Genomic DNA, 68,779 nt, shown 5'->3' on the forward strand with positions numbered 1-68,779 from the left:
ATATTTGCACGGTTTGGGTTCAAAACAGGAACATCTTGCATGGCTCTAGTACTTCCTGGTCACATAGGGTGGGCTAATTACTTACCACAGATAGAGAGTTTGAGGTTCTCAAATTAAAAGTGCTGGGAAAACGACCAGTGTCCATGCTTTCCAATACAGACCGTGACCCACTTTCTTTCCACCCACTATGCTTCAGCTCTAATTTTGTTCTGCGCTTCTCTGCATTTGTAAATTACTTGGAGACCCTCTTGGGAGAAAAGGTGTTATGGCTGCTGAAAAATAAAATAAATTCCCATGTCTTTAGCAGACAGCTTGCCCCATGCACATTACCGTACAGCTGTGTGTTTGTTTGGCTGGGGGGGGGGGGGGGAGTTGTTTGACTATGGAGAGGTTTCAGATGCTAAGTGTTTTGCAGTTGCAACCACTTGAGGAAGGCAAGAAGAACACTCTTTTTCCTTCCCCCGCTGCAAAGCATCTGTAATTAGCAAGGCATTCTCTAACCAAGATCAAAGCACAGGAAGAGACTCTGAAGACCTCAAAAGAAGGAGAATGGTTGGATGAACTCTGTGTCCTTCTTGTTCCCCTAAAGGCTGATTACAACAAGCGAGGCAGGGCGAAGGGGAAGACAGCTCTCTGAACAGCCACAACTATGTTCTTTATTCTTGTTTTCAGGGGCAGAGGAAAGTGTCTTGCACTGTTTTAAAGTTACACATCTTCTGTTAGGATAGAACAGCAAAATGTAGTTAAGAATCCAAGAATAAACTTCCCAGTTTCTGGATTTGTTCACATGCAGCCTTTTCCAGTTATTAACAGCCTGTGTTTTCAAAGGTGCCAGGCATCTATAGCTTCAATTCACGTCATCTTTGAAAATTAGGTGATTAGGACTCACCTCTAATTTTTCCTACTGCAGGGTGCGATGTACATCAGTGATGAGCGCCACATAAATAATACATGATAGGAGAGTAAGAGCTTTTTCCTTCCTCCTGTTATTTCTCCTTTATTATATGGTTTCTCTTTTATGCTACTACCTTGGAGATGGAGGCCCATGAGATTAACCCTAATTCAAATCTCATTTTCTCTTTGTGGTCTTCACTCAGCACCCCCACTTAGTTAAGAAGCTGGTGATATGTGCAAGACCCAATATTTATGAGCAGTCTTATGCCCATAGCCTGTATCCTTTTACTATGTTTTGTACATACTGTTTCCATGCTGTGGGCTAATTCACAGTAATCCACAGAAATTCTGGCTTCAGACGTGAGGCTTCTGCTAGCAATCAGCAGTCTCATCGCTTGGTTAGCATAGATCGCTCCAGCAAAAGGATGCAGGAAAGGCAGCTGTGTGGTAACTTCTTGGGATGCAGCTAGGAAGGCACATTGGTCTTTTAGGAGGGATATTTGTAAGTAGATTGTGGGGTTTCTGTGCAGCCCATCTGTGTCTCTTATAAACTGGCTGTCTATGGGATGAGGTCAGACCACACCAACATCACTCTACATTTCTCTCCTCTTGCTTGTTACTCCAATTTTTGTTTTCCTGAAGAATGAGCCATAATTCTGCAAATGCTTAGGTACATGAACTATTTCATTCACAGGAGTTAGCCTCATTGAGTGCCATAGGATTGTGCAGGCTCCAACCTGCAAATACTTAGGTGCATAGACTGTAAGACTTCTAAAGCAAAGACCATGTTATCTTAGGGCAGTGGTCACCAACCAGTCGATCGGGATCTACTGGTCGATCTTGGAGCCTCTGACAAGCGATCCTGACTAGTTTGGCCAAAAGGCTATCAAGTGCTAGTACTTCAGCTGCCCCTCTCCTTACTGATGTTTATCAACTGCCCTGTGCCTTGGAGCTGCCCCTCCCCCTGGGAAACCTCCTACTTTCTGGGCAGGGCAGGGGAGGGAGAGAAGGGGTGCTGATGTCAAGCTGCCCTCTCTCCCACTCTGTATTCTGTTTCCACAGAGCAGAGAGGAGACACAACAGGACTTGGGATGGAGTCTGCTGGCTGATTTAGGGAGTGGTCCACGGCTAGGGCAGAGGTGAGCCTGCCTTAGCTCCACTGCACCACCACCCAGGAGCCACCTGGGATAAGCAGTGCCGAGCTGGAGTCCATATCCTGAAACCCTACCCCAGTCATGAACCCCCTCCTGTACCCCAAGCCCCTGTTCTAGCCCTGAGCACTGCTGCAACCAAACGCCATCACAGAGCCTGAACCTAGAACCCCCTCCTACATCCTAACTGCCTGCCCTAAGAGCTGCTCAGAGCTCCTCTTGCACTTCAGATCCCTTAATCCAAGACCAGAGCCTGCGCCCCAAACCCTCTACCCCAGCCTGATGAAAGCGAGTGAGGATGGGCAAGAGAAGGCGAATGGAGTGAGCAGGGGCGGGGCTTCAGGGAAGGAGGCGGGGCAAGGGTATTTATATTTGAGGTAGATCTTGGATTGCACTTAAATTAAAAAAGTGATCTCATGCTTACAAAGGTTGGAGACCACTGTCTTAAGGTCTGTACAGCAACTAGCACAATAGCTCTTAGATGCCGATGGGGCCTAGGATGCTACTCTAGTACAAATAATAAAGCTAATCTAAATCCATGTTTGGATTCCTGACTACACCAAACTTTACGGCTGTTCAGATCCATACATTTGGCTCTAGGCTGTCTCTAATTTACAGTAAAATGAAATGAAAGTCCCCGCTGAATTCAATGCACTGCAATTACAATTTGGTTTCTAGGAAGCTAGAGTGGTTCTGTGAAAATAACTGGTATTTGCTTTACAATGGAAAAAAACCTTTTTGTTTCCTCCTTCTTTTATTGAAAATGCATTTGATACACAGGAGCCTAGCACACTGGCACCTCATTGATGTGATATAAAGCTGTCCTGCTTCAATACCATTCATGCTCCAGCTCAGACTGCACAAAGTGCTTTTGTTAAGTAGTTTAGTCAGCCAGTAATCCAGTCGGGCTTCAAGCCCAAGGAGTAATTATTGACTGACTATCTCTCCAAGCCTGGTTAGACTGGGAAAAACTCCCAGGGTCAGTCAGTTATCTTCAAATCCCTTTTAGAAGCTTTTTTTAAAATGTTCCTTGGCTGCAAATATTTTTAAAAGAGTATATAAAAAGGCATCATTGTGACAGACAGTGAATTCCAGCTGTAGAGATTCTATGTCATTACTCCTGATCAAATAGAAATATTTAGATTCTCATCAGTTATGTGGCATTATCAACATACAATTTAACTCTGAACAAGTCCAGGTCTTCAAAACAGACAGTTTCTCTAGTGAACAGGATTCTATCTGTTTCTTGCCCTTTGCTTTTACCACGTTTGATTTTGCAGCAGAAGCATAACATGTGAGTCGTGCAGAACTTTGTGGCTTGTTACAGTTATATATTTATATATGAGGCCATTTCTTCAGCTGCTCTAAATCCACATCGCTGTGTTGAGGGCTTGAGCCCATTAATTTAATCAACCTTAGAGGGGAAAGAAATATTTATAAGTGAAATTCAAATGGCTTGTCATTGTAACATGCTCACCTTGTTGTAGTTGTTGTGAATCACAATTTTATTCAAGTTTTGTGAAATTTTTGCAAAATGTTGATGCCAAGAGGCAGTGATTACAGAGAACATGAGCCCTTTTTGGAGTAGGATTGCTATTGGCACAAAGACTATGCACCATTTTGTGACTTATCACAGACAATAACCATGTTTGTATAATTTCACACAAGTGATTTGTTGCAGCTAAGCTGTTCAAAAGTGATCAGTGATTTTGGGAGCTTCGATTTCTGAATAACCCCTTAAAGGAGCTTAATTTCTAAAAGGGGCCTTTTAAAGTATACTAATGTGGATACCCAAAACTGGGGTAACCAAAATCGCTTGTCTTTTCTGAATACTTTTCTCTCTCCATATTATGGTAGTGCTCAAGGACTCCTTTTGAGGTATAGGGATGCCTTTGCTATGGGAACTTTATAAATAATTAAATAAACTGGTTTATGCCCTCAAAGAGCTTAAAACTAGGTTTTTGTGGACTGGTACAGTCTGAGGTTGATGGTGGGGTGGGAATTGTTGAGATTATGGGACAAGTGATGCTGCTTGTCCACAATTTCAGCCTGTGCACGTTGGCAGAAGCACTCTATGTAGAAGTCCAGTTGGTTGTTGCAACTGTCAGGTGGAGACAACTCAGAATCCTCCTTCTCGTGACATTGGTAGGGCAGCATCTGTGGGTCAGTGTGTTTTTTCAGTGGAGTGGTGGAAGGGCTGTGAATCCCACATTTTGTACTGAGGAGGTCTCGGTGACCTTGGACCTGCGGCCATGGAAAGAATTCATGATAACTAGATGAAAGCAAGGCTGGCTACAAGGATGTACATACACACTGGGTGAGATCCCTTTAAATATTGTTGGAGTCTTCTATAGAAGAAGCCATTCGGAACCCTAACAGAGCAGCAATGTACGTAAGTAGCTAGGTCATTTATATTTCTACATAATAAACAAAGTTATTTGAAATCCAGCTCTCCTGGGGTATGTTGATACTGCAGGGCAAAAGTTGAGTTAAGCTATGTAGCCTCAGCTATGTCAGTTGCATAGCTAAAGTCAAAATAGCTGTCTACACTGCAGGAAGTTGAAGGAAGGACACTCTTCCTTCAACTTCCCTTACTCCTCATGAAAAGAGGTTTATAGCAGCCAGAGGCTATGTCTAGACTGCAGGCTTCTTTCGAAAGAGGCTCTTTCGAAAGCATCTTTCGAAAGAGCCTCTTTCGAAAGATCGCGTCTAGACTGCAGGCAGATCTTTCGATAGAGGAAATCCGCTTTTTCGAAAAAGAGCACCCAGCGAGTCTGGATGCTCTCTTTCGAAGACGGCCTCTTTACATTGTAGAACGCCTTCTTTCGAAAGAGGAACTTTCGAAAGAAGGCGTTCTTCCTCGTGAAACGAGGTTTACCGCCATCGAAAGAAAAGCCGCGTTCTTTCGAAATAATTTCGAAAGAACGCGGCTTGAGTCTGGACGCAGGGGAAGTTTTTTCGGGAAAAGGCTACTTTTCCCGAAAAAACCCCTGAGTCTGGACACGGCCAGAGTAAGAAGTCCTCCAGCTCGACTTTATTTCAAAATAACTTGCTGTGTACAGTCACTGTTAATTTGAAATAATCTCAGTTATTCCAAAATAACACTGCCGTGTACACATATTCTTAGGCTGTGTCTACACTAAAAAGAAAAGCAGGAAAAGATACGCAAATTGCAGTTCACAATTTGCGTATCTTTTTCCGCTTTTCTTCTAAAAGAGGCTTTTCCAACATTTGGCCCATCTACACAGGACCAAAAGTCAGAAAAAAACTCTTTCAGAACATCCCTTCTTTCTTGTTCAAAGAGGTTTACAGGGATGCCGAAAAAACACATCTGCTTTTCTGATTTTTTTTTTTTTTTTGGAAAAGCAGGCACATTCCTTGGACACGGCAGAGCTTTTCCAGGATACCTCCAGTATCTCAGAAAAGCGCTGCAGTGTAGACCTAGCCTTAGTGTGATTTCCCCATATGCTTAATGTTATGTAGCAAGCAAGACAGCAAATACATGGGAGCAAGAACAGAAAATCTCATCCTGTATGTTGCAAGTGATCTCTTCTTCATGTTCTTTTGGGGTGAGTTTCTCATGGCTACCAGCTAGCCTAGCATTAGATGATTACATGTAAGACTGATGTAGCACTAGACCTACATAGGAAATGCCCATGGAATTAAACAGGGAAGTAACCAATAGGATTCTATGGAAATGTAATACATTTCTCTTAGTATACTCATTAAAAATAAAACTCTATAAAAAGTAATAGAAAGTGATCTTTTCTCTAGGTTGTGTTTCTCCACCCTATAGAATTAATTGCTGGGATAACAGTGTATTACATCCAAAAGTCCTGTAGAAAGGCTGTCATTTTCTGTCAATTGCTCCAAGGTAGCAAAGGAATGGTTTTCTATAGCCTAACACCAAGCCAGTTTCTACTTTTAAAATTACTATATTTGCTAGTTTCTGAAGAGGTCAGTTGTGTTGACTTTGAACAGATGGTGTCTCAAGGTTTCTGGACTGAGTTGCTATCCTGCTGAGACAGCAATGCTTTCTCCAGAAGAAATGCATTGAAATTTTCCCTTCATTAGAAGGAAATCTTTATTTCTGGCCCTGTAAATTGTAATGAATTCTACCTAGAGGCAAATAAGTGCCTTCCTTTATCAGCAGAAGACGTTTTAGTGTTGGATAAAGTCTCCACATGGCAGGCATTCTCTTTCTGCAGAGGGCCACTTGAGCCAATCAAAACAGTTAACATATCCTTGAAATAACATGGAGGTTTTATTAGTGACCTTCAAAATATAAACATCTTTGTGGCTAAATTACTGCATGAGATGGTGGGATGCAATTAAACTGGATCGGGATGATTGCAGAGTGACCTTGAATCACTGTTTTCTAGAGCGATCATTTGCAGAATCATTTGGATAGCAGTCAATTAATTTTATTATTTTCCTTTTCCATTAAAAAACAACAAAACCAACTGCCTGTAGATCTTAGATGAAATATTAGGAAAGATGTAGTATCTTTCTGCCAACATATGACTACATTTTCTGACAGTGAGATAGTGAGAGACAAGGATAAAAAAATGCAGATGGTGCTAGGAAAAACAATGTATAGGCTCTATGGAAGCAACCATTAGACTGATGCCATGCAAATACAGGGTCTAATTTGGAGCTCACTGTAGTCTTTCCATTGATTTAAATGGTCTTGGGATCAGACTCCTTGGGTGCATCTAGACTGGCAAGATTTTGCACAAAAGCGGCCACTTTTGTGCAAAAACTTGCCAGCTGTCTACACTGGCCGCTTGAATTTGCGCAAGAACACTGACTTTGTAATGTACAAAATCAGTGCTTCTTGCGCAAATACTTTCACGCTCCCGCTTGGGGAAAAGCCCTCTTGCGCAAGAATACTTGCTCAAGAGGGCCAGTGTAGACAGGGAAGAACTTTTTTGCGCAAAAAAACCCCGATGGTTAAAATGGCGATTGGGGCTTTCTTGCGCAAAATCATGTCTAGACTGGCCACAGATGCTTTTGCGCAAAAGCAGTTTTTGCATAAAAGCATCCGTGCCAATCTAGACGCACTTTTGAAGAAATACTTTTAACGGAAATACTTTTCAGTTAAAAGTATTTCTGCAAAATCATGCCAGTCTAGACGCAGCCCTTATGAATAGTTCTCCTGCTTCTACTACGCAGACTAGAATCTCAATCTCTGTGTAAATGACACAATAGAAAAGACTCAGAGGAGCACAGCACCACATTTCAAAATAAGATCTTTCTACCTAGACTCAGAATAAGCTATGTGATTTACGCAGCTCAAATTGTGTAGCTTATTCCGTCAGAAGGGTGCTGTCTAGATGCACCCTAACAAACTTAAATAATGAATGATCCTGCAGCACCTTAGGGTATGTCTACTCTAGCCCCCTAGTTCGAAGTAGGGAGACTAATGTAGGCATTTGAAGTTGCAAATGAAGCCCAGGATTTAAATATCCCGGGCTTTATTTGCATGTTCCCGTTTGGACGCCATTTTTAAATTCCACTAGTTCGAAGTAACTGCCCGCGGCTACACGCGGCAGTGAAACGGTACTTCGAACTAAGTCCTTAGATCTTAGATGAAATATTAGGAAAGATGTAGTATCTTTCTGCCAACATATGACTACATTTTCTGACAGTGAGATAGTTAGAGACAAGGATAAAAATATGCAGATGGTGCTAGGAAAAACAATGTCCTTAGTTCGAATTACCATTTCACTGCCACGTGTAGCAGTGAAATGGTAGTTACTTCGGACTAGTGGAATTTAAAAATGGCGACCGGATGGGAACATGCAAATAAATATTTAAATCCCGGGCTTCATTTGCAAGTTCGAATGCCTACATTAGCCTCCCTAGTTCGAACTAGGGGGCTAATGTAGACATACCCTTAGAGACTAACAAAAAATGTAGATGGTATCATGACCTGTCATGGGTGCAGCCCACTTCTGCAGATGAATAGGGCTGTGCCCATGAAAGCTCATGATACCATCTACATTTCTTGTTAGTCTCTAAGGTGCTGCAGGATCACTCATTGTTTTTTAAGTTTTTACAATAGAAAAGGGCACAGTGAAGTTGCAGTCAGTAATCACTATAGGTATGTCTACACTTGCAGCCTATTTCGGAATAGGGCTGCAAATGTAGGCATTCGGAATTGCAAATCAAGCCCGGGATTTAAATATCCCGCGCTTGATTTGCATCTTCCTGGCCGGGCACCATTTAAAAATTTTTTTTTTAAATTTACAAGCCCGAAATAACTGCCCGTGTCTACACGTGGCAGTGACATGGGCATTCGAAATAAAGTCCTATTTCAAACTACCTGTTATTCCTCCTGCAATGAGGTTTAACAGGTAGTTCGAAATAGGGCTTCATTTTGAACGCCCATTTCACTGCCACATGTAGTTATTCCGGACTTGTACATTTCAAAAAATGGCACCGGACTGGGAAGATGCAAATCAAGTGCGGGATATTTAAATCCCGGGCTTGATTTGCAATTTCGAATGCCTACATTGGCAGCCCTATTCCGAAATAGGCTGCAAGTGTAGACATACCCTATGGGAATTATGTTGCTTGCTAAAATATAACGTTGTGGGGTTTTTAAAAGAAATCATATGATTCAGGGAAACATATATAGATATGGTTTGAAGCTGGTGAGCAAAATACAGTTAGTGATGAAGTATTTGCTTTCGGCTATTTGCCATTATTGTATTTTTTCCTTGATTCTGTAGAGTAATAGCTACCAATACCCTAAACTTCCATCTCTCCTCCAGGGAGGTTGTTTATGTTGTAATATGGAAATTTAAGCAATATAGTAATGCTGCTTTCCTCTGTACCACTTGACTTACATCTGAGGACATGAAAATTCTCTGCCACTATTAATGAACGAAGCCTCAATGTGAATTTCATTATTCCCATTTCACTATTGAGGAAATTGAGACACAGAGAAAGCCTATGCCAAATTCTTCCTTTTCCATCACCTAATCCTATGCCTTAACCATGAGACCAAAGTATTTCCCTCTGCAGTTATTTCATTGACTGTAATAATTCTTCATGTGTCAGGGCCTCATCTGATCACTAGCTGGAGGAAGAATGATTTTGCCCCTGTTCCCATTATATACAATTTCATGGGTAAGTTAAGCTATTGTATCTGTGGGTGGGCATTCAGGATGGATCACTAACAAAGGCGTAACAAAAAACAGGACTGTGTAGTACTTTAAAGACTAACAAGATGGTTTATTAGATGATGAGCTTTCGTGGGCCAGACCCACTTCCTCAGATCAAATAGTGGAAGAAAATTGTCACAACCTCCCCAATTATCACCTCTAATATAATTAGCTCACAGACATTTACCTCCCCCTCTGCCTCTTCCTCCATCCCCCTTCTGTTCTAAAATTTGATTTGTCCTTTTCATATGTGTTCACTTTTTTTAAATTGTATCCTTTGGTATATATGGTTGTGACAATTTTCTTCCACTATTTGATCTGAAGAAGTGGGTCTGGCCCACGAAAGCTCATCACCTAATAAACCACCTTGTTCGTTTTTAAAGTGCTACCCAGTCCTGTTTTTTGTTTCAGCTGCACCAGACTAACATGGCTACATTTCTACCACTATTCTACTAACAAAGGCGTAGTACTATATTAGGTGAATTGTTCTGTTTTTTCAGAACTTCTGTCATCAGAATGAGGTGTGTATTTAATGCCTGATTCTGCGCCACTGAAACCAACGAAGGCTTTGCCATTGACATCAACTGGTGCAGAACTGGTGCGGGACTGACAACCCCAAGTACTGGCCTTTTCTAATTGTTCATAGCAGGTATAGCATGGAAAGTAGTGTAAGCTTGTCACACTCCCCTGCAAATAGTGATGCACCTCTTCGAATTTTGACAAAATTGCTTATTGCTATTAGTTATGGGATGGTTTCAGTTGCTCTTCTCCACTGGAAACTGTACTCAATGCACATTGGCCACCAAAAAGCCATTAGTGTGGCTTTCAGCCACTACTGCCTTGGCTAGATCCATGCTGATAGTCATGTGGTCAAAAGTTATATACCCCAACACCAATAACCTGAGCCATCTACTTCCTATCTCTAAATAGATTGCATGCCTAACAGTCTTTTCCAGCTACACTGGCTATAACATGAATAAAATACAGGACTATGTAGCACTTTAAAGACTAACAAGATGGTTTATTAGGTGATGAGCTTTCGTGGGCCAGACCCACTTCCTCAGATCAAATAGTGGAAGAAAATAGTCACAACCATATATACCAAAGGATACAATTAAAAAAAATGAACACATATGAAAAGGACAAATCACATTTCAGAACAGAAGGGGAAGGCGGGGGGGAGGGGAGGAAGGTAAGTGTCTGTGAGCTAATGGTATTAGAGGTGATAATTGGGGAAGCTATCTTTGTAATGGGTAAGGTAGTTGGTGTCTTTGTTGAGCCCGACACCTAGAGTGTCGAATCTTAGCATGAATGACAGTTCAGGGAATCCCTCATTTTAAGGATGAGATCATTTTAAGAGGGATAAGGGATCTTTTGGAAAAGGCTTTATTTTCCAAAAGATCCACATCTAGACTGGTGCTTTTTTCTGGCAAAGTTCCGAGCCGGAAAAAAGCGGCAGCCATTTTTATGCTAATCTGGCGGGTGGGATTTAAATCCCCGCTTCATTTGCAATTGCAATATGTCTAATTTGCATCTCTTTTACGGAAAAGGTATGCAGTCTAGACACAGCCAAACAGAAAAACTAAAAGAAAGAAAGACAAAACAGGAAAACCAGACAAAACCACTGACCAAAACCTATAGTTCCCTGGATCATCCTTCTTCCCTTTTTTGAAGATGGGCACTACATTTGTCTTTTTCCAATCATCCAGGATTTCTCCCGATCTCCACGACTTTTCAAAGATAATGGCCAAAGGCTCCTCAATGACATTTGCCAACTCCCTCAGTACCCTCGGATGCATTAAGTCCGGATCCATGGATTTGTGTACGTTTAGCTTTTCTAAATAGTTCCTAACCTGTTCTTTACCCACCAAAGGCTGTCCATCTTCATCCCATCTTGCGTCACTTAGCGCATTAGTCCAGGAGCCCACCTTGTCCGTGAATACAGAGGCAAAGAAAGCATTGAGTACTTCAGCTTTCCCCACATCATCTGTCATTAGGTTACCTCCTTCATCCATTAGGGGCCACACATCCTCTCTGATCATCTTCTTCTTGTTAACATGCCTGTAGGAACCTTTCTTGTTATCCTTCACATCCTTAGCCAGTCGCAATTCCATTTGCGCTTTCGCCTTCCTGATAACCCCCCGGCATTCTCGAGCTATACATTTAAACCCCTCCCTGGTCATTTGTCCAAGTTTCCACTTTTTGTAAGCTTCCTTTTTGTGCTTAAGTTCACCAAGAATTTCCCCTGTAAGCCAATCCGGTCTCTTACCATGTTTGCCTCTCTTGCTACGCGTCGGGATGGTTTCTTTCTGTGTCTTCAATAAGGCTTCTTTAAAATACTGCCAGCTGTCCTGGGCTCCTTTCCCCTTCATGTTAGAATCCCAGGGGATTCTGCCCATCAGGTCTCTGAGGGAGTCAAAAATCTCCTTTTTTGAAATCCAAGGTGTGTATTTTGCTACTCTCTTTTCTTCCTTTGGTCAGGATCCTGAAATCTACCATCTCATGATCACTGCTTCCCAGGTTCTCACCCACCTCTACTTCCCCTATTAGTTCTTCTCTGTTTGTGAGCAGAAGGTCAAGCTGTGCACGGCCCCTGGTCAGATCCTTCAGCACTTGTGTCAAGAAGTTATCCCCAACATTCTCCAAAAACTTCCTGGATTGCCTGTGTACTGCCGTATTGGTTTCCCAACAGATGTCAGGGTGATTAAAGTCCCCAACGAGAACCAGGGCCTGCGATCTGGAAACTTCTCTCAGTTGTCCGAAGAAATCCTCATCTACCTCATCCACCTGATTCAGTGGCCTGTAGCAGACACCAACCACAACATCACTGCTGTTTGCTATTTTAAACTTAACCCATAGACTCTCAACAGGTTTTTCTCCCTCTTTATACTAGAGTTCAGAGCAATCGTAGTGCTCTCTTATATATGGCACAACTCCTCCTCCTTTTCTCCCCTGCCTGTTTTTCCTGAACAGTCTATACCCTTCCATGACAGTGCTCCAGTCATGCGAGTCATCCCACCAAGTCTCTGTTATCCCAATTAAATCATATTTCTTGGACTGGGCTAGGGCCTCCAGTTCTTCCTGTTTGTTGCCCAGGCTTCTTGCATTAGTGTACAAACACCTCAGATAACTAGTTGAACACGCTATCTTCTCCATTCGAATCAGGGGTCCTCCTTTTTTGCTCATTCTTCTTTGCATTTCTTCCCAGTATCCGACTCTCCCACTCTCCTCAGGGTTTTGGTCAGCGTCCCCCGACGAACCTAGTTTAAAGCCCTCCTCACTAGGTTTGCAAGCCTGCCTGCGTAGATGTTCCTTCCTCTCTTGGTTAGGTGGATCCCATCTCTTCCTAACAATCCTTGTGCCTGGAACAGAGTCCCATGGTCAAAGAAACCAAAGCCCTCTCTGCGACACCACCTGTGCAATCACGCATTTACGTCCTTAATTCGATGATCCCTGCCCAGTCCTTTCCCTTCAACAGAGAGGATGCACGAGAACACCACTTGCGCTCCGAATTCTTGGATCCTTCTTCCCAGTGCTACATAATCCGCAGTAACCCGCTCAAGGTCATTCTTGGCCATATCATTAGTTCTCACGTGGAGAAGCAGGAAGGGGTAGTGATCCAAAGATTTGATCAGCTTGGTAAGCCTCTCAGTGACATCCTGAATGCGAGCTCCCGGTAAGCAGCAAACCTCTCGAGATTCCAGGTCCGGACGGCAGATGGATGTGTTTTGCTTTTATACTGCATCCTCTCACGCTCACACACACAAACCTGTCTTCATTTCTCACACCTCTCTTCTTCTGCATTTTGACTATTTGGAGCCTTGCAAAGATTTAGCTAGGTGAATGACCTTATTCATATGAGGAGTCCTTGCCCTCATCAGCAAATGAGTAATTTTAATCACATGTATTGTCCTACTAAAGTCAAGGTGATTACTCGTGAAGGTTTCTCACCTATTTGGATGGTTGTAAGATCAACTTCTTAGACTTTCAGCTCTTTGGGGCAGGGCTATATCTGATACTGAAGGCTTTTCCAATACTGCAAATGAAAATGTAACAAGCTCCAGTGGATGGATGTTGAAGTTAGACACTTCCACCTTGAAATAAGGCACAATTCCCTAGCAGTGAGGTTAATTAAACACTGGAGTCTTTAAAATCAGATTAGTTTTTTTCTAAACAATATGCTTTAATCCATCTTCTGGGGAAAATTCTACACCTATGCATACGGGAATCGGACTGCCTGATTCTAGAGGGCCTTTCTGCTGCTAGAGTCTATGCATCTACTAATCTGAAATCCTGAAATCAATGGAAGTTTTGTCATTGACTCAGTGGGGCTGCTACTTGTCCCCGCAGAACATTCAACTCGGTGTGGGTGTTGTATCAGCACTCTCAACTATTTCTTCCTAGCACCCAAAGGTAGTTCTAAATATAAAGAGCGCCTAGAACAGGGGAAGGGAAGCTTTTTTGGGTTGGGGGCTGCTGACGTGGCCCCCAACTAAGGAGAGACATGCTCCCCAAAATCTCCCTGCTCCTGTGTACTGATTCCTCCCACATCTTCCGTTTGCTGGCTATAATATACCCAATTATCTGTCTAAGGTGGGTCTCTGTGCCAGGAGCATGGCATAAGACTTTATTCCTGACCCAACGCTAGATATGAAACAAGTCCTGGCCATGAGGGGGAAGATCCCCTTCCACTGGTTAGACACTGAGTCAGATCACAACCAGCACCTACAATCATTCCTTATGGGAATACAGATAAATTTAATAAAGGAAAGAACTGGTACACTATTTCTTGGAAAAGCATACTCCAAGAATAGGTTCACAGTCAGGCTGGAAAAGCTAACAGAGTGGGGGGCTTGCAGTGATCTGTCCAGGGTCCAGTTTTATTTAATAACATCACAAATGATTTGGATAATTCCATAGAGAATACACTTACGATTGCAGAATTCAAAATGAGCACATCAAACTGGAAAAATGGTTGCAACAGGGGGAAGTTCAAGAATGACAAACGCAAAATGCCACACATAGGATGGAATAATCAATTGCACAAATACAAAATGGTAAACAACCGCCTAGGAAGGAGTACTGCAGGAAAGGATGTGGGGATTATAGCTTATCACAAACTAAATATGAATCAACAATGTAATACAGTTACAATGAAAGGGAACATCATTCTGGGATGTATTAGCAGGCATGTTGTAAGCAGGACACAAGTAGTAATTCTTCTGCTCTACTCAGCATTGATAAGGCCTCATTGGCAGCACTAGTTCTAGTTACCACACTTCAGGAAAGCTGTGCACAAATTGGAGAAAGTCCAGAGGAGAGCAACAAAAAGGATTAAATGTACAGATAATATAACCTACAATGAAAGACTTAAAACATTTTGAGTTTGTTTAGTCTGGAGAAGAGAAGGCTGAGAGGGCGTATGAGAACAGTCGTCTAAAATACAAAAGGTTGTTATAAAAAGAATACTGCTAATAGTTCTCCTTAACCGTGGAGAACAGCACAAGAAGTAATGGATTTAGCTTAGACATTAGGAAAAAATTCTGTCAGGGTACTCAAACACTGCATGCAATTACCTAAAGAGGTTGTGTCATCTCCATCACTGGAGATTTTTCAAAACAGCTTAGACAAACGTCTGGCAGGGATGGTCTAAAACAGGGGTGGACTATAAGCAGCTCACAGGCTGGACGTGGCTCACCAGTGCTAGCTTCTGGCAAGCCACCAGACACTTTATTTATCTGCGTATCCACAGGTACAATGGCTCGCCGCTCCTGTTGACCCTGGTTCACTTTTCTCAGCTAACGAGAGCTGCGGGGGAAGTGGTAGCCCAGCCAATGGTAGCTCCCAATGGCCAGGAACAGCGAACTGCAGCCAACAGGAGTTGCAAGCAGCAATACTTGTGGTAAATAAAGTGTGTAGTGGCCTACTAGGGGCTATCCAGGTGAACGGTGTCTGGCTAACCAGTCACTTATTTCCCCATCCTGGTCTAATAGTACTTAGTCCTGCTTCAGAACAGAGGACTGGACTAAGTGACCTTTCCTGCCTAAGGGTACATCTAGACTACATGCCTCTGTCGCCAGAGGCATGTAGATTAGGCTACCAGACATAGGAAAATGAAGCGGCGATTTAAATAATCGCCGCTTCATTTAAATTTACATGATCAGCTGTTTGTCGGCTCAGCGCGGCAGCCATGTAAATTTAAATGAAGCGGCGATTATTTAAATCGCCGCTTCATTTTCCTATGTCTGGTAGCCTAATCTACATGCCTCTGGCGACAGAGGCATGTAGTCTAGACGTGACCTAACAGTTCCATGATTCTGTGTCTCACTCTGCCAAGCCATCCATTTGGTTTCAGATAAACTGATGTTACCTTACAACAAACAAATAAAGCAGATATGAAAACGAATAAGGGATAATGTAACTGAGCTAGTGACAGACGATGGTAAGAGCTTGTATTTGACAAAACTGTAATAACACTGCTGATAAAAGGGAAGCTGCAGTTTAGCATAGACTTCTCTAACACTGCAAATTACACAACAAGGGAGAAAAACCAGAGCAGAATTAATCACTACCTGGAAAACAATTTCACACTAGACTTAACAGAGAAGAGATAAAAAAGCAAATGTTTGTGGGACAGTTAGTAACCGTGACCTTGATTTAAAAAAAAAGTCAATTAGCTTTAACTGTGACTGAAATTCACTCTATAAATAAAAAAAAAAACTTTTTTTCAGGGTGTGGGAGAGTTTGAATTAAATTCAGATTAGGGGATGATGCTTTCTGATTATAAATGTATAAGGTAACACTGTAGCTTGCTGTAATGGTATCTGAGGCATGCATACAACTTGGATGCATTTGAGTGAGCTGGAGGAAAGGATGGATAACAGGAGTATATCAGTAGAAGGAGTGAATAGGAGAGTATATCAGTGACTTGCAGACAAGGCTGTAACATAAAGGAACCGAATGTCTACATAGGCATTTAAAATAAAAAAATTTACTCACTGATTCTCTATAGGGCTGATCAGCTACATGTATTTGACAGGGTGGTTGGTTTATTCTTTCTAAAGCTTACCTGGAGTGTGGAAGGCACAAAGCCAAGTGATGGAGGAAAATAACTTACCAAATGAAGAAGCTTTATGGGTTTCAAGTTCATTGATGACGAGTGGCTTTGGGGATGTTTTCCATGCATGGGAGATGGAAATCACTTTTTAAAAGCCTTAGCAGGCTTTAACCTCAGCCAGTCAATTAGCTAGCATGGTCCAGTGGATCAGACATGTGGCTAGGTATCTGGAGGAACGGGTTCTGCTCTTGATGAGGAAGTTCCATGATTAGGTTGCTAAGCTACTATTCGGAAGCCCTAGATTCGCTGCCCTGTTCTGTCACTGACATAGTGTGTGATCTTGAGCAAATCATCTTGGCTGGCTGTCTGTCTCAGTTCCCCCGCCTGTAAAATAAGAGTACTATTACTGCTCTACCTCACAGGGGGGTAGTGAGATGCACAAGATATTATGGTGATGGGGCTGATAAATGTAAGGCTTTGATGGATTCAGCAGTGTTATCATGTGTGAGTCACTGGATCTCAGTGTGTGTCAGCTTCTCCATTAAAAGTACTTTGTTAGAGTTCAGTGATCATTACCGGGTAGCCCACTTTTCTTCTTAAACATTTAGAACTAGCAGGTGAGGCCCTTAGTTGACCAGGCAAAGTCATTTTGCATAGATTACATTAGAGGAAAGTTCAAGAAATTACATATATGTAATAGAATGTTTTATTAATGTGCATGCAAAAGGAAAGTAAAAACAGTTTTAAATTTGTAGGATTTCAATTTCAAACATTATTCATTTTATTGAATAATTTCCATACGTAATAAATTTGAATAAAAATTTTTGTAAAGCTTCCATTATGCTTTCCGTAAATAATTTGAATTATTTTGTGATTCGTAACAGTAAACATTTTCTTTCAACTAAAATGACAGTTGAACAGGCGACTCAATTTTAATTTTGTTAGCAAATATTTTTATGAACTCCAATCATAATAGTCATGACTTTGTTCCAATGAAAAACAAAAATAATTATTTAAACCTTTCATCCAGCATATTATGGTATAAAAAGCAGTGTATTCGGCTAATTTAGGTGGCAGGATTGTTTATGCAAAATTTGATACCTGTAGGTAATCCTGAATTTTACACCCACTCTTCAACATATATAATAGATGGCTGTTTACCTGGAGTGGGGGGGAGGGACCAACACTATAACCCAGAGGTCAGCTCACCTACAGCTCGTGAGCTCACCTAGGAGCCAAATATGGCTTGCAGCTTGAGCTCAGCCCCCTGTCTTCTGCAACGGGGAGCCTGCACTGGCTCTCCAGCCTCGCACCCCCCCCCCCCCCCCAAGATTGGAGCCAGCACCAGCTTCCTGGCTGGGGAGGGGAGGGGGGAAGAGGAGAGCCCAGAGCCACAAACGGCTCCATGCCTTCCCCCTCCCCTAGCTGGGGGAACAGCAGCACACAGGTGCCTTGCCTGGAGGCTCTTCCCACTGCTCCATTACCCAGAATGTGGCCAGTGAAGCAGCAGGAAGCCATGCCTGGGACAGGGAGCCTGACAGCCGCACGGGGCACAAAAGCAAGTAAGTGCCACCCAGACCTTGCATCTCATCGCCCCTGCACCCACAGCCTGCTCCTGCTCCCTCCCCCTGGCTAACCTCCCTCTCCCCAGCCTGTTCCTGCACCCTCCCCTCTTGCCAGACACTCACCTGCACCCTGCTCCTGCACTCTCCCCCCATGGCCAGACCCCCTCCCCAGCCCGTTCCTGCACCCTGCCCCTTGGTTAGATACCCTCCTGCCAACCTGCTCCTGCATCCTTCCCCTAGCTAGACACCTACCTCCACTCTGCTCCTGCACCTTCCCCCTCGCCAGAGACCCTACTTACAGCTTGCTTCTGAACCCACCTCCCACTCAGATCCTTCACCCGCATCCCTGTCCCACACCCTGGAACCCTTATTTTTGGCTCCACCCCAGAGCTTAGGGGGTCCCACAAAATCCACTAACCCTGGAACCCTAGAAGAGTTAATCTGGCCTGAGGCCTTGATCCTTAGTCCTCCCTGGCCCTCCCCACCATGGGGCTGAAGCACCAGGGGAGCGAGGTGGCTCAGTTGGGGCCCACATCAATGAGGGTTGGGGAGGTTGGAAGGGGTTGCTTTTTTGCTTCTCACTTGTGTAGCCCCTGTCTGATTTGTGGGGGGGGGAGGGGGGAGGGCAGTGGCTCCTGACCCCAAAAAGGTTCCCCAACCCAGCCATAAATAAAGACAATGTTGAAACCTTTTGTGTTGGACATTAGGAAAAACTTCCTACCTGTCAGGAATGATCCTGCATTGACGGCTGGGTTTAGGACTGTCCTCCCAACCAGCCAGCGGGACACAGAAAAGCAATGACAGAGGCTGGCAGCAGCAGCATCTGTTATAACAGGAGAGGGACTTAAGTTCAAGTAACTTAAATAGCTTTTTGTGAGTCTTGCATTCAAAGGTCTCTACCTCATTAAGCTTTGCATCTCCTCTGTAAGTGGGTATTGCTTGTTTTCCAGACTGGAAAACAAAGACAAAGGGAGAAGAAACTGCTACGTAGGCCTGGTCTATATTATAACGCCATTTAGGGCTGGGTTGGCTTTTTTAACTTACATGGTTATACTAGTTCAACCCCTAATTTGGACTCAGCTGAACTGGCATAAAGTTGCCTTACATCGGTTCAACTTATTTTCATCTCTTGCAAAATTAGCTAACCTGGTATAAGGACATGTCTACACGAGGAATATTTTACTGGTGAAGTTGAATCAATATTCAGTACCGGCAATGGTTTCTAGTGTGAACTCCAGTTATACCAGCACAGCTGTGCTATTACTAGGATAGCCTATTCCATCCCCAATACAAGTGCAGTCTTGCCAGTAGAACTGCACCTACATTATGGGCTTTTCCTGGCAAAGCAGTCAGTCAGGGATCACATTTTTTTACACCTCTGACTAAGGCTATGTCTACACTAGCATTTTTGTCAGCATAACTTATGTCGCTCAGAAATGTGGAAAATCCCCACCCCTCTGAGACAAAAATTGAACTTTTCACACTAGCACGTCTGTGGGTGTAATGTCAATGGGAGAGGTTCTCCTGCCAGTGTAACGCCTACTGCTGGTGAGGCTACATCTGGAGTATTGTGTCCAGTTCTGGGCCCCCCACTATAGAAAGGATGTGGACACATTGGAGAGGGTCCAGCGGAGGGTGACCAAAATGATTAGGGGCTGGAGCCCATGACCTACAAAGAGAGACTGAGGGTGTGTCTAGACTACAGGGTTGTTTTTTTTTTTTTTGACAAAAGTTGGCTTTTGTCGAAAAAACTATTCCTGTGTCTAGGCTACCAACCCGTTCTGTAGACAGTAAGTCGACAGAACGCAGCAGTTTTGTCGACGGCGGTCAACCTCATTCTACAAGGAATATCGATAGTACTCTTTCAAAAAAAGGCGCTATTGCATGAAAACTGTGCTTTTTCAAAAACTGTGCGTGTACACTGTCTTCGAAAAAGCGAGCCGCTTTTTTGAAAAACCTTGTTGTCTAGACACTCTTTTTCTACAGAGGCTTTTTCAAAAGATACTTTTGAAAAAGGCTCTGTCGAAAAAGGCATGCAGTCTAGACGTAGCCTGAGGGTATGTCTACAGTACAGTGTTATTTTGAAATATCTTATTTTGAAATAATGCGTCTACACACAAAATGCTTTTCAAAATAGCTTTTTGCTATTTCGAAATAGCACATCCACACTGATTGGATGCTGAATCTAAGGCCAGCCGGAACTGGTTGCAGCGGGGCATCAGGTCAGAAGTTACCTTGTGGCCAGGGAGGCCAGGAGGGAACCGTGGGAAGGGCTGGAGCTCCCCTATTTTGAAATAAGCTTCTACACGGCACTTATTTTGAAATTGCAATTTCAAAATTGACGCTATTCCTCATGAAATGAGCTTTACCGATTTCAAAATAATCTCTCCGCTATTTCAAATTACTTTCAAAATAGCAGTTTGCTTGTGTAGATGCTAGGAAAGTTATTTCGAAATAACTCTGCTGTGTAGACATACCTTGAGGGATCTGGATTTGTTTAGCCTGCAGAAGAGAAAAGAGAGGGTGGATTTGATAGTAGCTTTTAACTTCCTGAAGGGAGGTTCCAAAGAGGATGAAGAAAGGCTGTTCTCAGTAGTGACAGATGGCAGAACAAGGAGCAATGGTCTCAAGTTACAGTGGGAGAGGTCTAGGTTGGATGTTAGGAAAAACTATTTCACTAGGAGGGTGGTGAAGCACTGGGATGGGTTACCTAGGGAGGTGGTGGAATCTCCATCCCTACAGGTGTTTAAGTCTCGGCTTGACAAAGTCCTGGCTGGGTTGATTTATTTGGGGTTGGTCCTGCCTTGGGCAGGGGGTTGGACTTGATGTCCTTCTGAGGTCTCTTCCAGCTCTATGATTCTATGACTGGGGTTGGGAGCGTATTGGCTGCTGGCTCCATCCCCTGGGTCTATCAAATAGTCATATAACCAATACGATTTCATGCAGTTACACAACTATTCAATTTACTGTATCTAACATCCCTATTGGCCACTGTCAGCAGACAGGATACTGTCTTGCCAGGAGAACTGCAAGATAGACCTTTGGTCTGACCAAGTATGGCCTTTCTTAAGTTCTTATGTACCAATGCTGGGAAGCACCGCCCAGCTATTGTGTGGACATTTACAGCAACAGGAAAAGAACCCCAGATTCCTTACTCCAGGCCTTCGCTCTGCCCAGTAGATGGTCAGATTGTATCACTCCTCACACTTGCAAGGGAAGGAGTTCATAAATTAAACCTACAATAAATATCCTGCATTCTTGGCATTCAGCTACATCAGGTGGAGGCATCCTTCTTAGAAGGGTATCCAGGGGAGAATAATGGTGGTTCCAGGATTGCCTCTTGCACACTTGAATAAATCTTGTGCTGCCTGCAAAATTACAGCATATTCCGTGTCTGTGCATTGAGCTGGTGTTTTACATTGCACATGCATATAAAACATTTTCCCTCTTTCCATTACACTTGTGATGGGTTCTGACCAGCCTTAAGTTTCTCCTCCTGGGGCTAAACTGACACGTCAGCTTCACACATCCTGTCCTGTGAATCACAGAGCCTGCAAGAAGCTGTTCATCATTGTAATGGGATCCTCCGATTCAGATGTGAGGCGCCTCTAATTTATCGGTGCTTTAGGATGAAATCATTACCAAGTGCCTCTGACGGGTTACGTGAGATACTTTAATGTAACACGTTAGCGCCTTTGATTAATCATCAGGCTGGTGGTGTTTTTAAAACCAGTGGGGTTTTTCTCTTTCTAAGCCCTGCTGAATGAACTCATTTTCTTCCCCTTTGTGTCCTTTTTCTGGCGCTTTGGTCAAACCTTTCGTTTCCATGCTTTGTCACAGATGCTGCTAGTCTGTCCTTGGTGTCTGTGGTTGGTGTCTGCTATAGACCGCCAGATCAGGGGGATGAGGTAGATGAGGCTTTCTTCAGACAACTGAGAGAAGCTTTCTTCCAGATCAGAGGGTCTGGTTCTTGTGGGGGACTTTAATCACCTTGACATCTGTTGGGAGACCAATACAGCAGTACACAGACAATCCAGGACATTTTTGGAGAATGTTGGGGATAACGTCTTGGTACAAGTGCTAAAGGAACCAACATGGGGCCATGTGCAGCTTGGCCAGCTGCTCACAAACAGGGAGGAACTAGTAGGGGAAGTGGAGGTGGGTGACAACCTGGGAAGCAGTGATCATGGGATGGTAGATTTCAGGATCCTGACAAAAGGAAGAAAGGAGAGTAGCAAAATACACACCTAGCCATGTGTATTTGGAGACACCTAGCCATGGCCCATTTCCCAAGGGAAGTTCTTTTGTAAGCGCTTGACATGATTTTAAAAGTCTTTTCGTGTATTCACTTCATGGGGGATTCTGTTTCCAGAGTAAGGCTGAGCTGTTCAGCAAGAAGCAGCCCTGGCTTCTTCTGATTTAGTTGGGATTGGTCCTGCCCAGGGCAGGGGGCTGGACTTGGTGACCTTCTGAGGTGTCTTCCAGCTCTATAGTTCTATGATTCTGAGAAATGTCCCATCCTTCTGGGAGGGTTGACACCTTTCTCCAGGACCTCAGTTTCTGTTTGTGATGGTTGCCGTAGGTGTCCATTTCTTCAGTATCTGCACCAGCATAAGCTATCATCTTTTCACCACTCCTCAACTAGCAGAGTGTCTGATATGATCAGTTCTTAGATGGGAAACCTTCAAAGAAAACCCAGGTGGTATTGGTTATCCAATAGGTGATGAGCACTCTTCCTTCTTAGTGAGTCACAACCTAGTTCTCTAGCAGGGTACTCTGTGTTGATGGAAATAACATCTTCCAGATAAGACATGAATCTAAGGCTGTGACCGACCTCCCCTCTCCCCCCCCCCCCCCCCGTAGTCATTAATGTTTGTGTGACACTTTTTGCAAGTGTAGGAGTGATAATTCTAGTTTCCCCCAACACTTCTTGCTCAGTGTTGTTGTTAGGTGTTGCTCTGCTCTATTAAACAGATGCTACATTTCACCATGTTGTTAAGAGATTTCAGGCTATTTATTCTATGCAGAGATTGGCCAGGGGGGTGGGAGTGGGAGGAGTGGAGAGAGAGAGAAAGAGAGGGAAAGAGAGAGAGAAACACATTGAGTGGCTAAAATACAGGGCTAAACATTAGGAGATCTGAATTCCCTTTCTGTGTCTACCATGGGTTTGCTTTATAACACATAATAACATCAGATGGCTGATTAAGTACATTTTGGGCTGTTTAAATCTACTTTCATTGTTGTTGTTTTGTAGCCACAGTCTACTATCATATTGTAAGGGGGGGGGGGGGCTAAATTTAGCTCACTGTTACCTAGGAACAAGAGAATTGCCACCATGGATCAGATCAATATCCTATCTCTGACATCAATGAGCATTAGGTACTTCAAAGGAAATTGCCAGAACCCCTATTGTGGGCAATGCTAGAATAACCTGTATTTAGGGGACATCCTTTCCTGTCTTCCAGCATTGGTTGGTTTATGACCTGAAACATGAAGGTTTACAGCCAGTCATTACTCTATTAGATTAAATGTAGTTTTGCCTTTTTACACCACATGCATATTTGGCCCAATGCATTTAACATCCCATGCATCTGTTACAACTACATATCCACCAATTTAGTTACCCAGGACCATAGCAATCAAACACAGCATATAATCTTCCCAGGCTGGAAATACAGAGAATGTGCTTTCTTGGCTTAACCTTACAGCTGAAAGAGTTCTGTCCATTTACCTATGAATAATTCAGCGTGAAGGTAAGATTTATCAGAGGGCAGTATTGAAGATGCCTCATTTAAGGGTCTGCCAATGTTTTCCATTATAATTCCCTATATTCAGATGGTTTATCACTCGGCTATTAAATAATTGCTTTATGCTGCAACTCAGCAGACAAGGTCTCAGGAGCTGAGAGGAAAGCTATTGCTTTTCTATAAAATTAGAAAAATCTGTTCCATTATTTTTAGGTTACAGGAGTTCAACAAAACAAGAACTGAGAGGGGAAACAGGAGCTTTTGTGTGGCTTGCTATTTAAAAAGGCCCTCTACTGTATTAAAAAAGGAAAGCAAAATAATTCCAAAGGATGAATTACAGGCAGGAAATGCTAGGGCTACGGTTCTGCTGGTCTACCGTGTGTCACTGTCACAGTCAGTGATATTTTGGATGAATATGCTGATACTCTGACCTTCTGGCTGAGAGATTCATGGTGAATAGTGTTGTGAAGTTAGGGTGATACTCACCCTGGACAGAGGGCTTGTACTTGGCCTTGGAACCACTTAAGTAATCTCTGCGCTCCCCCAGTCCCAACCTACCCCAGAGTCGAGCTTCTTCTCCAGAGCAACTTAGATCAGCACATTAGTCCCTACTGCCCACAGCTCCAACAAGCTGTTCCAGCCACTGGGAATGACTGGGGTGCTCCTGTCCCTCCTTCCTCCTTGCCCATGCCCTGTATAGTGGACACTGATCCTGGGTCAGCATTAAACCACCCAAAGGGGAGTCCTTTGGGAGACGAGCCAGGTTTTGGTCTCCTTTGCCCCACCAACAGAGCATCACAAAGGATGAGGGGCCCTGAAACCGACACAGAGAACGGTAAGTAACTTGAACAAAGTCATAAAGTGCAAACTGGTTTGTTTTCCCTGACTTGTGGGTAAAGCAACTCCAGTGGCTGGTTTTGTCCCAGTCTGCAAAGGACACAGCAAGCTGTGGAACTACAGCCGGCCCTGTTTATTACTCAGCAAGCTCGTAAATATTTCTCATGGCTTTTCTTCCAAGCCTGCTCTACATTTATCCTGGTTCCTCATACTAATTCCATCATCAGGTTGATTCAGCTGCTGAGCACTGGCCCAAATTCCTCTGGGTTCATTTCCAGCTCTTTTTCTCTGAGTTTATAATCCCTTCTTTCTATTGAAGCACTAGGCAGTAGCAGTAAATCAACATCCCTGAATACATTTTCATCTATTTGTTTACTTTTGAGCAATGCAAAAAACACATTTATTAATTCCTCTCCTCATCCCCCGCAGGCCATGTTTAATATTGCAGCAATGGAATCTTCAGAGGAGAACATGAGTTCCTTGGTGTGATTTCAAATCTGCTTTTTGGCAACAAATCCACGTGCAATGCTAATCGAGCTCTGGAACCGCCTCCGCTGGATGGCATCGCAGAAAGTGAAAGAGCTGACGGGTAAGTAAGAGCAAAAGGGAACTGGCCTCTCTAATCCATTTCTTCACTAGGAGAAGGCACAGAAACACAAAGTTCCAGAGAATCTCTCGCCAGAGTATAATTTTCATTAATCGCAATGTAATTACATAATCACTTAAGCAAATGCTGCTTGAATCCTCTCAGTGCACTGATATTTAGAGAGTGCCGACGAGATGCCAATGCAAATATATTCAACTCTGATACGTGCATTCTGATGCTGTGGAAGTGCAGCCCACCCCCATCACAATGTCAGCGGGCAACTACGGAAAAAATTCCATTTACAGTTACCGGTACTTTCTGCTGGTAGTCTTGACTACTGGGAAGCCAGCCCAATGGGATGATGCACGTGTTTGTGACTTTGCTGTGATGGGAGACAGCACCATCTACATGATAAGGCACTGGGCTAATAGCCAGGGGCAGTGCTGGTTGAAAACTGTTTTTGTTTTTCACATGCACACACAAATGAAGAAAACAAACACTGCATGTTTCCATTCTTTTGTCAAAATGAATTGAATGTCCAAGTCCCCACAGTGTTTTCTGTTCACTCTAAAAACCATTTTTCACCAGAAAGAAGTTTAAATACTTTTCTACAATCTTGTCTAGTCAGAGCTGAGCTCTCTTCCCAGTTTTGCTGCTCACTGGAGTTGTGACCTTAAACAGGTGTCACGGACTCACAAGTTGTGCCCACGCTTGGCCCATAAATGGTCCCCGGGAGGAATCCTCACCAATGCGACACCTTCTTGGGGGTTTACTCCAGTGCAATAGCCCCTTCTTGGGAATCCACTCTCCCTCGGGGTTAAGCCCCTCTGCCTTCTGGGACGACACCTCTCTGAGCCTCCAGCACACCTGTCTCTCGCTGTGGGACCCCTTTTGGGGGTCCACTTGCTCTGGAGCCCCGGGGCCTGCACTTCCAGAGGGAATAATGCAGCCCTGTTCTCTAGACCAGAGAGACTCTCAGCCAGTATAAAATAGGAGGGTTTATTGAGCATGTGAACACAGCATATGAACTCTGAGGCTCCTCCCTCAGCGCAGCATGTCTGAGTCTCACCTGCAGCCAGGTGGGCTCTGTCTGATCTCTCTGCCCAGTCCAGCAACCCCCTCCTTCCAGCAGAGCCTCCAATATCCCTCTCTAGTAGCTCCTCTCCTATCTTTTGTCTTCTGTCCAGACTAACAGGGTTGTCTGGGCCCCTCTCTTCAAAGCCCATTGCCCACCCACTGTGCCATCCAAGCTGGACCAGGTCTCCTTTCACTGGGGTCTCCATTCTCCAGGCTTCTGGCCAGCCTCCCAAATTTCATACTGGTCCCTGCAACAACAAACTCCCACTCCCATCACCTCATTAAACCAGTAATATATAAAGACACCGAATCCCCACACTTTGTCACAATATATCATAACATAAAAATGGCCAAACTGTGTCAGACGAAAGGTCCATCTAGACCAGCATCCTGTCTTCTGACAATGGCCAATGCCAGATGCCCCAGAGGGAGTGAACAGATCCGGTAATCAAGTGATTCCTGGCCTATCATCCATTTCCAGTCCCTGACAAACAGAGGTTAGGGACACCATTCTTGCCCGTTCTGGCTAATAGCAATTGATGGACCTAAATTCAGGGAGGTTATCTCGTGTTTGGTTTTTCTTAACCCTGTTAAAGTCCTGCTCTTCACAACATCCTCTGGCAGCAATGCGCTGCATGAAGAAATACTTCCTTTTGATTGCTTTAAACCTGCTACCTATTGATTTCATTTGATGATCCCTAGTTCTTATGATATGGGAACAAGTAAATAACTTTTCCTTATTCACTTTCTCTATACCTGTCATGATTTTATAGACCTTTATTCATAGTACCCGCTACCAAAAAATTCTTCCCCCCACCTACGTGCTCTGGAGAGCTGCACAGGCAGGCGGGGCTGGCTGAAACAGCATGGTGAGGGAGCCGCAGGGGCAGAGGGCTGGGACCTGCCATGGCTGCATGGTTGGGAGGAGGCCTGCTCTGGTGGGCTGTGGCTACCATGTGGCATGGGAGGCTGGGGCCTATTCTGCTGTGTGTTGCCAGGAAAGGAACCTGCCACATGGTGGGGGTATCTGCTCTGATGGCCGGGAATGGGACATGCCACATGGCGGCGGTGGGGAGGGTTGTCTGCTCCGGTAGCTGGAAACATGTGTATTAATAAATTGGGTGCCTCAGTGGCACACATCCAGACTAGTGCACATGACCTCAATATTGCTGCACAAGCCAAAACTCACTATGCTCGTGGCTGGAAAACCTTAGCGGGAACACTGCCTAGTGGGTATTATGCTGTTTAATAGCTTTATGACACTCAGGCTGTGTCCAGACTCAGGGGTTTTTTCGAAAAAAGTAGCCTTTTTTCGAAAAAACTTCCCCTGCGTCCAGACTCAAGCCGCATTCTTTCGAAATTAATTCGAAAGAACGCGGCTTTTCTTTCGATGGCGGTAAACCTCATTTCACGAGGAAGAACGCCTTCTTTCGAAAGTTCCTCTTTCGAAAGAAGGCGTTCTTCAATGTAAATAGGGCTTCTTCAAAAGAGAGCATCCAGCAAGCCACTTTTTCGAAATTTCTCCGTGCAGTCTAGACGCTCTCTTTCGAAAGAGGCTCTTTCGAAAGATGCTTTCGAAAGAGCCTCTTTCGAAAGAAGCCTGCAGTCTAGACATAGCCTCAGAGTGCATCTACACTGCAGCGTTTTTCCGGAAAAACAATACTTGTGTCCACACTGCCACTGAGTTCTTTTGACAGACAGTTGAAAGAATGGAAGGATGTTTCCAATGGTGGTAAATCTCATTCCATGAGGAAGAAGCCTTTTTCCAAAACAGCTTTTTCGGAAAAAGAGGTGTGTGGACACAGAAGAGGAGTTCTTTCAAAAGAAGAGGCCTCCAGGAAGTAACACAGGTTTCCTTGTTGCCCTTTTGCTGTGTGTTTGCTCTTTTTCGAAATAAGCTTTTTCGGAAGATCTCTTCTGGAAAAGCTTCTTCTGAAAGAAGGTTGCAAGTCTACACATAGCTTCAGAGGCTAGGTTCAATATAATCTAGTATTCTAGTCCCATCTCTCCTGTTTTCTAATTGTGTAATTTTTTTTTTTTTTTTGGTCAAGTTCAACCATCTTTGGCTTTATTTCCCCTTGATTCATCTTATCTACATACATTCTGAGCTATTTGACACAGTGACTAAATCTTGCTATTTATATATTATAGCCTAAATTAGGCTGGGTCTTCCAGGTGATACTTTAATACCCACACTAATAAAGTTTCTTTATTATAACACATCTGTAGCCTTTTTAAATAGGAGCTGAACTGCACTGGACTCTTCAGCGCTGGCATTTATTTAATTTCAGTAGCTCTTTCTACATGCAAAGCAATTATCATGACATGCCTCAGGCAATTTCAGTGGTTCCACAATTGCTTTTCAAGGTCCAGATTAAAATATCCATCTTTGATGTTGAAATCCTCCATGATTTGCTCTTGCTGTCTCTCATACCTTGTGTGAAATTGGGGCCCCAATGAAGGCTAGGAGAACTTTCTCATACACTTCAATAGAAGAAGGATTTCAACCTTTGCATTTTTATGCCCATCTCTCTGCTCATTCTGCTTAATCAGGATTGGCCTTCTAACTGTCCCCAGCCATACTGCTTTAGTTGCCCCTAAAGCTTGCTCTCTCTCATAGCGGCTTTCTCTAATTCTCTGCCTGAACAGCTCTCTGTCTCAGTTCAAGCCCCTTCTGAAAACATTACTCTTGCATAAACTCTTCAATTTCTCTCTCCTCCTGCAGTTATTAATCTCTGTAAATCCATCATTTAACTCTGTAGCCTGGTTAGGGATAGAATTCAACATGCAAACTACTATTCAAAATAACATTACACCTGTAATTCATTTCATTACTGTAGCTTCTTCTTTGGAAGAGAAGGCTGAGTTTTAATTATCAGTTCACACATTGGCTGTGGTGCCTGCATGTATTTACCATGTTAGGAAGTTGCCCTTGTTTCAGGGGGGTATCTTTGTTTTTGCATCTAGCCCCAAACTTGCTCTGATGCTGTCCAATGTTAAAACAGTAGCCACACCACTGTACCATCTCTTGACATGTTTAAAAAATAGAAAGCATCTTGGTGGTGGTGGGTACTGTTGGCTACAAACCCTTCTCTTCTGGCTTCTGAGGTGTTAACAAATTTTTAAAAGCATGAATGATGCAGGTAAGTGGCTCGGTGGACATGGGGAAGTCAGTGGATGTTATATACCTTGACTTTAGCAAGGCTTTTGATATGGTCTCCCAGAATATTCTTGCCAGCAAGTTAAGGGAATGTGGATTGGATAAATGGACGGTAAGATGGATAAAAAGATGGCTAGAAGGCTGGGCCCAGCGGATAGTGATCAATGGCTCGATGTCAAGATGGCGGTCGGTTTCTAGCGGAGTACCCCAAGGTTCGGTTCTAGAACTGGTTTTGTTCAATATCTTTATTAATGACCTAGATGAGGGGACGGATTGTACCCTCAGCAAGTTTGCAGATGACACTAAGCTGGGGGGAGAGGTAGATACGCTTAAGGGCAGAGATAGCGTCCAGAATGACTTAGACAAATTGGAGGATTGGGCCACAAGAAATCTGATGAGGTTCAACAAGGACAAGTGTAGAGTCCTGCACTTGCGATGGAAGAATCCCAAGCATAGTTACAAGCTGGGGACCAACCGGTTAAGTAGTAGTTCTGCAGAAAAGGACCTGGGGGTTACAGTGGATGAGAGGCTGGATATGAGTCAACAGTGTGCCCTTGTAGCCAAGAAGGCTAATGGCATATTAGGTTGCATTAAGAAGAGCATTGCCAGCAGATCCAGAGATGTCATTATTCCCCTTTATTCGGCTTTGGTGAGGCCACATCTGGAGTATTGTGTCCAGTTCTGGGCCCCCCACTACAAAAAGGATTTGGACGCATTGGAGAGGGTCAAGCGGAGGGAAACCAAAATGATTAGGGGGCTGGAGCATATGACTTATGAGGAGAGGTTGAGGGTCTTGGGTCTGTTTAGTCTGCAGAAGTGAAGAGTGAGGGGGGATTTGATAGCAGCCTTCAACTTCCTGAAGGGAGGGTCCAAAGAGGATGGAGAGAGGCTGTTCTCAGTAGTGACAGATGGCAGAACAAGGAGCAATGGTCTCAAGTTGTGGTGGGAGAGGTCCAGGTGGGATATTAGAAAAAATTATTTCACTAGGAGGGTGGTGAAGCACTGGAATGGGTTACCTAGGGAAGTTGTGGAGTCTCCACCCCTAGAGGTGTTTAGGTCTTGGCTTGACAAAGCCCTGGTCAGGTTGATTTAGTTGGAATTGGTCCTGCCTAGAGCAGGGCGCTGGACTTGATGACCTTCTGAGGTCTCTTCCAGTTCTATGATTCTATGATTCTATGAGCACAACACGAGCCCATAATCTCACATGAAACATGCAAATATTACTATATATTTTAGAAATATGCATCTGAATGTCTGTCCATCTGTGAGTCCATTGTTCAAGATCTCCTCCTAAACAGTAAAAGCTAGGATTACCAAATTTGGTATGCAACTACCTTTTGTCATAACTTTAAAAAGGTAAAGTTTTGGTTGGGTCAGGACAATGGGATGTGCCTGGAATTTGATTGTTTCTCATACAATGCAAGAGGAGGGGTCCGATACGAGGAACATTTATATTGCAGAATGACCACAGGGGGCAAGAAATTGGGACTGGGATAGTGAGAATCCCATTGGGCTGGTGGGGCGGTAGGGATGGAGAAAGAGACAGCTATCTACTATATATTTCAGAGAGTTTGTTTGTGTGTGTGTGTGAAGGGGCTAGCCTGAACACTGAACAGGGGGGAGGAGATCCCGCCTATTGGGTAGAATACGCCCCTCCCCTACAGCTCTGCTGGGCATGCTCGCAGTGCAGCCCCAGTATAAAAGGCTGCCGGGCTGCTCAGTTGGGGCGGCCCTCCGGGGAGGAAGGAGCTCCATCCCAAACCACAGAGCCACAGCCGGACCTGCTGCTGGAACCAGAGCCGTTGGGACCGCCGCTGTCGTTGCTGCTACCATCCCCGGGCCGCCCGCCCCGCTGCAGCGGACAACCCCTTCGCTGCTGCCACAGACATAGGACCTGCTGACGTTGCCGCCGCCGCCAGCCCAGCATCGCCAGGTGGGGTCTCTGTCGGTCACAGGGCTGGGATAGGAAGCAACCCAGGGCAAGGGGCAGGGAACCCCCGAGTAGGCTCGGTTCGTTTCGGGGAGAACTCCCTGCTGAGCCAGTGGTGGGAACCACCCACCACTACTAGGGCCCTGGGTTGGGGTCTGGTGGAGAGGGAGGGCCCGGACCCCCCTACCCCATCCCCTCAGGGCACAGACTAGGCCTCAGGGCCTGCGAATTGTGCGGGACTAGGCCTCAGGGCCTGCTTTAACCTCGTGGAGGAGAGGGCGGGGCTGGGGACCCCGCCACAGCGTGTTTGTGTATCTATCCATCCCCATGCTAGGAGAAAATCACCCCTCCCCTGGTTGGGCCCACTGCAACTGCAGACATCATGAACAGAAGTTTCTCCCCTGGTCCATAGCAGTGGGGCTCTTGGAAAATGTCTGTGCTTCAGTCCCAGGTGTGATTGTGGCATAGGTAGACAAACCCACAATAGCTTTTCTTCTGGTAGCCTGGCTAAAAATTGTAGTGTAGATGCAGCAGCACAGATAGCAGTGTGGGCTACAAATGTAATATATACCCAGGGACTCTGGTGTACTTATACAGCCGGTACTAAAACCTGTGCATCTGCACTCCTATTTCTCACCATTCTAGTGTGAATAAAGCTAGTGTAATACATCCACCTGTGCTGCAGTCGCATTCTGGGTTTCCGTGTAGATATAGCCTTGTTTCCTTTGAGGGTGGGGGTGGGAGAGAAAAGGAGATGCAGCACTGACTTTGCAGCTCTGAAGGTGGAATTTTAATATATTAATCCACAGCCTTCTAAGCAGCACTGAATAATAATGATGAAAACAAGAAGAAAGGAGAAAGAGAAGCAGATGAGAGGAGACTCTATCCCTGATCAATCTGTGTAGTGCTGCTCTTTTATGAGCCAAAGTGCTCGTTTTTAACTGAAATGTAATTTCCATTTACATACATAAATCCATAATATTTCCCCCTTTCGTTGCCTATTAGATCTGATTTATAAATGGACAGACTATGGTTTATATCGGGGTTAGAGAAGAGAATTGAGGGTACATCACTGTCCTGCATAACTGGGAAATTCCTGGTAGTGAAGAGTATATAATGAATCCTTAGCCATATATCGTAGCAACAGACACTATAAACCTCACTATGACATATAAACTAAAGAATGTGCAATCTGAATCATATTAAGGGTCATTGAAGGGAGTTGGATGCTTCTCTCATTAGACTCTTTTGAAATTGCCAATTCTGTAACTCCGAACCCTCTCCTCCAAAATTATGATCTTTGTCCCTCTTATTCACAGAGGGAATCTCTCTGTTACCTTTTTAGAACAGCATGAAATATTTGCAACAAGTGTAACATTTGTCATATTTCATTTTGGTTGGAGAATGGGTCCTTTGTGCTTACAAGTTCCCCAAGCTCACAAGCTCCCCCTTGCTTTTCTCAAATATGGGTTGAAATGTGACTACCAAATGTGGATAATTTTGCATATTTTTTCAATATCTGTTTTGTTAAATGTGCTGGTCAAGCAAAATCTGAGGGGCAGAGAGTTGCCTGAAATGAGATGATGGTTAAGTTCAATATGATCCTGGTCACTTGGGGTATGTCTACACAACAAAGTTATTTCGAAGTAACAGCCTTTATTTCAAAATAACTTTACTAGCGTCTACACAGCCAAACTGCTATTTCGAAATAAGTGCTGTGTAGACACTTATTTCGAAATAGGGGGCCTCCAGCCTTCCCAGGGTGCCCTGGTGGCCACTCCAATCTCAACTAAGAACACTCCTCTCCCTCCCCCCTCTCCAGAGCCCTTAAAGGGGTTGACTCTGGCCACAGAGCCTGTGCCAGCTCCAAGCCTGCCAGCCCAGAGCCAGCAGCCACTGCCCCTGACCCAGTGGCCCCAAAACATGAGCCAGCAAGCCACTGGCAGCCAGCCCTCCACCGCTCCCCAGGAGCAGTCTGCCAGCTCCCAGGAGCCTGCAAGAGCCCAGGGAAGATGGACACCTTCCTGGTCCAGGGTGGAGATCATAGACCTTATTCAGGTTTGGGGAGGGATGCCCCCAACATCCATGATCTCCACACTAGATAGAGGAACGCGGCCGTCTATGGCAGGATAGCTGCCAGCCTGACCACCAAAAGCCACATGCGAACCCAGGACCAGGGCTGCATGAAAATCAAGTTGGTCCAGCGAGACCCCCCCCAACACTGAGCCCTGAGCTTCCCCTCCCTCTTCTTCCCCTTTCTTCCCCCTTCCAGCTCCCTCCTTCCAGGTTTCCCCCTCCTCTCTACCACCCTCTGTTCTCCCCTATCTGCCTCCTTTCCCCGGTCTCACAGGAGTTTCATCCCCCCCCCACCCCCAGTTTTGTTAAATAAAGAGAGTTTGTGTTCATGAAAATATGTATATTTTCTTTGATATCAGGAAGGAGGTTTAGGGAGGGGTAAGTGGAAGGATGTGAGGGAGGAATGAGGCACAAGTCCCCAGTGGGGCAGACCAGGGAGGCTCTCAGTGCTCCTCAGGGTGGAAGCTCTCCCCCAGGGCCTCCTGGGGTACGTCTAGACTACAGGATTTTGTCGACAGATACTGTCGACAGAGCTTCCATCAACAAAGAGCGTCTAGACTACATCCAGTTCTGTCAACAAAGCAAGCCGCTTTGTCGACATGACGGTGTAGACGTAAAGGACAGTGTAGATGCAATAACGCTTTCTGTCGACAGAACTCTGTCGACAAAAGGTGTTATTCCTCATACAATGAGGTTTACAGCCATCGACAAAACTGCTGAGTTCTGTCGATGTTATGTCAACAGAACTCAGCAGCAGTATAGATGCATGTATAGTTTTGTCGACAAAAGTCCATCTTTGTCAACAAAACCCTGTAGTCTAGACACACTCCTGGATACTGACAGCCCCCCCATGGACCTCCCGGATGGCAGCCTGCAGAAAGTGCAGCCAGGCTCTCAGCAACATGTCCACGAGAAGCACCAGAGTGCCCAGGGGCAGCTCTGGCTCCATGTTGCAGAGTGCTGTGGTGTCCCAAGTGAGGGCAACCAGAGGATACAGATACAAAATGCTTTGCTGTCCCTCATCGAGGTAGGCAAGCAAGCAGGGAAACCTGAGAACTGGCTGTCCGGGGGTGGGTCCCTTTAAGCACAGGCCTCAGATAGCCTCAGGCAGCTTCCACACAAAGTAACTCTTGACCTGATGCCCCATTGGACCTGGTTCCAGCAGGCCTTCAATGCGATTTAGCGGCCACTCAGTGTGGACACACTATTTCGAAATAGCAAAACGCTATTTCGAAATTCGTTTTGTGTGTAGATGCGTTATTTCAAAATAACTTATTTCAAATTAACTATTTCAAAATAAGATATTTTGAAATAATGCTGTAGTATAGACATACCCTTGGTGAAATGTAAGTCTAGACTGGATGCAGCAAGTAGTGTCTATTGAACAGAAGTGCTGCTTCGTGTCATAATTAAGGGGTACCTGCTTTCCTGTTAGGTAGCCACTGCCTATGTGCTTTGTGTCTGGGGCTGGCCAAAATAGTTGAAGAGTAATTGTAAACTTTCCCAAAGAAAACAGAAAACTGCCCATTAAGGATCTCATTCAAAGCCTATTGAAATCAATAGAGAGCCTCCCATTGACTTGAATGAGCTTTAGATCCAACCCATTCCCAGAGTATAACCAGGTGGATTAGATCAGATGAGCGCTACAGCCAATCTGGAAAATGTTCAAAGTCCAGAGCCCATCTCCAGAATACTGGAGTCTACGAGGGTTAAACAGTTCAATGAGGCCAACTAATAAAAAAAACCCAACAGCAATCTAAGAACACATCTCAGAGCTCAGGAAGAAAAATATGAGTTCATTAGCATTGTGGCCACTGCTAGGCTAAATACAAATTAACATCGTGGCCACTGCTAGGCTAATTGTGGCCACCTTAGGCTAAATACAAATTTCTCTTTCTTCTTCCACACATAAATACGGTGTGTGAAATCTTGGCTCCATTAAAGTCAATAGTAAAAACACTCATAGACACCTGAAAGTGGAAGTGTTTCATCCATTGTTTAGGGATGGTCTAGAACAGGGATAAGCACCTTTCAAAGGTGGAGTGCTGAGATTTGGAGTGCCGGTGATACTTTTTAAAGTCAATAAGGGTATGTCTACACTAGCTCGTTAGTTCGAGCTAGGTAGGCAAATGAGGGCAACCGGAGTTGCAAAGGAAGCCTGGGATTTAACTAACGAGCTCGTGTAGACATACCCTAATAGTCTTACTTATAGCAGCTTCATTGACAAATAAATTAAGATGCAGATCTTACCTTTTAGTGCAAGGGTTAGCAACATTTCAGAAGTGGCGAGCTGAGATTTAACTTATTCACGGGTCTGTTTGCCAGGGGAAGGAGGAGGAAGGGGAGGCAAGGGGAGGCTGGGGGAAGTGACCTTATTTTCTGAACCAGCTACAGGGAGGGAGAACAGTTTCATTTAAAATATAAAACAAATTAAGTGTTTTAACTTTCCCATGTTCATTTATCAAACTTCATTTTATATAAAGTAAAATAGTATGTCCAAAACAAAAGCTTTTAATGTTTTCTTTATTTATGGCAGAAGGGGGAACCTTTTTTGGGTTGGGGGTCACTGACCCACAGAAAAGCAAAAAAACCTCCAAACACCCTCAACACTCACTGATACACCCCCAACTGAGACACCTCATGCCTCTGGTGCACCAGCCTCACAGTGTGAAGGGATGGAAATGGGGGGGGGGCACTGAGGTTCAGGGCTTCCCATAGACAAGATTTACTTTCCTGGGGTTCCAGAGTTGATGGATTTTATAGACTTCCTTAGACTCTGGGGTAAGGACAAAAATGAGGGGTAAGTGCATGAGACAAGGCTGCCAGCAAGTAGGATAAGGTATGTCTACACTACCCTGCTAGTTCGAACTAGCGGGGGTAATGTAGTCATCCGCAGTTGCAAATGAAGCCCGGGATTTGAATTTCCCGGGCTTCATTTGCATGAAGCCGGCCGGCGCCATTTTTAAATGCCGGCTAGTTCAAACCCCGTGCCGTGTGGCTAGACGCAGCACGGAGTAGCTAGTTCGGATTAGGCTTCCTAATCCGAACTAGCTGTACTCCTCGTGGAACTTCTCGTGGATTAGGAAGCCTAATCCGAACTAGCTACTCCATGCCGCGTCTAGCCACGCGGTAAGGGGTTCGAACTAGCCGGCATTTAAAAATGGCGCCGGCCGGCTTCATGCAAATGAAGCCCAGGAAATTCAAATCCCGGGCTTCATTTGCAACTGTGGATGACTACATTACCCCCGCTAGTTTGAACTAGCGGGGTAGTGTAGACATATCCATAGGGATGAGATGCAGGAGCTGGGAGGGAGGTGGGGTGCAGAAGGGGGAGAAGTTGCCAAGTCTGGGTGGGGGGTAGGGTGCAGAAGCAGGCTGAGAGTAGTGCGTCTGGCCAGGTGGAGGGAGCTGGAGCAAGGGAGGGTGTCGGAGCAAGCTCGGGGTACTGGGTCTTGTTGGGGGAAGGGAAGTGAGAGGATTTGGGGAGAGGGTTTGGGCATGAGGGGGGACCTTGCCTGGCTTCATGCTCCCTTGCAGCAACAGCTGCAGCCAGACTGTCCCAGCCGCCCCAGAGGGAGACCCCGCTGCTGGGGCCTACGTGGTCTGGTCCCGGTCTTGGAGACCCTGCTGCTGACACAGTCTGGGGCCATCCCAGAGGCCTCGCTGACACTGGTCTGGGGCTGGCCCCGGAGGCCCTGCTGCTGTGGTCCACATGATCCAGGGCTGGCCCTGGAGGCCAGAGGTGCTGCTGCTACTGCCACGAGGTCCCAGATGGGCCCCAAAGTGCGTGGCTGCAGCCGCGGCACCTCTGGGGCTGGCCCTGGACCGTGTGGCTGTGGCAGCATCATCCCAGCTGAGGCACTGCTGAAGAGCCTCAGTCCCAGCACTGCCTCCTCCCACCACAGCTTAACCTGCTGCAGGGAGGAGGGAGCGCTCTCCAATGGCTGCGTTGAGGAGGAGGGCAGGGGCTGAGCTCCTCCTGCGTGCTGCTGAAAATTGGCTTGCGTGCCATAAGTGGCACGTGTGCCGTAGGTTGCCGACCCCTGGTCTAGTGTGCTACAAATGGGCTCTTTCAGCCCTAGCGCTTCAATGCTCTATAACCTAGAGAAATAAATGTGCAGGTAGTTGCCAACTCCCTTAAACTTGCAGCTGGACTCTTCATTCTCTCCGCTGGAGTCTTCCTAACCTCTGGACTTCCACTTTCACTTTCTGTACATCATCTTCCTTTATAATTCAATCATGTCTAATTATTCACAGGAGAAGCTGAAACAGCATCTGCCTGTGTTTTCCTTGTACCCAACAATGTAGAGCTGTGACTGACTCTTCATGTAAACTGTTTTCTGATGTTTTGCATAAAGGATGTTTATGCTTGTATGAAAATAAACCGTGAATGTGTCTCAGGTTCTTCTTCGAGTGATGTCCCGGTGGGTGCTCCACGGTTGGTGACATCGACCATGGTATTTCCATCATCCCCTGTGGTACCCAGACTGATCCTACCACTCCCATTATTCTCCTCGCTTGTCCCCATGTCTCTATTGGGCACCCCAATGGTACTGACCAATGGCACCATCAACACCAGGACCTAGGTTAATACCCATCTCTTATGCTCATAGTTCTCCATAGCCAATGGAGGACACACAGATGGAGGAGGACCAGATTACTGAAGATACTGATGCCGAACAACCCAATGTCTCCCCAACGGATAAGTCTTCTTCCTTACCATTGAGGCTGACATTCTGCATGACCCATTGCCAACTGATGACATGAAGAAATTTCAGGACTTATTTAAAAAGGTTGTCACCAGCCAGGAAGTCATGTTATCAGAAGTCCAGGAGAAACAACATAAACTATTAAAGAATCTCCAGCCGTCCACAAAGTCAAGGATCACGCTTCCAACAGATGAAGCAATCATGGAAGCAGCAGATGAGGTCTGGCAAACACCAGCCAATCCCCCCGCCCCTGTCCCCATCCCCTAATGAACAAGGGGCTAATAGAAAATATTTTGTTCCCTCCATTATTTCTCCACCCACAAACAAATTCATTACTGGTAGACATAGCATAGAACAGGTCCAAAACCCCCTCAATACAAATCCATCACACAGGCAATGATCATAAGCACTTGGACATATTTGGCAAGATAATGTATTCCTCAAAGCCACAAAGGAAATTATTCTTTTTACCCAGAAGCTGTTTGATTCTCTCAGCCTCATCATAAATCAACAAAAGACCACTCTAATCCCCATCCAATCTTTAGAGTTCATAGATTCATAGACTCATAGACTTTAAGGTCAGAAGGGACCATTATGAACATTTAGTCTGACCCCCCGCACAATGCAGGCCACAGAATTTCACCCACCCCTCCCAGAATAATCTTCTCACCTGTATCTCAGATATTGAAGCCTTCAAACACTTTGAAGACCCCAAGATGCAGAGAATCCTCCAGCTGTGATCTGTACCCCATGCTACAGAGGAAAGCGAAAAACCTCCAGGGCCTCTGCCAATCTACCCTGAAGGAAAATTCCTTCCCGACCCCAAATATGGCGATCAGCTAAACCCTGAGCATGTGGGCAAGACTCACCAGCCAGACACCCAGAAAGTTCTCTATAGTAACTCCTATCATCCCTCCATTGACCTATTTCCCACTGATAATGAATGGTCAATTAGTTAGCAAGATCATGTTATCTCATCAAACCATCCCCTTCATAAACCCATCGGGTGTGTCTACATTGGCACCCTTTTCCGGAAAAGGGATGCTAATGAGACACTTCGGAATTGCAAATGCCGCGGGGGATTTAAATATCCCCCGCGGCATTTGCATGAACAAGGCTGCCGCTTTTTTCCGGCTCGGGGTTTTGCCGGAGAAAAGTGCCAGTCTAGACGGGATCTTGCGGAAAATAAACCCTTTTCCGGAAGATCCCTTATTCCTACTTTCAAGGGTTTATTTTCCACAAGATCCCTTCTAGATCTTGTGGAAAGCGGCAGCCATGTTCATGCAAATGCCGTGGGGGATATTTAAATCCCCCGCGGCATTTGCAATTCCAAAGTGTCTCATTAGCATCCCTTTTCCGGAAAAGGGTGCCAATGTAGACACAGCCATCTAGTTTAATCTTGAAACCAGATAGATCTTTTGCCCCCACTACTTCCCTTGGAAGGCCGTTCCAGAACTTCGCTCCTCTAATGTTCATAGGAGCTTGCCTGGATTCCTTGGAAGCACGGGCTTGCCTTCCACACCACTGCTTCAAGGCAATAAGAAGTTTGGTGGCCAAATATCACAGTCCCAATATTTATCTGTATTTGCCTCATTTGCCATATGGCTGCCACAACTTATGTAGTTCAACACCCTCGACTGCACTTTCCCTGCCTCCAACACTGGCTCATCTCAGTGTACACATCTTCCAAACACCACATTCGCAAGCAAGTCTCAGTACCCCCAAGGGTCCTCACTTTTTTGAGATGGTGGACCAGCCTGGACAACATTCTTGCTGGTGTTCCATTTCACCAAGCCCAGACATCCTGCCAGATTGCTACAGACGCTTCATTCCTTGGGTGGGGCATGCATCTACATCATCAAATTGCTCAGAGAAGATGGTCTGCATAGGATTCCTGGCTGTGTATCAGCCTGCTGGAGCTCCAAGCTTTGCACAGTGCCTGCAAACACTTTCTTCGCCACATCCGGGGTTCTATGGTACGCATCTTCACTGACGATATGACCACAATGTTTTACATCAAACATTGGGGGTGCCCATTTTCCTTTCCTCTGTGTGGAAGCTGTACACCTGTGGAACTGGTGTATCCACAACAGTATCAACATCATCGCATCATATCTCCCAGGCATCAAAAATACTACCGCAGATGCTCTCAGCCATTACTTCACAGTAGATCGCAAATGGGAGATTTGTACCTGAGTTCTACAAGAAATTTTCTACCTTTGGGGTTTCCCATTGGTAGATCTCTTTGCAATGCATCAGAACGCCAAGTGTGCCCAATATTGGTCTAGGGTAGGCATTGGTCCCAGATCGCTGGGTGACGCCTTCCTTATCCCATGACATGTCTGTCTCTGTTATGCCTTTCCGCCCATTACACTCTTGCCAGAGTCCTCAGGAAGATTTAATCAGATGGTGCCCAAGTCATCCTCCTAGCCCCAGTTTGGGCCAGGCAGACCTGATTTCCCTATCTCTCTCAAATGTGTCTTCGCCCTCCTTACTCTCTTCTGACCCACCCAGACCTTTTGTCTCAGAACAGAGGCATCCTTCTCGATCCCCAACCAGAAATGCTGCATCTGATGGCCTAGTTCCTATCTGGTACTCAGAAGTGGAGAAAATACGTTCCCAACAACTAAAGGCCGTTCTACTCCAGAGCAGGAGATAGACCACTCGCACAGTCCTCTCAGCTGCTCAGAAGAAATAATCCAAAGCCCACCTTCCAACTTTGGGTATCGCTAAATAGTCACCAACAGTGGAGCACCCACGGGGACATCACTCAAAGAAGAAAAGGAAATTGCTCACCTCGTGTAGTAATGATGGTTCTTCAAGATGGGGGGAGGGATGGAAATGCATCCCCATGCAGAGGGTCAGCACTTATTGCCCACATAAATCCTCCAAGTAGGACTAACATGCTGTGCTAGCCTTAAGCCGACCCTGTCTACAGAGGTGAAATTCACACTTGAGAGACCACATATGAATCTGAGAGAAGTTACAAATTGTCAGTGAACAGATACATGAGGTGAAATTAATGAAAATGTTCACTAGTTAAAATCCTGCTCCTCTGATTTTTCTGTCTTCCTGAACTTGCAGAGATACAAGGTGCCTCTAGGAAGAGAATCTGCAGCAATGAAGTTGGCTGATTGCCTCCTTTTAGAATGTGTCAATTATGTTTTAATTGGCAATTCTTGTCTGTAATATAAGATAATTGCAGAAAATCCCAGGTATTGTTTGTAAAATAGAAGGAAATGGAAGCATTTGAGTTCTACTGGAAAAGTTTAATTAGACACTGTATAAAGTGCAACAGATGGCACTTAGTTAGCTAGTAAGATGGACACAGGACCCTGTGCTGGAATATCATTATAGAGGAGAATGTGTCTGCATCCTGCTGATTAAACCCAGTCTTTTATACTTCCATTCAGTGGTTTGTGTTACCTAAGGGACAGGAGCCTTTCATGCTAACGCTGAAGATCCATTTTCGGATTGGGGCAGGAGGACAACCCTACAGACTGCAATTCCCTAGATGGCCAAGTTCAAAAGGACTTCACCTTCCCCCCCACACTGTTTTCTGCCAATGTATCTCCTTGCTCTTATGGAGGGACCTTTTGGTGTGAAAAGGCAGTTCAATCTCTACTGGGCTTTTTTGCAGAGACTCCTGACAACCTTGCCAGCTGCAGGAAGTGTTTGTATGTCTTGTAGTGGACATTTCACACTGGAAACTAGACTTGAAGTCATCAGCTAATTTTATGTGACCCAACAAATGAACTATTGAATTATGACATTTGCATGTTATTGGCCCAAGCCAGATTTAAGCCAGTGACAAAAAAAGTCAAAACTCCGTAATTCCAAACCAACAACAGGAGGCCATCACGATTCATGGAATCGCTATTCATGATCCTACGTATTCATGGGTCTCCTGTCCAAGTTTGGGGAGGACAGTGACGGCCACAAATTCTGGGGAGCTCACTGCAGGGCCTGTGAGCCCATATTTGTGAATTTTGCCATTTGTGATGTATGCAGGAACTCCTCCTAAGTCAAATTTAGGTTTGGGGCCTATGTAGAGAGTGGTATGGAAAACTGACGTTGCTAGGTTGAGGAAAGTCAAAGATAAGTTGGCAACAGGGTAATGGGAAAGTGAGAGTTAGCAAAGACATGACCCAGGTTACATAACCATTATGTTTCGGGTTATAGATGGTGCAAGCAAGGTTTTTAAAGAGGGTATGTCCGTTTCACGAGGAGTAACGGTAGTTCGGAATAGGAACCTAGTCCGAACTACCTAGTTCGAGCCCCGTGTAGCCGCGCTGCACGGGGTTCGAAGCAGCGGGGATTTAAAAATGGCGGCTCCCCGCTTATGCTAATGAAGCCCGGGAAATTCAAATCCCGGGCTTCATTAGCAAGTGCGGTATGCATACATTACCCCGCTAGTTCGAACTAGCGGGGTAGTGTAGACATACCCTGAGTGTTTTTTGAGAATTGTAAATGTTTTATTAAAATGCTGTCTATGTTGATAGTATAGGAAGGACATTAGTGTAGATGTTCATTTAAATAATGTATAATGTAAAGAGCCAGTGAGAAGGTGTCAGCAATATAATTACGGTAAAAGGCTGTTTAATGTTAATTGGTATTATAATGAAGTATAAAAGAAGTCGTTTTGCTAAATTTTAGCAAACTCTAATTAATGTCCAAAGGTTACAGTTAGATTCCAGAATTATAAGGTTTTGTGATTAAACAAAGACTGTGAATGGCTAGCCAACTACAAAAGCAGTTTCTCCTCCCTTGGTGTTCTCACCTCCACATCAGCTGCTAGAAGGGGACTTCATCCTCCTTGACTGAATTGACCTCGTTATCTTAACCTTTCTCTTGATTGGAACTTTTCTTATGCCTGTATATTTATACCTGCCTTTGGAATTTGCACTACATGCATCTGATGAAGTAGGTCTTTGCCCATGAAAGATCATGCTCCAATGAATCTGTTAGGGTATGTCTACACTACAGTGTTATTTTGAAATAAGATATTTCAAAATAACGCGTTTACACACAAAATGCATTTCGAAATAGCATTTGGCTATATCGAAATAGCGTGTCCATAGTGAGTGGACGCTGAATCACACTTAAGGCCAGGTCCAGCAGGGCATCAGGTCAGGAGTTACTTTGTGTGGCTGCTGCCTGAGGCCTGTGCTTAAGGGGACCCCCCGGACAGCTGGTCCTCAGATTTCCCTGCTTGCCTACCTCGAAGGACAGCAAAGCATTTTGTCTCTGCATTCTCTGGTTGCCCTCACTCGGGACACCACAGCACTCTGCAATATGGAGCCAGAGCTGCCCCTGGGCACTCTGGTGCTTCTCGTGGATGCATTGCTGCGAGCCTGGCTGCACTTTGTGTAGGCTGCCATCTGGGAGGTCCATCGAGGGGCTGTCAGTATCCAGGAGGCCCTGCAGGAGAGCTTCCACCTTGAGGAGCACTAAGAGCCTCCCTGGTCTGCCCCACTGGGGGCTTGTGCCCCATTCCTCCCTCACGTTCTTCCACTTACCCCTCCCTAACCCCCCTTCCTGATGTCAAATAAAATACACGTATTTTCATGAACACAAACTCTCTTTATTTAACAAAACTGGGGTGGGAGGAATGAAACTCTGCTGAGACTGGGGAAAGGAGGCAGGAGAGGGGAGGAGAGAAGGTGGGGGAGGGGAGGGGGAAACCTGGGAGGAGGGAGCCGGAAGGGGGAAGCAAGGGGAAGAAACAGGAGGGGAAGCTCAGGACTCAGGACTCGGGGTCTCACTGGACTAACTTGATTTTCATGTGAACCTGCTCCTGGGTTCGCTTGTGGCCTTTGGTGGCCAGGCTGGTGGCTATCCTGCCATAGACAGCTGCATTCCTCCATCTAGTACAGAGATCATGGACGTTGGGGCATCCCACCAAAGCTGAATAAGGTCCATGATCTCCACCCTGGACCAGGAAGGTGCCCGCCTTCTCTGGCCTCTGACAGGCTCCTGGGAGCTGGCAGACTGCTCCTGGGGAGCGGTGGAGGACTGGCTGCCAGTGGCTTGCTGCCTCATGTTTTGGGGCCACTGGGTCAGGTGCACTGACTGCTGGCTCTGGGCTGGTAGGCTTGGAGCTGGCACGGGCACCCCTTTAAGGGCTCCAGGGAGGGGAGAAGGGAGAGGAGTGTTCTTAGTTGAGGCCAGTGTAGCCACCAGGGCACCCTGGGAAGGGCTGGGGGCCCCCTATTTCGAAATAAGTTTCTACACAGCACTTATTTCAAACCAGCAATTTTGAAATTGGTGTTATTCCCTATGGAATGAGGTTTACCAATTTCAAAATAAGCCCTCAGCTATTTTGATTTAATTTTGAAATAGCAGTTGGCTTGTGTAGACGCTAGGAAAGTTATTTCAAAATAACTTTGATGTGTAGACATACCCTTAGTCGATAAGGTGCCACAGGACTTCTTGTTGTTTTTAGGGTGGGAGTGTTGAGCTGTGTTCCCCACCTCCCCCCCACACACCTTACCACATCCATGCCTCTTACCACCCCAAGCTGGGTGACTGTGGATCCCTGGGTGCTGGGCCAATGGTTGGGGGCCCAGGGCCTGCAGTGGAACCTCAGCAGCTGGGACCTTGGGTCAACAGCAAAGCCTGCAGGGCCAACAACAAGAACCCCAGAGTCAGTGGAGCCAGCAGTAAGGAGCTGGCAGCCAGGACCCCGGGTGGCAGTGGAGCCCTGGGCACAAGCTGGTGTCTGGGACCCTACAGAGGATGACTCTGTTTCTCAAGCACTCAATCTTGCCTGGTTCAGAGAGATATGTAGAAAGTGGAACCAGGATTTGGTGTCAGTTCTAACAAAAGACAATCAGGCCCCACATTTCCTTATAATCTCCATTCAGACAGACTCAGATGCCCTGGCCCTTTCATATTACCCTTAAAAGTTGGAAACACTCCTTTGGAAAAGAAGGTAAGTAAGAAAATAATCTTGCCTAAAGCTAGCGTAGATGTGCTCAGCAGAATGGCACCGCTATATGAAAATAGCCCCATATTGTCAGTATATTTGCTCCTTGGATCTGTTTGCTTTGCTCTCTTAGCCAAGTTTCCACTCTTGTTTGCCCTCCAAAGCTGCTGCAGTGGTGACTGTATTGCATCCAATGTGTGGTGCATCATTCATTCCAGAGAGTAGCCAACTGTCAGAAAACTTAGCTCGACGCTGTTGAACATGAGACATGGAAGAGGAGGAAGGAGCGCAGTTGTACTCTCAGATTCCAGGTAGAATCTGAATTGCTGGGCAGATGACCTGCAAACTGAGAATATTTGAGCTAGGAGCTGCAGAAGCAGAATAAACATTGGGCCCTGCAAGATGCTTCACACCGAATTGCTTATTTGTCTGCCTGCCAGAGCTGCACGGTGATAACAGCCCTGCTCTGAAGCTCTCACGTAAGTGGGCTTCTTTCTCAGGTGTTCAGCATCACACTGGATTGGGTCCTCACACTGCAGCACCAAGGAGCCGTAGGTGTGGAACTAGAACCCCTTTGTGCTGGGTGCTGATAACCATAGAATAAAACAACAGGTCCTGTCCCAAAGAGCTTACAATCTACATACAAGACAGGAACCAACAGATGGGCACAGTCAGATCTATGGGGGGACACAAGGAAGCCACGTGTTGATGTCTGTTATCTCTGCACTAGCATCCAAACCACAGTCATATTTTTATAAAGCTATTGAGGCAAACAAGAGTTTTAAAGAAGGATTTGAAGGGGGCTATCCCTGGCACATTCCATGAGATGAACATTTATGTTCTTGTCTCTTTCTGCTGCCTGGTGTCCATTTCACTTCAGGCTCTTCTGTAAAGTGATTACTGGGGAGAGATTTGGTTACATTTGGCTTCAGCAAAGGAAAACATCGGTTGCTGGGGCAGTAGGTCTCCAGCAGTTTCTATGCAGCTCTGGGTTTCTCCAAAAAAGCAGCTCCATCTGGCTGTGCTGTTGTCTTGATGGCTAGGGCTTTGAGCTGGTTAACTTTCTTCTGTATCTTCTGTGCCTTCTTGTCAGGTGAGTTGAAAACTTTACCCGCTCTGGACTGACTCCTGCTTTCTTTCTCTTTATTTGTGCTGGCATTCTTGCCTTTAGAAACCCAGAAGTATGAGAGACAACTGGTATTTAGCTAGAAAGCCACAGTCTTGGTCACAAGCCAGAGATGGTGGCTACATATCACCCTAATCAGAACATTTTTCAGAGTGTACTTTGAGATTAAATTTGCAGTATGCGTTCTCAACTCTGTCTATTTCATTTCCTTTTAAAAGGGAAAAAATCAGTTTGGACATGTTTTCATAACAGATATAAATAGTAATAGATTAGTTTGCAGCATGATATAGTCACTTTGGGAATTAAAAAAAGATACAATTGAAAATGAATGAAGTATTATCAGAAAGTATAAAAATGGAAGTCTTCTCTCTTCCTCCCACCCTACCTGCACTTGCATGGATGTATGTGCACGCGCACACAAATACTGTTTCTCCATAAGGAATTGTATATGGAATGCTAATGATGGTTGGAACACCTGTAGGAGGGCTTATTGTTCAAAGTCAAATGCCTTATCAGCATATTTAAATCCTAGAATCTAAATATTTTGGCCCTGCAAACTGATGCTGAGGTACAAAAAGGGCATTTTCATGTTAAGTGCTAATTGCTGCATCCTGATATACCTGTGTTACATTTCTGTAGGGCTTTGCACACAGAGATCTCAAAGTGGTTTCTAAAGAAGGGTTATGAACAATATTAACTTAATTTATAGAATGGTAAACTGAGGCAGAGAAATAGTGTCTTACTCAAGACCTCACAAGGGTATCTGTCTCTTGATGCCCAGCCTCCTCCTCTTACCTGTTTACCTTAATTGAAAATTGAATTCACCTCATTTAGGCATATATACATATGTAATCCTGTTACAGTCCCACTTCCAGAAGCTGGGGACCAGTAACAGGAGATGGGTCACTTGATTATTATTCTGTGTTCTGTTCACTCCCTCTCATGAACCTATAGTAATAGAGAGGTAGCTGTGTTAGTCTGATCTTGCTAAAACAAAAGGAAAAACTTTGTAGCACTTTAAAGACTAACAAGATGGTTTAATAGGTGATGAGCTTTCGTGGGCCAGACCCACTTCCTCAGAGGGTCTGGCCCACGAAAGCTCATCACCTATTAAACCATCTTGTTAGTCTTAAAGTGCTACATAGTTTTTCCTTTTGTTTTCTCATGAACCTGCCATTGGCCACTGTCAGTGGGCTAGATAGACCTTTGGTCTGGCCCACTATGGTAATTCTTATGTTCTTATGAAGTAATTTGGTTTTGATAAACATCTAAAATTAGATTGTATATCTGAAGCTTTCTGTGGTTTCTCCAGTGCACTCTGCTGAAGAGATTCATGTGGAAATGTGATAAGAACAGGGTTCAGTAGCTCACAAGATCCCATCTCTCAGTGTTGACGATCATAAATGAAGAATGAGTTTGAACACAGAAAGGGAGACCATCTTGCAGAGTGGTTAAAAGAAGAAGTCTGGGATTCGGGGCACCTGGATTTTATTCCTGGCTCAGCCACTGACTGTAAATTCAAGCAAGTCAATTAACTGCTCCGTGCCTCAGTTTCCACATCTCCAAAATAGGAGTTCTCTAACAAGTTTAAGTGCTTCCATTACTGCCATATGTAAGGCTGTCTCGGGGGATGAATTAATTATGGTACAGGGCATTGTGTTTGTACATCAAAGGTGCTGCTATATCACAGAAAAGTATTATTGCCGTGATTAATGAGGAAAAAAGAGTGGGTGGTGAATGTCCAGCATTGTGCTGTCCCGTGGCATCATTATGTCTGGCAGCTGGTCTTAGAGCCCTGGATATGCTCCTGTTGCTTTCTTAGTGCCTCTTCCCTTCTTGCTGCTCTTTACAGGAAACTTCTCTACAGCTGCAGACTGCAATATGGACTGCAAGACCTGCTGCCTCATTGACTGCGATAAGGGTCACTATTACACAGCTGGTAACTGCCTGGAGTGTCCAGTTGGATTTTAGTAAGTTACCCCTCTGCCCTACTCAACCCGTGCCAGGGTAATATAACATGAGAGCTTTGGAGGTGAGAGACTTGAAACCATTCCACTCTTGAGAGAACTCCAAGGGTGTGTCTACACAGCAAAGTTATTTCGGAATGCGAGCGTCTACACAGCAATTCTGTTATTTCGAAATAATTTTGAAATAACGGATGGTTTATTCCGACTTCTGTAAACCTCATTCCATGAGGAATAATGCCCATTCCCAAATAGCTATTTTGAAATAAGGTGTGTGTAGATGCTCCGCTTCTGCTATTTTGAAATAGCCCCTCACCAGGGCCATTCTAAATTATTCCTCCTGGGGCTCTAAATCGAGATAGCATGTCTACATTAGGGAAACCTGCCTCGGACTCATTTTGAGGCTTCCCTGAAGTGTAGACGTGCTATTTCAAAATAAACTATTTTGGAATAACTATTCCAGAATAGCGATAAGGAGTCCTGTGGCTCCTTATAGACTAACAGATTTCTTGGAGCATAAGCTTTTGTGGACAAAGACCCACTTTGTCAGATGCATGTAGTGGAAATTCCAGAGGCAGGTATAAATATGCAGGCATAAGAAAAGAGTTTCAATCAAGAGTAAGGCTAGAGATAACAAGGTCAGTTCAGTCAGGGAGGATGAGGCCCACTTCTAGCAACTGATGTGGAGGTGTGAAAACCAAGAGAGGAGAAACTGCTATTGTATTTGGGTAGCCATTTACAGTCTTTGTTTAATCCTAAATTGATGGTATCAAATTTGCAGATGAACTGTAGCTCAGCGGTTTCTCTTTGAAGTCTGTTCTTGAAGGTTTTTTGTTGCAGGATGGCTACCTTTAAATCTGCTACTGTGAGTCCAGGGAGATTGAAATGCTCTCCTACAGGTTTTTGTATATTACCATTCCTCATATTACCATTCCTAAGACCCAGAATATCTTACTGCCCCTGTATAAAACTATGGTACGCCCACATCTTGAATACTGTGTACAGATGTGGTCTCCTCACCTCAAAAAAGATATTTTGGCCTTGGAAAGGGTTCAGAAAAGGGCAACTAAAATGATTAGGGGTTTGAAACGGGTCTCATATGAAGAGAGGTTAAAGCGACTGGGACTTTTCAGTTTAGAAAAGAGGAGACTGAGGGGGATATGATAGAGGTCTATAAAATCATGAGAGGTGTGGAGAGGGCAGATAAAGAAAAGTTATTTATTAGTTCCCATAATAGAAGAACTAGAGGACACCAAATTAAATTAATGGGTAGCAGGTTTAAAACTAATAAAAGAAAGTTCTTCTTCACACAGCATGTAGTCAACCTGTGGAACTCCTTGCCAGAGGAGGCTGTGAAGGCTAGGACTATAACAGAGTTTAAAGAGAAGCTAGATAATTTCATGGAGGTTAGGTCCATAAAAGGCTATTAGCCAGGGGATAGAAGTGGTGTCCCTGGCCTCTGTTTGTCAGAGGCTGGAGAAGGATGGCAGGAGACAAATCGCTGATCATTATCTTCGGTCCACCCTCTCTGGGGCACCTGGTGCTGGCCACTGTTGGCAGACAGGATACTGGGCTAGATGGACCTTTGGTCTGACCCAGTACGGCCGTTCTTATGTTATGTTCATATCTGATTTGTGTCCATTTATTCCAGAATAGCTTATTCCAAAATTACTGTGCAGTGTAGATGTAGCCCAAGAGACAATCTATGAACTGGTTAAGCAGCAAGGGTGCAACAGGAAGAGGTGGTGAGGAATCTCTCGTGTTTGTAGCCTTCCCCAATAATTAACATGGGTGTAAAAAAACTCCTGGAAATTTCCCCTTTATAACTCTGCCAAGGACATTTTGAAAATTCCGTTATAGAGGCACTCTCTAAAGAATCCACTCCAGCGTTTAAGGCCATCTTATTGGTGGATCATCTTTTTGTAGCCAAGGAGCCATCTATTTCTTTATCCTGGTAATGCTACCTAGGGATTTCCCAAAATGCTGAGCACTCACATTGAAAGTCAGAGTTCTCCGTAGGATGGAACACAGCAGTTACAAAGAGGTGCTGGTGCTGTGTTCCAAGGTCTGTACGCTTGACCAAGGCCAGTTTCCAGCTGAGAAAAACATTGCACAGCTCCAGTTTATTCAGCCAAGAAGAAGCAGAACTAGGGCCAGTGCTTGCAGTAGCATAAGTTTCTGCCTTTCAGACTCAGCTCTCTTGGTATACAGGATGCACGTACGATGAGTCAGGCCATTGGTTAGGGGAATCCTCTGCTACTAAGTCTATTCTGCTTTCTGGACACCTGTTTGCAAATGTGCCAGTGGAGAAATATGCTAGTTAGGCATGGAGCATTAACCTGGGAGTTCTAGAGTGGTGGAGTTTAGTTACAAAGAGCAGTGAGGAGAGCAAAAGCAGCTTGGACACTGTTTTCCAAAAGATGCTGATCTGTGATACACAAACCTGCCTACCAGCCTGGGCGAAGTTCCAAGTGAGTCCCTGCTGAGTCCTATTTCCAGATGGAACCATGCCAAACTCAGCTGTGTCATCTACAGTTTGCTATGGAACAGTTTTTGCTATCCTGATGAAAACAGTAGGGTTCTCCCATAAGTAGCTATTGCCTGGCTTGAGTGAGGCTGGACGCTTCTGGCTCTGTACGTTTTCGCAATCTTTCAGGCTCAGATGCCCAAAGCCAAATTCTGGGTGAGGGTATGCACAAACCCAAACTAGAAAGACAGGTTTTCTTGTACTCCGCTGTGTCCCAACCCCATGATTTCCTGCGTCTCCAACTGAGAATACTTCTCACTTATACTGTTTTTGTACCTCAGTGTTTTAAAAGATGGCCCCTGCCCCCAAAAAGCTTAAATCTAAGTATACGTCATTCACAAGAAGTCAATGTGAGACATTATTGTCTGGCCAGACAAGGCAGAACAGGGTTCTGGGAAAGGGTGTAACACACATGTTGAGTGGACGATGTGATGTTCCACAATTTCTCTTGTTCAGTCGGTTTGTATTTGGGCTTTTGGTTTGGGGTTTTGGGGGGGTAAATTTACCTGAGGAGGCGGGATCAACTAAATGGAAAAACAGGGAAAGGAAGGGAAATGATGTGGGAGAGGAGCAGGGATGGAGTGCAACTGAGAGGAAGAGCCTGTGCGGAGATGGGTTGGAGCAAACTGTCCAGGATAGAGGCAGTCAGAGAACTTTCTAGATGGCTGTGGAAATTTCAGAGGTCCCTGCTTTGGCTGCTGCTGCTCCAAAGGCGGGAATCTCTGCCTGGCTGCTCCCTCCTTGCAGGTTTTCCCCAAGGCCACATGGTAGGGGACAGAAGCACCATCTGAATCTTAGTGCCCCCAGAACTGGCAGGGAGGTCTCTCCCCCATAGCTGTGGGTACAGAGGGCTCCTGATGGGGGGATATTACCACCTCCCTCCTTTGCCTACTTCTGGTCCTGCTGACTGGAGTTTCTGACAAGGAAACTACCGTGGGCTTTGGACTTGAGTCCCCACTCCTTAGAGTGCTCGAGTGGGTGTTTGAGCAGCCTGCGTTTGGGGCACTATCTGTAGGGAAGGTGACAGAGACACCCAACGTACTGGGGGAGGGGAGATAAAAGTCACAGGAGTGAAATGATTGACTTGAAAAATCATTTTGGTCTCACTGTTTTTGAATCCAGCTGCCCGGGAGGGCGAGCGGCTCCTCGGAAATGCCCGGTAGGAACCGCCAATCAGCTCACAGCTCAAGCAGACATCATGGCCTGCCAGGTGAGCAATGGACAGGCGTGGCGCTCCCTGTCTGTGCACAGAGGTGGTGGTACTAAGGTGCTTGTCTGTCTTCTGCCTTCTTCCCAGATTTTCCAATGTAGTTTTAAACCCTGTCACAAAATCCACTCGCTTTATCTGGCAGGGATATCTCAGTCAGCTGCAGAGAGAGCAGCAGGGCTCTGCAAGGGGATACAAAGCAATACAATGCCACAGTTCAATATTGACACTGCTAGCAATGTAACGCACAGTGTTGGTACTCCTCTTGGAATACAACGCACGCTGGGCCAAACAGCATCCGTCCATACGTAGCATGCACAGTATCTGAGTGAGCATCTTATATTCATCTGTTACAGAGGCATGACACCTGCCTTCACAGGCATAGGAATCACTTTGGCATACTTGAGTGAGCACTGCACTAACATTCAAGAGGTCTTGGGTTTGTTCCCTGTTCTGCTGCTGCATGCCCTGGCACAAATCACGGCCTAGCCCTATTCTTTAATCTATCTGTAATGTTGGGGAGGGGGAGATGATGTGCTGTGTGAAGTGCTTGGAGATCTACTGATGAAAAGCACTATATGGGAGCCAGGTGTTATTAGTTTTAACCTTTGTCCCTTCACATCCAAGCATTAGTGCTTTTCCCTGCCTTCAGTAACGCATTGGAGGTGGATAAACTGACCAGTAGATTTGTGTCTTCAAAATCTTGTCAGCTGGGCTAGTTTCTAGGTTCTGTTTGTGCAAACCACATAGTTTGGGATGGGGGGAGGGCAGTTCATATTCTGTCCCTTCTCGCCTGAGGGGGGGGGGGACGGACATTCTGTCATCACAAGAAGCACTCAGGTTGATTCCAAATGCTCCATTCTCCTACAAAGCATCATATTTCCCAGTGGCCTTCCTTCCAGGATTCTAAAGAGTAACCGCAAGGGCGCTGAAAGAGATCGGCCATCTACTTCGCGGCACTTACCATGCACCCAGATTTATTCATCAGCTCCTCAAAAGCTTGCATTTCAAAGGGATTTAAAGAGGTTTTCTTTTGCAGCAAGAAGAGGCTGGTTCATGGGCTGGGGGCATAAATGAGCTGCTTATTTACTGATTATCCTGCAGGTTATGGGTATGTTTCTGTCATTTAGCAAAAAGTGGAACTCACACGCTCAGTCATCTGCCTGTTGGTGTTTCCAACCCCCACGGACAGGCTTGCCCAGACGGCTATATGAGCTCAGAGACCAGAGCGGGGTGCCTCTTGTGCCCAGATGGCTATTCATGTGATCAACACAGTGGCTTGTGGAAGAGCTGCAATCCTGGTCAGTACTCACCTGAGGGAGAGCTGGAGTGTCGGGTGTGTCCGCAAGGATATGTCTGTCCCGATGGACGAAACAGACAGGTACTCTTTGCAGCACAGTGTGGCACCATGTGAGCACTAATCCCCATTCATCCTAAATAACAAAGGCCTGAAGGTGGTGATGTGGGTGTGTCCCCAGGAGAAGGCATGTCTCTGTGGGTGGCGGGGGGCAGTAATCAGGCATGAAGCCTTTTGCTGCCAGGAAGCCAGTTCAAATACAGCTGCGGTTCAGTGAATCTCAGATTTTCAATACATGGTCTCTTTGAACTGAGTTTGGTGAGTCTCCGTCCAGTAGATGTGTGTCCATGTGGCAGAAACACCTAGCAGCTCAGCTGGGAATTGAAAGAGGCTGTGGTCTGAAAGGGCCCTGGAGTCTGAAGCACCTCCTTGCCTCCAAAAATGTTCCCACCTGCGCTGGAAGATCACTTCAGGTCTCTGCATGAACAGGGCTTTGGCAATCCAGCACCTTTTACCAGCTCTAGAATATGGGCCAGTGCTTTATTAGACATTGCGCTGACAGGGACACAGGTTAGGCCTTTCCGAGTCGTTAACCTTCGTCACCTTCAGACTCTGCTTTCTCCCCACAGCATTGTTCAGCTGGCCAGGAGCCAGATCCCAACTACACGCATTGCGTAACCTGTGCTCTTGGCTCTTTGTCCACCAAGGAAACTCCGGGGTGCCAGCCCTGTCCAGCAGGTAGGCAGAAGTCTATTCGGCATCCTGACGATTCCTTAGCCTACAAACCTGGGGTATGAGGGAGTCCCATTGGTAACAGCACTTTGCACATCCTGGCATTTTGAAGCACATGTGATTCTCCTATAGTTACATTACAATGCATGAGGGGTTCCAACTCTGATCCATACTCCACTCACTGCCTAGATCCCAAGGAACTGAGCAAATGGGATCTGACACTAGACAATGACAAAATAGCTCTCATTCTGTGATTTTAACTGATCACCTATATAAGGTACAGCACTTCCTATCTGAGCATATTGTTGAGTTTCACCTTAATTCATTGACTCTCAACTATTCCCATGTAAAATGGATATTCATATTCCCATGATATAGATGTGGAAACTGAGGCATGGAGTGTTGAAATGATGTAGGCAAAGCAACACAGCGAGTCTCTGGCAAAACCAGGAATAAAATATAGGAGTCATGACTCTCAAACTCATCCTGTAACCACCAGACAATGATCTCTCAAACACAGCTTTATTATTATTTTATAGATTGGCTTTTAAATTGGAACAAAGAAAACATTTATTTATCAAGGGGTTTGCTATGCAATTAAATGAATTCTCATTTCTGTTTTGTGGACTGCTATTTGAAGAGCTACTCTCTTTTGCTGCTTATTTCCTCTGTGTTTGATATTCAAGTGAAATCTTAATAATCCTGTCTTGAGGACATTGCAGTCTATCATTGTGGAAATGACAGTGGGTGTCATACATTCATCATTGTGATATTAGTGCAGAATCCAGTACAGCGGGAAGATGGGCTGGGCGGGACTTGACTTTTGTTTTAAAACAATTGTCTTTGAAAAACTGTAAAAGCATAAAATATTGTGCAGATGATTGATTAGCTCAGAATCTGCAAAGAAAATGAAAGAGAAACATGGGAAAGCAACCTACTTACATTTGGGCTGTGTCTCCATTGGCACCCTTTTCCAGAAAAGGGATGCTAATGAGACACTTCGGAATTGCAAATGCCGCGGGGGATTTAACTATCCCCCACGGCATATTCATGAACATGGCTGCCGCTTTTTTCCGGCTCGGGGTTTTGCCGGAGAAAAGTGCCAGTCTCGACGGGATCCTTTCAAGTAGGAATAAGGGATCTTCCGGAAAAGGGTTTATTTTCCGCAAGATCCCGTCTAGACTGGCGCTTTTCTCTGGCAAAGCCCCGAGCCGGAAAAAAGCGGCAGCCATGTTCAAGCAAATGCCGCAGGGGATATTTAAATCCCCCGTGGCATTTGCAATTCCGAAGTGTCTCATTAGCATCCCTTTTCGGGAAAAGGATGCCAATGTAGACACAGCCTTGTTGTTCATAAATATTCCACACCACAAACATTTCAGTAGCATTTGACCCAAATTAATTGTGGGAATAGTTCCAGTCCTGGGTGTAGCTGTGAATGTCTATAAGCCTGTACTCTTGCCGTACGTCCTTATTGCAGAGTTAACTTGGGTATTGACATGGATGTTGCAACTAACACTTCTCCCATACACACAAATGACTCTCTGACCTGCGCTGGGTGCTGTCAGTCCAGGCTGGCTGTGCCTGTTGGATAATGTTTGAGTGTAGCCTTCACTTGACCTGGTAGCCCACCTACTTTGCAGTCAGGATGCAGGCTAAATCACCTCAGTGCCTTCCCACAATCCTCTTTTTGTATGCCCACAAGGATAGACAAGTTCTCCCATAATTTACTGGGAAAGAATCATAGAACAGTTCAGCTCTACAGAACCGTGGGATATACCCCCAGAAGTCCTAGTGACACAGAAAGGGAAGGGTAACACCAATAACTCTGCTGGGTATACGTGTATATGTCTAGACCTCGGCACTATTTTGAGATACCAGAAGTATCCCAAAATAGCCATTCCGTGTCTTTAAAGCAACCCGTTAGTTCAAAATATAATGGGCATGCTGTTGCCCTTGCTGTTGGGCATGCTGTTGGGCATGCTGGTGTCCTTGTAACCTCATTCCATGAGGGTTAAGGGACGTTTTGGAATAGAGTTTTATTTCAAAATTACCTCACAATGTTTTGAGGTAAGGGTGCAGTGTAGACACACCTCTAGTTGTTGCCTTGTGGCTGCTCATTCCTGGGCTAGGCTAAGATGGAAGCTCAGATCCAGGTGTTGGTCACCCAAATAAACTCTGAAATACCTTTGCAGCAGAGTCCCTCCTGCTGAGAGAGTGTGGACCTGGAATATCTTGCCTCTGTGCACGCGTATGGTTGATGCATTGACTCTGTCTGTGTAGACTATTTGGGGCTGTCTATATTTGCTAGCCCCATCTCTTCTGAACACTGCCTCCTGCTGAGAGAGGGTGGAATTATAATAGCTGTACAGTTGTGCATGTGAGTGGTCAGTGTCATCAATGGCTTCATCTCTTCAGTCTTGCTAGCTTTCCTTTCCTCTAAGCAACGTTGTTGCATCTGAAGCTGAAGTATTTAATGAGCAGCTGCAGGTGTCTCCTGCAGAGTCACTGAACCTAGTAACTTGATTCTCATGTCGGTAATTAGAATCCCTCTTATTAAATAATGAAGTGTTCTTGTATTCTAGTTGCCTTGCTTGTTGTCTGATAAAAGGAGAAATGGAGTGGCTAGAGAGATTGGGATAGCATCAAGGCCCTAGCAGTTCAGATTCAGATGTTATGTGTAATTCACAACTATGGAAATTGAATAACACACACTGGGGTTACCAAACTTCCAGCTACTGGCACTGTGGTGGGATTAAAAAATAGCACCCACATAGACCAGAGTAAAATGTGGGAGGGGAGGATATCTTAGGGTGTGTGTGTAATGTTACATACATCATTTACTATGTTGTATAGAGGATTGGACATGTAATTTTTGCTGCAAAAAAAATCCAGGAAACGTTGGCTTCTTTAGTGTGAAGCATTTGCAAACTAGCCCTGCTATTTGCCAATGTGTTAAGCACTTGCAAATGTTTAACCAAGTGAGCAAATGACAGATGATGGCCAGATCTTGGATATTACAGTGATAAAATTATCACTTTTCTTATTATTCATATTGCGGTAGCAACCAAAGGCTCTAGCTAGGATTGGGCCCTCATTGGGTACGTCTAAACTACATGGATCCGTCGCCGGAGCCATGTAGATTTGTTTTTTTGGCAAAGGCAAATGAAGCCGTGCTTCCTTGGGCCCCACAACCTCTTTGGCTGCTAGGCAGGTAACAGGTGAAATATGTACTGTGTATACAGTGTGGCTACGTCTACACTGGCATGATTTTCTGGAAATGCTTAAAACAGAACAGTTTTCCGTTATAAGTATTTCTGGAAAAAGAGTGTCTACATTGGCAGGATACTCTTCTGGAAAAGCCCTTTTTCCGGAAAAGCGTCCGTGCCAATGTAGACACGCTTTTCCAGAAAAAAGCCCCGATCGTCATTTTCGCGATCGGGGCTTTTTTGCGGAAAACACAACTGTGTTGTCTACACTGGCCCTTTTCCGGAACAGTTTTCCAGAAAAAGGACTTTTGCCTGAGCGGAAGCAGCATAGTTTTTCTGAAAAAGCAGCTGATTTCTTACAGTAGATCGTCAGTGCTTTTCTGGAAATTCAAGGGGCCAGTGTAGACAGCTGGCAAGTTATTCCGGAAAAGCGGCTGATTTTCCGGAATAAGTGGCCCAGTGTAGACACAGCCTGTTGGATTTTAATATCTGGGAGTCTTCCTGGTATTCTAATGGGTAGGATGGATGTATTTCTATGTCAGACATATGTCTAATTCAATCATATCAACCATTTTTTGAAAGTCAGGGATACTAAAGAGCTTGGATATGGCTAAAGGGAACCAAACCCCTAAAATTCATAGTGCTCTTTTTCACTATTCGACTGACTTTAATTGTGTGCAATCTGTGTACTGAATATTGTGTGAGATAATCAAAAGCCATTGCTCTGCAGATAAATGGGGATATATTTCAGCATTGCAATGGCACTTTTACGCCACAATTAAATCATTTTATTTTTTTCACTTTTCAAATAACCATCTGGAGCTTAGTAAAACATTTGATATCAAGTCCCGCAAAATCTTACTTAGAAAAATTAATTCAAATGGGCTTGCATCTGAGCACTCTATTGTTAAATGAAAACGGATGATAAATAAAGGATAGAGATATCTGGAAATGTGTCGAGTTGTCGGGGGACATTTGATAAGGAAACCTGATGAGGTAGTTTAGATCTGACCTCATGTAACACCTTCATTAATGAACTAGGAAAAAGATATAATTGGAAAAAAAGGAGTAAAATGAATTTTTTAACAAAGAGCTTAATTTTTTATTAAAATGAAATTTTGTTGGAATTTCAAAATGCAAATATTTTTACTATCTCTGAGGTTGATTCAAAAGCAAGAAACATTTTTTGGTGAGAGTTTCACTAGAATTTATTTATGATTTGTTTTTTGAATTTTGAAATTTTGTCAGCATTTCAAAATTTGATAGATTTTGGCCAACTCGATGAAGAGAATGGATTGGGTGAGTTAATGGTGCTCTGCCATTTGCTGAGTTCATGCTCCTCTGTTTATATTGCAACGAGGAGAAGTTGATTTTCGTCATGTTTTGAACTTCAGAAATGAATATGCTCTTGGATAAAAGAACAGTCATTTAAACTGCTGTTTTCTGAGCTTATATAAACTACAGCTGGCTGAAAGGTTTTTGAATTTCAAAATCTCAGTGAAAATTTTTATCGACATTTCAGTACAAACAACAGAAAAAACATTCCAACAAACATTTCACATCATTTTTTCCTCTTATTTTTCAACCAGCGATAGAGATAGTTGCCATTATTTTGATTTTAAAATTTGGGTTTCCTGAGCTTTCCAAATCTTTAAAAAAAATCAGGATTATATTTTTTCTTCTTTTTCAATTCTAAAATTACAAATTTTGGAGCTTTGGTAGACCTCTTCTTCTGGATTTGTTCCCCATCACTCAGTTTTGGTCTTTCTCTATAAATGCTATAAAAAAGCGGGTGCTTTTCCAGAATAAGTGGCCCAGTGTAGACACAGCCATAGAGTACTTGCATGGGCATTGGGGTTACATCTAACCAGCACCACATAGCTCGAAATAAGCTATGCAAATTGCGTATCTTATTTCAAGATAATCTATTTTGGTGTCTACCCAGCACCAAATTTTGAAATAGACAGCTATTCTGACAAATCTCTTAATCCTTGTGGAATGAGGTTTACCAGGACGTCGGACTAGCAAGCCCGTTATTTCAAATATATTTTGAAATAATGGGCTTGTTGCTAAGATGCAGAAGACGCTATTTCGGGATACCGGAAGTATCCCAAAACAGCGCTGCTGTCTAGATGTACCCTGAGAGATTGTGTGCTGATTAATCATATGATATTTACATCACAGTGTCATCTTCAGGATATCCTAATGGCACTACTCTGAGAGTCAACCCTGGGCAGGAGTAGGATGGTTTAGTGGGCAGAATCTGTCCAGAATCTGTAAGCTCTCTGTTAACTTCTCTGCAGCCCTGCAGACCATACACACTCTAAAGCTGAGCTCCCAGAGCATGGCACAGTGGCACTTGCAATTCCTGGAGACTTCCCCATACTTAGCAATGCATCTGTCTCAGCTGGACCAACACATGTGTGTCCTCTGTTTGATGCTCCTTGTGAAATGGCTTAGTAGGGAGATCTCTCCTCTCAAGGGGACTCTTGGGAGAGTGAGCTGCACAGAATGTAGTTTCCTAACCACGTACGTTGTTCTGACTGCCTCTTCTCTCAGGTCACTTTTGCCCTGATGGATTTACAGCCCCTCCATGCCCAGCAGGGAGCTTCAAGCCCGGAGAGCAGTTCTGCAAATCCAGCGACTCCTCGTGCTTGTCAGGTCTGTGTTTTATTTCGTCTCCATTTTTCACAATGGGGGAAAATAATTCTGGTTCTAAATCAACCTGCTAATTAGTTGCTTATAGAGGATATGACAGTTATAGTGCTTATTTACTACCCTCTGGCTGAGACGGTATTGAAGAGCGCAAAGAGGAGAACACCCGGAAAATCTCCTACTCCGCTCCATGTGTAGTGAAGCTTTCCGGAATTATTAGAGCCTTACAAAGAAGATACAATTGGGTTATTATGTGTAATGGAAGTCATTTAAAATACAACAGAAGTGAAGCTTTCAAATAAATGTTGGCTGGTGAAAGGTGTCAGATTAACAGTCCCGGAGATCAAAGCCGTATGCTGAACCTCTGTCTGTGAAAGACGTGGACCGTGGAAAAGACGTGGACAGTGGCAAAATAGCAGGCACTTAGCAGTGTTCGGACCTAGATCCTTCAGCTCTGCATATGGAACTCTGCCACTTGAACTAAAGGGCCAAGTCCATTAGCTGCCTTCAGGAGTGGGCTGTGCTCTGATGGCATCTAATTCCTGCCAACCATGTCCTGGAGGGACCAGCCCCCCTGCAGACATCAGATGACAATGGTGATTGTCAGTTGCTATAGACATGGATCCTATTCAAAGCACTGTGGGTATAAGGCAGTGAAGCTACTCCCAGAAACTGACTGGCCAATGTGATTTAAACAGGGGTGTTTATGTCATTTGCTGATACATGTATCGAAAGAACATGTGTCTGAAAGACTTTGGGGACTTGATTTTTAGAGGGGCCTAGCACCAACAGCTGCTGGTGACTTCAGCTGCCAATGCTCAGCACTTCAGACCTTCTCAAAAACTGTGCCACAGATGCTGCAAAAGAATTGCAGGAGGAGTCACTTTCTTCTAACACGGAACTGGAGATTTGATTGGAATAAGGAAATTTATTCCTAAAACATCTCACTGTCAAGCTGCTTCATTGCAGAGCTGCTGTCTAGTTCCTTCCCTGGCCCCATCCTGCCTGCTTGCTAATAAGTGCTGGGGGTGGGGGACCAAGGGCCATTACCTCCCACTTTTTAAACAGGGTGGCTCTGCTCCCCACTTTTGAAAACCTGAATTCAGTGGGGAGTCAGCAAGCAGGGAAGGGGACAGATGACCGGAGTGATGTAGCCAAACAGCAGAGCACTGGCAAGACAGGGTGACTGAGCAAAAGCTGAGGGGTTGGTGTTGCAGCCCAGCAGGGCCCTACGCCAAGCTACTGTACTGGTGCCCCTCTGCCTGATGGCAGCCCGGCGGAGGCGGTTGTTTTTTTAGAAATGTGATTTCACAATCCTCCGCAACGCACTCATGAAATATTTTTAAAGTAAATTTTAATCTAGGGTCCTGTAAGCTAACAGTAAATTCAGGAACTGAGAGTACATGCCTGGGATTGGCAAATGCCTGTGAAATGGCTTCATTGCCACTGGAATGGCTCTTTCACAGGTTCTGGGTTCTGCTAATAAGTCTGGGTGGGCTTTTTCACTTTTAAGTTAACTAGATCCTTTCTGGCGGAAGCAGAGCCACAGACCAGGGAGAGGAAGAGTATATGGGTGGACATTAAGACCCAGGGTGTCCCACATTTTCTAGTGTCCTGTGCCACTGTGTATTCTGCATATGGGTAAGGATGGACCTACAGCCTGGTCCACAGGGTCACACCACCACCCAAATTTGGCCTGTTTTGGTTGCTTGGTTCCCATTCATTTGAAGTCTTTCCATCACACCTGTGCCTTTCTGCCACAGATTTGTGGCCACCCAGCTTACCACTGGCTTAAGCTGCTTGGTGACTGTCTACTTGGAGAGGGACAAGAAAGAAACTAGTTTAATGGCAGATTCCAGGGGAAGGTAAAAGAAATAACAGAAGATTGGGGTTGAAAGAATCCACAGGCGGTGACCTAATCCAACCCCTTGCTCAAAGCAGGACCAACCCCAACTAAATCATTACAGCCAGAACTTAGTCAAACCTTTCGGTAAAAACCTCTAAGTACGGATATTCTACTATCTCCCTACGCGATCCATTCCAGTGCTTCACTACCTTCCTAGTGAAATAAGCTTTCCTTAAAATCCAACCTAGACCACCCCCACTGCAACTTGAAACCACTGCTTCTTGTTCTGTCATCTGTCACCACTGAGGATAGCCTGGCTACATCCTCTTTGGAACCCCCCTTCAGGAAGTTGAAGGCTGCTATCAAATCCCGCCACCATTCGTTCTTCTGAAGACTAAATAAGCCCAGTTTCCTCAGCCTCTCCTCATAAGTCATGTGCTCCAGCCCCTTCATCATTTGTATTGCCCTCTGCGGGATTCTCCAATTTGTCCATGCCCTTTCTTTAGTGGAGGGCCCAAAACTGGACACAGTACTCCAGATGTGACCTCACCAGCACTCCAGATGTGGCTCAATAGACGGGAATAATCACTTTCCTCGATATCCTGGCAATGCTCCTACTAATGCAAATGTGGTGGTGTGGGGAAAAGGAGGTTCAAATATCATGTCTAAGATTTTAAAAAAGCCTGAATTACTTGGCTTATGTTTCATGGCATTGTGGATGCAATTCACTCTGGTGCAGAGAGACCGCACAAAGTTACGTCTCTCAAAATAGGGATGAAGTAGCGTAGGGGTCTGGACTTCTGCACAGAGGTGACTTTTTGCAGGCTGATCTTTGCCAGGTCCAGGAAGAAATGTTTACGTTTGTAGATGTGTTTGGTCTAAATAGGTATGGAAAAGCCTGTACTCCTAGCACACAAGTCACTGCTACTAAAGAGGTCTGCTATGCTATGCTATGCTGTGCTTTGGGTATCTTCATATCTGGTACCACGGAATGCAGCACAGCATGCATATCCCTGCAGGCATGCTCTTGAAAAGATGAGGTCACTCACACAGTCCATTCCATTTAAAAACAGGTTTATTTCATTTACATGTGACATCCATTAGGACAAGAGATCGATGGTTTGGCCAATGGCCTCTGTCGTGATGTTTGTCCTAATGGATGACACCTGTAAGTGAAATAAACCTGTTATTAATGGAACAGATTGTTATAGTGGCCTCCTCTGAAACAGAGGGCACCTTCATGAATATGCACCCAGTGTGCAAAATCAGGGCCTGATCCGGCAGACTCGCCACTGCCTATCACTCTGTGAAACTTTGATGCACATTGGTCCGTATGTCTATAAAGCATTTAAATCCCATATATTCCATGGGACATATCTTGAGAAAATATGGACTGTGTCAAATCTGAGCTGTTTAAATGTTCTGGCTGTGTCTACACTGCACCCCTTTTCCGGAAAAGGGATGCAGATTAGACACTTTGCAATAGGCAAATCCACGGGGGATTTAAATATCCCCTGCGGCATTTGCATTAACATGGCTGCTGCTTTTTTCCGGCTTGGGGATAAGCCGGAGAAAAACGCCAGTCTAGACGTGATTCTCTGGAAAATAAACCCTTTTCCGGAGGATCTTTTATTCCTACTAGATCTTTTATTCCTATCTAGTAGGAATAAAAGATCCTCCGAAAAAGGGTTTATTTTCCGGAGAATCACGTCTAGACTGGCGTTTTTCTCCGGCTTATCCCCAAGCCGGAAAAAAGCGGCAGCCATGTTAATGCAAATGCCGCGGGGGATATTTAAATCCCCCGCGGATTTGCCTATTCCAAAGTGTCTAATCTGCATCCCTTTTCCGGAAAAGGGGTGCAGTGTAGACACAGCCTCTGTGTTCTGACTATACAGCAATGAATAGGCCTTCGATATAGGACACCTACTGGGCTCCTTACATGAGTAAGACCACACTTCAGAGAGAAACTGCTGAGCTACAGTTCATCTGCAAGTTTGACACCATAAGCTCAGGATTAAACAAAGATTGTGAATGGCTAGCTAACTACAAAAGCAGTTTCTCTTCTTTTGGTATTCACATCTCCAGATCAACTGCTAGAAGTGGGCCTCATCCTCTCTGATTGAATTTACCTCTTTATCTCTAGCCTGATTCTGGCCTGCATATTTATACCTGCCTCTGGATATTTCACTACATGCATCTGTTGAAGTGGGTCTTTGCCCACGAAAGCTTTTGCTCCAATACATCTGTTAGTCTGTAGGGTATGTCTACACTACCACCCTAGTTCGAACTAGGGTGGTTAATGTAGTCATACGAACTTGCAAATGAAGCCCAGGATTTGAATTTCCCGGGCTTCATTTGCATGTTGCTGGGCGCCGCCATTTTTAAATGTCCGCTAGTGCGGACTCCGTGCCCGCGGCTACACGCGGCACGAACTAGATAGTTTGGATTAGGCTTCCTATCCGAACTATCTGTACACCTCATTCCACTGTTCTATCGTTCTATCTGTTGAGGAGTCCTGATACATAATGAGCATAGTGCCTATTTCTCATATAGCATTCATCTGTGGCTATCAAGGCACCATGCAAAGAAGGATAAACAGTAATATCCCCTTTTTGCAGATGAGGAAACCGAAGCACAGAGCAATGAACTTGCTCAGGGTCAAGCAGCAGGCCAATGGCAGAGTCATATGGCATAGCAATCAGTTTAGACAGGTGCTGTTGTGTCTAACTTCATGTCAGCCAGTGAACTATTGGGTGAATTGAGACTAGCTAGCCTGGTGTGGCCGTGCCTGCAGTGTAGCTGAAGTGTTGTGCTTAACATCATGTTAGTTAACAATCATCTTAGTGTTGTGCTCTAACCCAACCTCATTTTCAAACCTTTTCTGAGAAGAACAGCAGGGCATTAATGTACTTAAGGATCTTTGGGGCGGGGACCCTTTTTTTGTTCTGTGTTTGTACAGCACCTATAACAACAAAGTCCTATTCATGGCTGGTACTCATAGGCATAATTGCAGCACAAATAATTATAATTATTTTTGCAGGGTTTTTGTGCGTGTAAAAGAAAATACAGAAAATCCCAAATAACTAGCCTTTTGAAATCAGCTGCTACAAAATTGATGCTTATTTTTTCCATTTGCCTTTTGCATTGTTGTTGTTTTATTTTTCCCATAGTAAAACATTGTGAAGTCAAGAAAGCTGCTGAGAATGACTAAATGTTGTAAATTAGCAAGTAATCAGGCAAACTCAATTTTAAAGAGCAAAAAATTCCAAAATGATGCATCCCAAACTGTACTTGGTTCATTTATTTCGATAATTGTCATTTTACTTTTAAATTATTTATTTTTATAGTGTAATAGTGAGTGGAATGTAATATATCTTGGTGCAAGTAATCCTGCCTAACTAATAGGCAGCTTTACTGAAGTCTCCTCTGCCACTAAATCTTTGAAGCACAGGTAAGGTATATTGCATTTCAGTATGAATTGTAATGGGTGCAGATTACTGACACTGTTCTGCCAGCATAATACTGTGTGGCTGTGTCTACACTGGTGGCTCCTTGTGCAAGAACTTCTTGCACAAGGGTTCTTGTGCAAGAAGTACTGCGCAAGAACACAGCCACACTGTCATGTGTGAGATGTGCTTTTGCGCAAGAGCACCCATGGCAGTGTGGATGCGCGGCAGGGGTTCTTACGCAATAAAATTCTATAGCTAAAATAGCTTTCTTGCGCAAGAGAGAGTCCACACTTGTGCTTCTTGCGCAAGAGCTAAGCTCTTTTCTTACAAGTGGAAGCTGACTTGGCAAGAACTCTTGTGCAAGAGAGCTTACATTTGTAAGAAAAGAGCATAGCTCTTGTGCAAGAAGCTGTCTCTTCTTGCGCAGGAGCGGGTGGGCAGTGTGGATGCACTGTGGATTATTGCGCAAGAACAGCCGTTCTTGTGCATGAAGCTGCAAGTGTAGACATAGCCCGTGTGTTTATATATAGCCTTGATCTGATAAAGCACTTCCTAAGCTGTAACATGCCCCACAATACCCCTATCACTTATCTTAACACTCTTTTTCAAATAGGGAGAGTCTGAGAAAGATTAAGTGAATTAAAAAGTCCACTGATGAAGTTAAAGGGAGTGTTTCAGTTGACTTTTTGATCAGATCCTAAATGATTTGTCCAAGGTCAGTCCCTAGTGAGGTCATAATTGGAAACAGAATCCAGAAGTAGTGATTCCCAATCTCCTGCGATAATCTCTATGCATCACTGCCTCTCAAATGCACATGGGTTAACAAGGTAACATATCCCTAAAACTGAGGCCTATTTTCTTCTATCTGATCATTTTGCGTTAGTGGACAATTCGGCTGCTAAAGCATCTGGATTGTTAAAAGAATTTTTGCTCATTGGCTAAGATTTAGAAATCACTGCTCCCCTCCTGCTTCTGAAATTAAAATCAGAAGTGAATGTTCACAGTGCAGCTAGGAAGAAGACTCAAATCTCAGCCAGACAACACAAGTCAATAGACAGACAAGACCACCGGCATCTAAACAAACATCATAGATGGTGCAAAAGTAAATTAGATTTTAAAAACTCTTTCAGTTTAATAATCTAAACTGTTAGCCTGCAGCTGTTCTGTGATGATCTTGTCAACTCGAAGTAAGGGTGGCGTAGTGTTTGAATGGGAGATCCTCAAATAAAACAGTAGTGAGAAGTAACAGTAGTGAGAAGTAAGAAGGTGAGGTATTTTCCTCTGTGTTGCATACTCTCTAGTACCAAAGGGATGACACATAGGGGTTCTGGGAAAAGTTTTATCTTTCCTCCTTGCCCACACTCCCATGGCATTACAGCCTATTGGAGTGCAGAGTCTTTAAGTAGTAAAGCTTGGATCTGGGCAATTCATGGTCATTTATTCAATAACATTGATTAAAAGGTTTGTTTTTTCAATGAAAACTGAAAAGTAGCATTTTCCTGTAGAAATATCTGAGTTTTTTTAACCAAAACTCTTTTTTAAATGAATAACCAAACTAAAAATTTCCCATAACTGTACATTCGTACCAAAAAAAGTTCAGACATTGTACTGGGAGTGGTGGGGTGTTTGTTATTGAAGAATCAGATAATTTTGATCATAATTGATTAATTCATTTTAATTGAGGAGCCATTTTTCATTGGCAGGAGAGAGAGATTAGAATCAAATTTTTGAGCAGCTCCAATCTCTTGATAGAGTCTCATGTAAATCCTGGTACAAATTGAACCTCTATGGTCAGGGATTCTCTAGTCCAGCACCATCTTCTGGACCATGGGTGTTGTTGGACTAGAGAGCCCCAACACAGAGCTTGCTGGTGGTTGGGAGAAGAGCTGGCTGGCAGACCAGCAGAGCCCGCAGCCATCTGGGCTGGGAAGCTGGTGGGGGTGCTGCAACCTGAGGGGGAGGGGGAAGGGCAGAGTTCATAGCTGGAGCTCTTGGGGACAGCGGAGCTGCTGGAGCTGGCAGAGCCACAGAGCTTGCAGGGCTGCCTCAGGCAGGGGGACAGGGCAGCAGTGGCAGATCACTGGGCTTCTCCCTCTACCTGTGAGGTTGGCACCCCTACTCCTCAGCCCTGACCTTCCCTGGTCTGGAAAACTCCCTGATCTGGGACAGGTCAGGTCCTGAGGGAGCCAAACCAGGGAGGTCCAACCCGTATACTAGACAAATCCCAGTTCAAGTGATTTCCTTTTCCTGCCTAAAATTCCCTCTGCCATTTCTGTGGATAAGGTATTATCCCCTTCCTTTCCTAAATTGGCATACTTACTGGCTGCATCTAGACTGGCAAGTTTTTCCGTAAAAGCAGCCGCTTTTGTGCAAAAACTTGCCAGTTGTCTACACTGGCCGCTTGATTTTGCGCAAAAGCACTGACGTCCTACTGCCCGAAATCAGTGCTTCTTGTGCAAATGCTTTGACGTTCCCATTCAGGCAAAACCCTTTTCCAGAAATGTTTTTGCGCAAGAGGGCCAGTGTAGACAGCTAAAAAGTGTTTTGCGCAAAAGAGCCCCAATGCCGAAAATGGCAATCAGGACTTTCTTGCGCAAAACCGCGTCTAGATTGGCATGGAATCTTTTCCGCAAAAAGTGCTTTTGCGGAAAAGCATCCGTGCCAATCTAGACGCTCTTTTCCACAAATGCTTTTAACGGAACACTTTTCCGTTAAAAGCATTTGCGGAAAATCATGCCCGTCTAGACGTAGCCGCTGTGTACTGTTTAAACAACTGCTTTGTTCCAAACATCAGGAGAAGCTCCTAAATATGTAGTTCATTTTAAGTATGTAAAGCACTTTAGGATCCTTGAGAGACATGTACTCTACAAACCAGTGGTGTAGAAAGGGAGAGGGCCGGGGGGGAGGAGTTGCCCCCGGGCGCCAAGAGAGAGGGGTGCCAATTTAGCAGCTGAGGGAAGGACAGCACTAGGAGTACTAGGACCCCGTGGGCACCAGCTGCTCCTGCACCTGCAGGAAATTGAAACTGAGCGTGAAGTGCCCAGCAAGAGCGGCGCACAGGGCGGGGGTTCAGGTTGAGCATGCTCAGAACGCAGCTGGCACACAGGCCCCGTCTGCGATGACAACATCCACAATCCCCTTTGCTACCAGTCAGTCCGAGGCACTGCCCATTGGGCCTCAGCATTCAGGTTCTTGCCTGTAGCCCACCCCTCCGAGAAACCGCAGCCACCGATTGGCCAGAGGGTGCATCAATCTGGCTGGAAGCGGACCAGCCCCATGTACTGGAGGGAGCCCCATGTGGTGGCATGACAGGCAAGGGGGTGGCCCAGCTGGGGGAGCAAATTTTGTCTTTGCCCCGGGCGCATAACACCCTCGCTCCTCAACTGCTATAAACCTGGGACAGGAGCGGTAACATTGGAAGGAAATAATTTTTTTTCTTAATTAGGCATTTTTCTTTTTTCTCAGCAGCATCCCCTTAAGTCAGAATGGGAGCGTCCTTTGTTTAACACACAAGGTTTCAAAGACTGTCACGTTTGCAATGTTTGTCATTCAAGCAGGTATCTATGTGTTTGGGCTGAGTATGTCTCCAGTCTATGAAACTCATTCGTCTCTCCATATTCAGAATACTAACATGGAAACAGCTCAGCCGTATACAGCCCAGGCTATCTCAAGAGCAGAATCCAGACATTTGGGGTATTAAATACATTAATAAGGGGACCCTGGCTAACTTGCATCAATGTGTGTTGTTGCCTGATGTATTTATTTGTTTTTAATGGATCAGTTCCTCACAGAATAAAATCAGAATACAATTCAAATGGGTTTTTTGCTTCCAAAAGCAACTTGACCAAGGAGACATTCAGCTAGTCCAACAGCACCATCCT

The 68,779-nt window shown here is 44.8% G+C and overlaps 1 protein-coding gene across 1 annotated transcript; it reads left to right on the forward strand.

Annotated features, from left to right (window-relative positions):
• The first annotated feature begins 24,863 nt into the window (after positions 1 to 24,863).
• On the forward strand, positions 24,864 to 60,516 carry LOC142820450 (uncharacterized). The gene is made up of 7 exons (XM_075909273.1): positions 24,864 to 25,012; positions 47,868 to 47,985; positions 51,629 to 51,716; positions 52,906 to 53,094; positions 53,640 to 53,748; positions 59,508 to 59,609; positions 60,458 to 60,516. The coding sequence occupies exons 1-7, from the start codon at positions 24,949 to 24,951 to the stop codon at positions 60,514 to 60,516; spliced, it is 729 nt and encodes a 242-aa protein (XP_075765388.1). The 5' UTR covers positions 24,864 to 24,948.
• Positions 60,517 to 68,779: the final 8,263 nt, after the last annotated feature.

This window comes from Pelodiscus sinensis, chromosome 26 (assembly GCF_049634645.1).
Source record: "Pelodiscus sinensis isolate JC-2024 chromosome 26, ASM4963464v1, whole genome shotgun sequence".
NCBI classification, from domain to species: domain Eukaryota; kingdom Metazoa; phylum Chordata; order Testudines; family Trionychidae; genus Pelodiscus; species Pelodiscus sinensis.

What these genes read in the sequence shown, in the direction of transcription:
- LOC142820450 (XM_075909273.1), top strand. Translation starts at nt 24,949, where the DNA reads ATGCTAATCGAGCTCTGGAACCGCCTCCGCTGGATGGCATCGCAGAAA. An exon ending in GAAAGTGAAAGAGCTGACGG is followed by an intron (nt 25,013 to 47,867) that starts GTAAGTAAGAGC and finishes TGCTCTTTACAG; the next exon opens with GAAACTTCTCTACAGCTGCA. An exon ending in CAGACATCATGGCCTGCCAG is followed by an intron (nt 51,717 to 52,905) that starts GTGAGCAATGGA and finishes CCCCACGGACAG; the next exon opens with GCTTGCCCAGACGGCTATAT.